At 35.8% G+C, this 60,948-nt stretch overlaps 4 protein-coding genes and 1 pseudogene across 5 annotated transcripts; 4 read left to right on the forward strand and 1 right to left on the reverse strand.

Moving 5' to 3' along the window:
• Positions 1–18,702: 18,702 nt before the first annotated feature.
• LOC147555858 (uncharacterized) lies at positions 18,703–23,982 on the forward strand. Of its 2 annotated transcripts, none has more exons than XM_086663932.1 (10): positions 18,703–19,921; positions 20,063–20,220; positions 20,315–20,441; positions 20,611–20,691; positions 20,790–20,882; positions 21,173–21,334; positions 21,577–21,674; positions 21,839–21,951; positions 22,860–23,148; positions 23,345–23,982. In XM_086663932.1, the coding sequence occupies exons 4-10, from the start codon at positions 20,632–20,634 to the stop codon at positions 23,550–23,552; spliced, it is 1,023 nt and encodes a 340-aa protein (XP_086520058.1). In that variant the 5' UTR covers positions 18,703–19,921; positions 20,063–20,220; positions 20,315–20,441; positions 20,611–20,631; the 3' UTR covers positions 23,553–23,982. The 2 variants fall into 2 exon arrangements, with proteins under 2 accessions (XP_086520058.1, XP_086520057.1); XM_086663931.1 differs by having other exon boundaries at positions 18,708–19,921; positions 20,315–20,424; positions 20,629–20,691.
• A 2,284-nt stretch (positions 23,983–26,266) lies between these two features.
• On the forward strand, positions 26,267–29,733 carry LOC147555859 (GDSL esterase/lipase At5g55050-like). Its single transcript, XM_086663556.1, has 5 exons — positions 26,267–26,591; positions 27,302–27,444; positions 28,415–28,651; positions 28,768–29,017; positions 29,133–29,733. The coding sequence occupies exons 1-4, from the start codon at positions 26,348–26,350 to the stop codon at positions 28,807–28,809; spliced, it is 666 nt and encodes a 221-aa protein (XP_086519682.1). The 5' UTR covers positions 26,267–26,347; the 3' UTR covers positions 28,810–29,017; positions 29,133–29,733.
• A 3,803-nt stretch (positions 29,734–33,536) lies between these two features.
• On the forward strand, positions 33,537–36,674 carry LOC147555860 (GDSL esterase/lipase At5g55050-like). Its single transcript, XM_086662578.1, has 5 exons — positions 33,537–34,148; positions 34,758–34,900; positions 35,003–35,239; positions 35,575–35,824; positions 36,229–36,674. Exons 1-5 carry the CDS (start codon positions 33,902–33,904, stop codon positions 36,444–36,446), a joined length of 1,095 nt encoding a protein of 364 aa, XP_086518704.1. The 5' UTR covers positions 33,537–33,901; the 3' UTR covers positions 36,447–36,674.
• Positions 36,675–45,553: 8,879 nt separating this feature from the next.
• On the forward strand, positions 45,554–55,068 carry LOC147555861 (L-ascorbate oxidase homolog). The gene is made up of 8 exons (XM_086663557.1): positions 45,554–46,107; positions 46,207–46,316; positions 52,946–53,216; positions 53,348–53,450; positions 53,547–53,892; positions 53,977–54,342; positions 54,441–54,519; positions 54,616–55,068. Exons 1-8 carry the CDS (start codon positions 45,967–45,969, stop codon positions 54,826–54,828), a joined length of 1,629 nt encoding a protein of 542 aa, XP_086519683.1. The 5' UTR covers positions 45,554–45,966; the 3' UTR covers positions 54,829–55,068.
• Positions 50,125–50,880, reverse strand: LOC147555862 (protein DETOXIFICATION 33 pseudogene; annotated as a pseudogene).
• Positions 55,069–60,948: the final 5,880 nt, after the last annotated feature.

The raw sequence follows: 60,948 nt of genomic DNA on the forward strand, positions 1-60,948 counted from the left end.
AAATTAACGAAAAAAATTGTCAAGATAGGCTTCGGATTAACAACACAAAATAGATCTTGATAGAATCTAAAACAAACGATAAACTTGAAGGTATGACACTTCAACTAAACAATTAAACTCATACACATAGGTTAAGCATTTAAATAAATTTTTCTCATATAGTTTTACAGATACAAACTAATGCACCTCCTTTTAGAATTATGTTCTACCACTTGAACGGAAAAAAATGCTAAGAGGCAACATATAGTCATGACAAAAAGAAAGCTAAGTTATTATAACATCGTAAAATACCTTAAAAGATGAATTGTAGTCAAAATGAAACAAAACCAAAACTGAAAGTTCCTTAGTACCATTATGATAGATTTAAAGGCCTATTTACAGTGAGTTCAACCAAAGTGGATTTGGGTATAATGTTCATAACTACAAAAGATTTCAGCCGTAGGTTTCAGTACGTTGCTACAAATTGAGAAAACCTAATTTACAATAAGAGAGAACTCCCCATATACAATATTAGAGAAATCCCTATTATAAAACAGAAACCCACTATTTCCAAAATCAGATAACCCGAAATGAATGCAAAGCAAGTGGGTTTAATGTGGTACATAGCTACATATCGATATAGTAAGAGATCGACTGTAGATCTTACGGAGATCAAATCGACTTCGGGAAAAGAAGAGGGAACCTGCACGAGAGAGATGACTTCAAGAGAGGCTCCTGTATATAAATAAATCGAATTGATTTTTCACACCAAGCCACTTTAAACCAAAATTCATAGTCACATACAAAAATTAAAACTCTTAAGAATTTGACCCTAACCACTTCACCTGATAAAAGGAAAGCTAAATTATCTTAACTTCGATAAAATACCTGAAAACGCGAATTTTAGTCAAAATGAACAGTACCAAAAGGTCATTAGTACCTTTCCGGTAGATTTTAAACAAACATGCCATGAATCTAGAAAGTCCTATTTACAATAGCTACAAATCGGTGCAAAAGAGTTCAACCGTATGTTTAGTGTGGTACATAACTACAAATCGTAAAACCCCTATTTACAATATCAGAGAAAGCCCTATTATTAAACAAAAAAACTTATTTACAAAATCAGATAACCCAAAATGAATGCAAAGAAAGTGGGTTTAGTGTGGTACATAGCTACAAATAGATGTATCAAGAGAATGATACAAATTGATGTAGTAAAAGAGATGGAGAAGAAGCTAAATCGAAATTCATAGTGAAATCAGATACGTCGAAGGGCTTATAACTACCAAAATCTTAAATCGAAATTCACAGTGAAATCGCATACAAAAATATAAATCTTAAAGATAACTTTGTGAAGATATTTCTTCAATAAACACTGAACTCCAGTGAGTACTTTCGTAGGAGGTTATTTCTTCAATACATTCATTCAGTAACCGCTCGAACAAACCCTAAGTTGAGCTGATGAGTAAGAGAACCTAATCACAAACACAAACATCAGTAATCTATCATAAATGCAAGATTTAGTAAGATTTAGTAAGCTTAATCTAATTATCAAGATGAACGGCAACAACAAATATTAAGCAAGATCTACAGTCAATCAATACCTATAAATTATTCAGGATACCACTCTAATCACAAATCAATTTAAAATGGATTCAATCCAGTTTGTGCAACAAAAAACCTAACCTTCAGTAAAAGACAAACATAAGGAAAATGTCAACGACTCTTGGTTGGAGTGGTAAGAGGTATAGTCTTCTACCTTAGAGGTCAATGGTTCGAGGCACGCTGAACAACTCCAAAAAAAAAACAAAAAAAAACATAAGGAAAATGCACAGCAGATTCTAAACTTAGATCACATCGAATTAGTCACACAATAAAATTATCAAGATGTAAGTGTCAATATATAATGGAGGCTTCAAACAATAAGAATGTAAGTTTTATCTCAGCTAAATGTAAGTTACAATCAATCACACAATAAACATATCTCATAGGTCTAAAAAGGAATTAGGCAAAGATAGTACAAAAAGGCCAAAAACAAGGTTTTTGGGCCTAGACCGGTTCGGGTAGTTCTAGGACTCGGATTGGGCTGAATTTTGGAGGGTTAGTTGCTGATATAATAAACATTATATCTGCCAATTTTCGTGGTGTTTGGACGCTCCCTTCTTAGGGAATTGAGAAATCAATAGTTGCTATTTTCGACTATTTCCCTAAATCTTATTCTAAAGGGTGTTTTAGGAAACCTAAAAGGAGGTGGATTCTTATTAGAGTTCTATATAAACACTCTTAGGGCAGAGAATAAGGTGTGAAATTTCTCTCTAAGCTTTCTTACTCTACCACATCAAGTAGAGAGGAGAAAGTGAGCTAATTCCCATTACTATCTATCTAGTCAAAGAAGAAAGGCGTTCTTCTTCCAACCACCATTGGAGTTCTATCTAAACAACAAAGGTGGGAGATCAAGTTGATTGCTCGTGTCCCAAGTAGAGGAGCTACGTTTGAAGCTCTTGGTCTTCTCAAAAGCGATTGGAAAGGTTCGAGGGAAAAACTAGCGAATAAGGTAATCGATTATCTAGTTTTGCTTAGTATTATTATAGGCTTATGCATGTGATCCTGGGAATACTAATGTAAACATTAGATGTCTTATTTCCGCCATTGACAATAATATAAGGGTGTAAATCCCTACAATATATATCATACTTTCTTATTTGTTGATACGCAAACTAATTCGTAATTTTGTCATTTAGTGTACCGTTGCTATAACGCCTACATCTAATCCTGTTTGTGATTCGGTTCCTGAACCAAATTGTGATATTACAACTACGCAAGAGAGTAAACTTGGTGGTATTGTTACACAAGAGAATATGATCTTGACACCGCCTATCCATACGGTAATTTATAATCTCTTACATTTGTTTTAGTCAGTTATAATATATTGCACATTGGATTGAAATATTTTTCGTTCTTGCAGTCGCATATGGACGTTTTAATGGGTGTATGTCGTCCTCAAATGTACGACCCTCTTGGAAGCTACAATGGAGACGACGAATATTATAGTACCTAAAAGAATGAAGAGTAAACATATCCACCTTATTTGTTGTAATTTGTAATTGATTATATTTTTTTGATGTTTGTTTGGTGAATATCTATTTTGATTCTACTCTAATTAGTGATTGTTATATGTAGATTGGGGCAAAAAGGAGAATTGAGGTGTACAAATTTTTTTTATAATTTGAATGGCAAAACGGATTGGTGAATTTATCTTGAAGGAAGATGAATATGTGCAGATGTGCTTTAAATCTTGGGTGTTTATGTTTGCTGAATTTATTTTTGAGATGATTTAAAGGGTTGGTTGAGATTATTAGTTCAGATGAAACATTAAATTAGGAAACTGATTATTATAAACATCTTTGGTGAATGAATGAATTTATGGCTAAAGTCTTAGATGTTTATGTTGGTGAATTTATATTGATGTGGACAGCAGCTGTTTCTAATTAGTATTCTGAATTCAGTGCGTCTAGACGGCCCGCATTTGTGGACCGTCTGTCCACGTGGACAAGACGGCCAACAGACTTTCCACATGGTCATCTTCTTCAAAGCGATAAGTGAGAGAGGAAGGGTCTAGAGAGAGAAAGATATTTTTAGATGGAAATAGTCTAAAATTTCTTATCCTAACTCTCTTTCTGAATCTTCTTCTCACTGGAGGTCTGTCTTTTATGCCCTTTGGATGTCTTTTTATATGGCTGAACAAATCCTAATTCAAGACATCTTCAATTTGGATGGCTTTTGGATGGATAAAAATTAGGGCAAATTTGTTGTCCTCTTGAAGAACATGACTCCAAACCTAAGTTTTCTTTCCAGTCTCTAAAATCAAACCACAGCCATCACTTGAAGTGGATTTGTAGGATCCAACAAACCATCTTAGGCACTGCTTGTTACAAATTGACGTTTTTTTCTCAATTTCTAAATCAATAATCTCCTACAAGTGGGTTTGTAAGATCCAACAAAAAAAAGAGATCTTCCTTTTACCCTTCCCTATTTGAAACAAGAGATTTCTGGTGGAAGAAATAAAGATAAGTTATGTAAAAGCAGGTCTTTGAAATTCTCTAACATCTGATTTGTTAAGTATATGAGTGTTCACTACTTGATATCTTCATGTGTTTGGGATCCTTAGGTTGAGTGAAGGATGAAGATGGTGAATTGTCTTCATCCAAAACCCCTAGTGTGAGACTAGTTAGAGAGAGAAAGGAGAAGCTAACAGAGAAAGACAGAGTGATAACTTTTAGTTTCTCTCTCCGGACCCTTTCTCTCTCCGGTCACCTATTGTTTTGAGAAAAATGACTTGGAAAGTCTATTGGCGTCTTGTCCACGTGGACAGGACGGTCCAACAGACGGTTCACCAAAGACGGGTCATTTAGACTTTTCCTTCTGAATTTATATTGATCTTTTGGAATTAGCCATGTCATCCGAAACTGCAGAAACCGTCAAGAAAGCCAGGGAGTTGATGGATTCAAGTGTTGATCTAATAGCAGGTGTTGATTCAGGTTTCAATTCCTATTTGTTTATCTATTTTATGACTTGTAACTGCAGTGACTGAAGCAGAAATAGAAAGAATGAAACAAGCTCTGAATCAGTGAATCTTCTTTCAGAAGTCGAAAACAGCTTAGGGTGTCGAGCGAACGCCAAACATGGTTCACAACAACCTTACTGCAACTCGGTTCAGTCACCTCTCAAGATTCTACTAATTCTAGCAGAAGTAGGAAGCAGAGCTTTAAGTCAACAGAGGAAAATGAATCAAGTACTTCAAGGGAATGTTATAGCTGTGAGTAGTGTAGTTAAACAAATAAGCCAAGAGAGGTTGGATAAATTATACACAACTTGCACAAACTACACCGGAAAATTGATCAATAAACAACATAATTAAGAGAGAATTCGGAAATTAAAAAAAGAAACCGAGAATCAAAAGAATGATCTCATAAACGTAGATGAAATCGTGTTGACCGATGGAAAATACATAGATGAAGTCATATTACATGAGATCAACAACAAACATATAACAAGGCAATAAGCTGATGCAGGGAGATTTTCATGAGATATTCCAAGTATCTTGGATATCTTAAAATCTAGTTATTTTAGTAGTATAATATTTTTGTTCGTAGAGAATTATTATTATTAGCAGTTTTATATTTTTTAGGAAACCTTTTAGGTTTTAGATTCTAGTATTTTATTTATTTAGAAGTTGTTATTAGAATTTGATTAGGTTTAGGAAAGTAGTATTTTATTTATTAGAAATTGTTATTTGAGTTTGATTAGATTAAGGAAACCCTAAGTCTATATAAGTTGATCAATAAAAATTCAGTATTTTAGTATTACTTCTTATAATTTCAGTTTTATAGTCTTTAGACGGAGTTCTAAGGCTTTTTCTGGGTTTTAAAATTTTTTGACAGAGTTCTAATTTTTTTCGAAATTTTCCGCTGCGTCAGTAGACATCAAGAGCGAGGATTTGCCTGGTTCGATATCATCTACGCGAAGACCACTTTAGAACACATCGATGGATTTGCCAAAGATGCATCTAAAGTTGGTTTAAAAAAGAAAAGAAAAAAAAGAAGGGAGATTTTAAAAGGCCTCCCCGTTTTTGTTAAAAGGCCTCCCCATAGGTTCGTTGACTTAGTAAAAAGCCTTTGACTTAGCTTGGTTAAAGGGCCCCCCTCTTTGAATGGGTGAAAAAAACCCCTTTTAAAGGTGTATTTCACCCACATTGGACCATGCCACATCATCATCTTCTCCGGCAGGGTCGCCGGCCGGCCAAACTTCCGGCCGGCGACCTTCAAAATTTTTTTTTTTTATTCTCTCTCTTCTCACTCTCTCTCTCTAAAAAAATATATATATATTTTTTTTTTTAAACCCTCTCTCTCTCTACAGATCTAGAGAGAGGGAGCAGATCCATTGAAGGTCTGCGAACAGACCTTCAATGGATCTGTTCGCAGACCTCCAAAGGGTCTGCGAACAGACCTCCAAAGGGTCTGCGAACAGACCTCCAAAGGGGTCTGTTCGCAGATCGCAGACCTCAAAGGATCTGCTCTCTCTCTAGATCTGTAGAGAGAGAGAGAGAGAGTTAAAAAAAAAAAAAAAAAAATTTGTTTGTAGAGAGAGAGAGAGAAGAGAGAGAATAAAAAAAAAAAAATTTGAGGGTCGCCGGCCGGAAGTTTGGCCGGCCGGCGACCTTGCCGGAGAAGATGATGATGTGGCGTGATCAACATCACCGGTCTTGGGTTAAGTTTGACCTAACGGCGTTAACTTTGCCGTTAGGTCAAATATTGATGAAGGAGGTGCTCTTTTGTAGAGGGGGCCCTATAACCAAATGGGTTATAATGAGGGGCGCTTTTAGCGGGGAGGCCTTTTAACAAAAACGGGGGGGGCTTTTAAAATTTCCCAAAAAAGAAAAGAAGAATCAGATTATTATTAGTATTCTCTATTTTGTTACCAATCACTAAATATGGAGAATTACTATCATGGTAACAGTTTTTCAGTTCAAGTGTACCCACGTAGAGAGTATAATGAGTATAAGATCAACGAAGAAATACCAATTTTCGATGGGTATTCAACTATTGAAGAGTTTTTCGATTGGCTAGATAAGGTCGAACGACATGTCACTAATAAGTGTGCTACTATTCTCAATGAGCAGATAGTTAAAATCATTGTTTGTAGACTTAGAGGGAGTGCTGCAGATTGGTGGGATCAATTACAACTTCTAAGGAAGAGACAAGGAAGGGCTCCAATTCAGAGTTGGCCGTCTACGAAAGAGAACTTGAAGGAATGGTTCTTACCTCCTCATTATTAACAACACTTGTTAAGGATATACCAAAACTGTAGACAAGGGTTGCGTTCAGTGAGTGAGTACTATGAGTAGGGCTGGGAAAACGGTCCGAGACCCCGGGGTCCGGCCCGTTCGGCCCGGACCGTTAGAGTCCGCTGACCGTAGCCAACCCGAGCCGGGCTAACCCGGCCCGATGAATCGGGCTTATTGGGCCGGGCTCGGACATAACCTCAAATCCGAGTCCCGGCCCATTATACCCGTCCGATATACCCGCCCGAGATCCGATGCCAGAAACCCGCCCGATATACCTGCCCGAGTTGTGATGCCCGAAACCCGCCCGATCAAACATATAGAGATTATGTTTTAAATTGATCCAAGGGGTAAAATCGTTCGGCCATCAAAGAGCCTTGCTCCCATATCTTTGACCCAATAGTGAGGGACTTAAGTATGGAACTTACATAAATTTTGGCCTCTTGAAGAGGCTTGTCTTGTAGAGTGTTTAAGAGGTTATATATAACCATTCCCTTTTCTCCTTCATTTTCACCCCCAACAATGTGGGACTATATAGGTTTAACTTGCTTGCAATCCAAGAAGTGTGGTTTGATTCATATAATCACAACCCCATATGAATTCTTCTCTAGATGTTCAATGTGGGACTAAGTCTCCAAAGAGAACAACAAAAATCTCTTAACTTTATTAGTCCCACATCACCTATTTACAGTTAGAACATGTATTTGAGACTTATTAAATAGAAAATAAGATTCACTCAAAACATTAAGTCTATTTTATTTATTAGTCTTACATCACCTATTCAGACTTAAGTGGAAGTGAAGTGGATCTCTTATTTTAAATGAAAGAAGAAAATTATTATGAATAAATGCAATGAAGAAGTAATTGGGTCTAATGTCATAAGATAGAATAAAGATAAATTTGTACAACTTTTAAAAAGAAAAAACCCATTATACATTTTATTATATGATTATCGAAAGTATTTCAAGTTATGAGTTAATGATTTTAGCCTTTAAAAGCCTTTGGAGAAAAGCAAATGAAAGAGTTATTTATAACCTCTATTCTTGCATCTCTATCTATAAGACCATCAATGTGGTACTAAAGATTGAAAGCTTTAGGATTGAAAATCAAAGAGGGAGAACTTGTAACCTCACCCTTTGCTTCTTTTATCTCTAACTCAAAGGTGTGGGACTAACATTATGAAGTTTGCTTAAAGTTTGTTGTGTGATGTTGGCCTTCTTGCAGGACCGGCCCTAGCTTCTTGGAGGCCCAAAGCGGCTTAAAAAAATCGGGGCCTCTTTGAAAGCAAAAAAATCTAGTTTTTTTTTTGTACATTATAAATTATGTTGTAAAGAGCAACAAAAATTTAACTAAGGTATTTCTGCGAAAAATGAACTAGCATTCATTTAAATTTTGGAGGTAAAAAGTTCTCTTTTTCGATTTAGACTTGTTTCTTGATTTCTTGCTCCGAGTTACTTCCCCATTTACGAAAAAGAAACTTAATAGATTATACTACTTTATGATACTTTCTTGACATATATTCATTTTAATGTTTAGATGTCATTACATTTAACATAATCGAAAAAATCGAAGTAAAAAGAATAAAAATTTCAAAGGTGCGCTAGTATAATCCATGTCAAGCAGGCGAGCAAATTGTATAATATTACAAAACAAAATAGAAAACAACGAAACTCAAAAATGATTGGAGCCCATCATTGTAATAATATAATGTATTCTTATAATGTAACATAGTTATATATGATGTGATGACTCTTACTAGAAACATTTTTTTTCTTTTTTTTTTTTGTTGAAACACTAGAAACATTTTTTTTCAACAGAAAAAAACACAAGTAGCCTGATCCTTCAATATGACAAATGTGAGCTTTATTAGAAGTGTTGTTCGAAAAATTGAAAACAGAGAAATGTGGGGGGAATTGAACACGGGGCCAGGTGGACGTCCAACTAGCACCAAACCATTGTGCCACAATTTCTTTAACCATCACTAGCAAACCTGTTCTTATATGTATGCATTTGGTGCTAGCATATGGGGCCTTCGAAGCTTGGGGCCCAAAGCGACCGCTTTGGTCGCTTTGGCCCAAGGCCGCCCCTGCCTTCTTGTGACCTTCACTAACTATGGGGCATGGTCAATAGTAGTTGACTGTATCAAATGGTCTCTATGACCATGTTTTTTTCTCATAACTTTGATGTGTTTTATTTTTCAACACAAAAATATTTGGATAGACATTTCGAATGGTTTTGACACTTCTTATGATATATAGTCTTCCTCTATGTTCCCCAAGAACTCCCCCAACCTCTCTTGGAACAATGAAATAGAGAGGTGTGGGAATAAATAGATGAAAAGATGAGAGAATATGAGAGGTGTGGGACTAAATAGATGAATAGAGGCAAAAAAAGTGATTTTCAATTCTTGTTTTGTGATGGATTATGGTTTAGTCCCACACCTTTGGGACAAGAGAAAAACTACTTGGAGAAGAGTTATTTATATCCATCTTCCCACATATCTTAAGTATCTCTTTCACTTTCCTCACACAAAGGGGTTGGGTATTGAGTAACTATTTTTCTTATATAAAATTATATAAAATTTTATATAAAATAAATATATATAAGATAATTTTTTTTTTTAATATAATAAAATAACCCGAGCCCGTCCGACCCGAGTCCGTTGGAACCCGCTCGGGTGGCCGGGCTCGGACGGGCTACGGGCACTTAAATTCCATTATTCGCTCGGCCCGATCCGCCCGACTCCCTACCTCAGGCTTGGCTTATCCAAGCCCGATCCGCCCGAGCCCGGCACTTTGTAGCTCGAGCCCGTCCGCGCCCGCCCGATTCCCACCCCTAACTATGAGGAGTTTTCAAAACTGGCTCAAAGAAACATTTTGGAGAACATTATAGAATATGAAGATGTTGTAGCAAATCGATTTTTAAGCGGATTAAATAGTTTGCGAGAAAAAGTGGGGATAGTTACAGTATGGACTATTCAGGAGGCGTACAACTTGGCCCTAAAAATTGAAGCTGAGGAACGGGAATATAGGAAGTTTGGATTTCAGAGGGAAGAACAACCTCACTTAACTATTAAAAAGGTAAAAACGACTCCCTTAGAGAATGTTGAACCACCACGAATTATCACCATAGACGATTCAAACAATATTGTTCATGAAGCAAATTCCGACGTTATTGTGTTCAAGGATAAGTCTCTTAAAATCAATTTACACAATAAAATAATTATTTCTGAAGCAATTATTCAGAAAATTGAGTTAAAGGAAGTGGTTCAACCAATTGAGTCAAAAGAAGTTGTTCAGGAAATTGAGACAACGGACGTTGTTCAGGAAATTGAGACAAATGACGTTGTTCAAGAAGCTGAATCAAAGGAAGGTGAAAAACTTCGGAAGTCAGACATTAGTCCAGTTGAAGTTCCTTCATACGGAGATCCGTTCTCAGAATTTTGCGAATCTCAAATTGTTTCACATGGATTGACAAATAATTTTATTCGAAAGTCTTCATCGAAGTTCATAATTTTCCATCACTATACTCATGATCTGTACAAGTTTATTTTTGGGGTGAAAAGAGAGTTTGAGTCAAATTACAAATATACGCAAAAATTATTTTATGGCCTAGTAAAATCGTCGGTCAAATCTAAAAGTTTGGTAATTCCTATACATAGTTCACGAGAAGGATATATCAAGGGAGTGTCAATCAAGATAACATTCAAGTCAATTAGTAAACTCGAGGCGAGTTTCTTTGAAGTGGAGGAGACTGATGCAGGGAGATTTTCATGAGATATTCCAAGTATCTTGGATATCTTAAAATCTAGTTATTTTAGTAGTATAATATTTTTGTTCGTAGAGAATTATTATTTTTAGCAGTTTTATATTTTTTAGGAAACCTTCTTGGTTTTAGATTCTAGTATTTTATTTATTTAGAAGTTGTTATTAGAATTTGATTAGGTTTAGGAAAGTAGTATTTTATTTATTAGAAATTGTTATTTGAGTTTGATTAGATTAAGGAAACCCTAAGTCTATATAAAGGGGGTCTAGGAGTTGTTTTATTGATTCAAGTTGATCAATAAAAATTCAGTATTTTAGTATTACTTCTTATAATTTCGGTTCTATAGTCTTTAGACGGAGTCCTAAAGCTTTTTCTAGATTTTAAAAGTTTTAGACGGAGTTCTAATTCTTTTCGGAATTTTCCGCTGCGTCATAAGCGATCCAACAAAGCTTCGTTTTGCCATCTTGTGCTCATCAAGATGCTTGGATTTTTGGCGTCTTTTACAGAGACAATCGTGAAGATTCGCGTAGAAATAGTATTCTTCCTTTGGCTTGTCCGCGATAACTCTTCAGTGTCTTGGTTGCCCCATCCTTCTCTCATGTATTAGTCAAACACTAGCTGCAAACTTATCCCAAGCAAGTGTGTCGTTTTGGTGCAAATCCAGAGGCGCCATTTGTGATGAGTGATTCTGGAATTGCTGAAGATCACCTGAATCTAATAACATCTTCCTTTTAACCTGCAATTAAGATAACATTAAGATCAAAGTTTAGGAAAATTAAAACTTTCCATTAATAACACAATATTCTGCATCCTTATTATTCATCTAAACTTCAAATTGAATAACAAGAACATCAAAGAAACTAAGAACATATCTCTCTATCTCCACAAGAACTCTTGACTAGAACCTTGCCAAGAAAGAACAAGACATAAAAGTACTAAAATGCCAACAAGTTCTCAAGAAGAACCACCAATTCTTAAAACAAAAGAAGAATCCCTTTTTACTCCACCGCCTTGTATTGATGAAGATGAAGAAGATGTTGAAACTGTTTTAATGGCAACAAATAGTCCTACTAAAACCATTGGTAAAACAACACCAGAACTCCATCTTGTTTCATAACTACGAGTCTCCGACTTTCGAGTAACCTATAATGGTGAAAGAACTAATGCTAAAACCATTGCTATTGATCTGTTGAAAGAATTTTCGACAAAATAAGCTTGGGTACTTGACTCCATGATCATAATCCATGAAAACTAAATCAGGAGGAGACTGATTTAGAATTCAAATTGATGTTTAACAGAAGGTGGTTTCCTTGAAGTTATAATGAAGAAGAAGTGTAGTGAAAAACAAAGACAAAGAGAAGTTAAAAGCCTTAATATTGCAACTATTCAATTGATATAATCAAAATTAAAAACAACAAGAATGAGAGGAATTAGTATAAACTATGAAGATCATGTGAAAAATACATTGATAGCTTAGGCAAAGAGAAGTTAAAAGCCCTAATAGATAACAACAACTACTATTAATTCAAATTTAAATGAATATTATTCTACTCCTAACAGATAAAAGTCTTAATAGATAAAAACCCTAAACCCTAATATTCCATGAATCATCTTCAAGGAAAATGAAACCCTAAGTTCATTCCTCAAGGTTTTGGGAGATTTCGACTCTATTGGAGCTTGAAAGTTGAGGATGAGATTAAAGTATCTTCACCACAAACCTAGATGAGACGTCGTCTTCAATCGAACAAAAAGAAGAAGTAAAATCGATCACTCGGTTCTCAGGTTTGTTCTATAGAGAGAGAGAGTCGATTTTTTCCCCACATCTTGGTTTTCTTCCCATAGAAACCAATATTTGATCTAGACCGTCAATTTATTTCTATGGTTTTCATCAAATTTTTTTTTTTATTTCTATCGTCCATATTAAATAAAAGGGAGGGACTGAGATAGAAACTAATGCACCTCGTGGACCAAAACTTGAGTTTTCCAAAATTCTTTAAGAGGGGTTGGGCAAAAGGCCCAAAATCAGCCCAACAATATGTATCAGGCCCACTGCAGATAAAGAATGAGGGGCAGGTCCAAAAAAGTCAGGCTAGGGGTGGAATTTCCGAAACACCCTTCTTCTTTTTGAAATTTACGAAACGACCATCGAAAAATTCCCGGGAAACTCGAAAATTTCTGACAAGTAATCTGACACGCCTCCCATCAGACTGTGTACTTTCCATAAATTCACAAAATTGCCATCGAAAAATTCCCGGGAAATTCGAATTTTTTTGGAAAATAGTCTGACGCACCTGACATTAAACCTTGTACTTTCCATGAATTTACAGAATTGCCATTACAAAATTTACCAACTTGCCATTTTCGTTCTTTTTTCCAGATTTATTTCTTATTTCTTTTTTATTTTCTCCCACACATATTTCTCTCTCCAATCTCAACAAATTTCGTTCTTTTTTTCCAGATTTATTTCTGATCTCTTTCCAATCTCAACAAATTTCTTCATTTTTGGTAGTATTTCATTGATTTGTATAAAGAAATTTTCTTGTGTACCGGGAACTATTTAGTGTACTGGTCATTTTTTAGATATGTACTACACATTTTTGTACTGGGAATTTTCTTGTGTACCGGGAATTGTTCTGTGTACAAGCCATTTGGTTATGTACTAGAAATTTTTGTAGTGGGAATTTTCTTGTGTACCGGGAATTGTTCTGTGTACTCGTCATTTGGTTATGCACTAGACATTTTTGTACTGGGGAATTTTCTTGTGCACCGGGAATTGTTCTATGTACTGGTCATTTGGTTTAGTACTGGACACTTTTGAACTGGGAATTTTCTCCTGTACCGGAAATGGTTCTGTGCACTGGACATTTGGTTATGTACTTTGATGTTTTTAGAGATGAAGAAGATAAAATGTGAAACAAATAAGAGTGATGAAGAAGAAAAATAAGAACATAAAACTTTTAGAGAGAGACACAGAAAACTTTGATGTTTATAGAGATTGAAAGAGATGAAGAAGATAAAATGTGAAACAAAATAAGAATGATGAACACCCAAAAATGAGAACATAAAACTTTTAGAGAGAGTAAGAACAGAAAATTGATGTTTTTAGAGATTGAAAGAGATGAAGAAAATAAAATGTGAAACAAAAAAGAATGATGGACATCCAAAAATAAGAAAATAAAACTTTTAGAGAGAGAAAGAAAAGAAAATTTATGTTTTTAGAGATTGAAAGAGATGAAGAAAATAAAATGTGAAAAACAAAATAAGAATGATGAAAAGAAGATTTTTGGATGTATAAATAAGAAGAAAGAAGGAGTTGAAACAAAATATAATGGGAGGGATCCAAAAAAATTGGCTGAAATTTCGTCAAAAAATGGCGCCATTTTTGAATTTTCAGAAAATCTGAATGTTTCTCTGACATGACTTCATGTACGGAGAATTAATTGATTCGCTGTCGTCCGTCAGATTGTCAGAAAACACAGAAATTTCCCGTGGAGGGGTAAAAGAGGGATAAATAAAATAAAAACCAGGAAACTGTGAGCTGTCCTGACAATTTGGACTGGGTTCTAATTTTTTTTTTGGGCTGGGGGTAATGCTTATTTACCCTCCATTTTTTGGGCCTCTCCCTCAAAAATCCAATTCTTTAACTCAGTCTACGGTATGGTTTCAGTTTCACCTCTAATAGTCTAATAACATTTGGGAGTCATTATAAAACAAACGTCAACAACGAGAACCTTTTTTCGGATTCAATTAAAAGAGCTTTTTTCGGATTCAATTAAAAGAGCTTGGCTCATCTTACTCAGTAGCCATTGCCAAAGGGAGAAGACAAATAATGGGCGCTTCTTCTTCTTTCTTGTTACTTTCACTCTCTCTCTACCTCTCTTTTTCTCTGTACGCTCCAATGGAAGAAACTACATTCAGAGGTACTTCATTTATACATTTATCTCCAACCCTTTTCACAGTTTTCAGTTTCTTTTCGCTTTTTAGTCAATATATTATTAGTTTAGGTTACTGAAATCAATCTTTAGTTGGGATAAATGTTGGCTTTTTCAATTTTTATGAATCATTTACTTGGTTTCATTTGTTTGATTGTTTCTGGTTAATTGATAAACTAAAGTAGGAAAAATATAAGTAGAAGTTGTAAAGTAGGAAAAATATAAGTAAATGTCGGCTATAACAGAGTAAGAGATTGGCCGGATGGTTGAGTAGATTGGCCGGATGGTTGAGTAGATTGTCTTTCTGGACAGGGTACCCAACTTTTTTCAACAAAAAAAAAAAAGGGTACCCAACTTTGTTTTATTTTTTAGGGTTATTTTTCAAATGGCCACCAACTTTGTGACCAGTTTCCTGCCTAGCCCCTTAAATTAGCAAAAATACCCATATGGCCCCCTTTTTCAGATTCCGTTATAACACCGTTAACCAGTCAACCTTTCTCTCTCCTCCATCTCATAACCTCTATCTGCCACCTCATCTTCTAGCCAACTCATCGTCTTCTCCGGCGAAGGTCGCTGGCCGAACATTTTTCCGGCCGGCGACCTTCAAACCTAAAAAAAAAAAATTCTCTCACTTCTCTCTCTCTAAATTTTTTTTTAAAAATTTCCTCTTTCTTCTTTCTCTCTTATATCCCTCTCTCTCTCTCTCTCTCTCTAAACATATAAAAAAAATGTAGGTCTGTTCTGTTCCTTAACAGAACATAAATCTGTTCTGTTCCTTAACAGAACATAAATCTGTTCTGTTCTTTGTGCTGTTAAAGAACATAACAGATTTCTGTTCTGTTCAACTATCAAAACAGACCTTGAAGGTCTGTCCTACCTCCGGCAGCGAAGTCGCCGGAGGTCTAGAGAGAAAGAAGAAGAGAGGGGGAGAGAAAGAGGAAGATGAAGAAGAAAGGAAATAAAAAAATGTTTTTTTTAGAGAGAGGAAGAGAAAAAATTTAAAAAAAACAAATTTAGAGAGAGAGAGGAGAGAGAATTTTTTTATGTTTTTGAAGGTCGCCGGCCGGAAAATTTTTCGGTCGGCGACCTTCACCGGAGAAGATGATGAGGTGGCGTAACAGATGATATGGCAGAGAGAGAAAAAGAGATGGAGGAGAGAGAGTAACGAAAAGTTAAAGATAACTGAAAAAGGGGACCATACGGGTATTTTTGCTAATCTAGGGGGCTAGACAGGAAGCTGGTCACAAAGTTAGGGGCCATTTGGGAAATAACCCTATTTTTTAAAATATAATCAGTTCGAATATCAACCTATATAAAATCAATTCATCTACCCTAAACCCCTACAAACTTCAATTTATCTACCCTAAACTCTATAAATTTCAATTCATCTACCCTAAACTCCTCCAAACTTCAATTCATCTACCCTAAACCCCTACAAACTTCAATTCGTCTCCGATAAACCCCCTACAAACTTCAATTCATCTGCCCTAAACCCCTACAAACTTCAACTCTAAACCATAAATCCTACAAACTTCAACTCATCTACCCTAAAGCCTAAACTCTATAAACGTCAAATCATCTACCATAAATCATATAAAATTCAATTAATCTACCCTAAACCCTTATAAACTTCAATTCATCTACCCAACCATCCAACTACACAATTTTCTACCTCTATATATATCTCTCATTTCTTCATCTCAAACCACACAAAAATCACTTCTCCGATCCTCTACTACTACTTCTTCTTCTTATTCATCTAATCAAGTATTCAAGTTCAACTAGTAACTATGGAAAGGTATTTTAAAAGAAAATTTTCTTCGGGTTCATCAAGTTCAACACCGGAAGTTCCGGACTCGACTCCAACGTTATTTTTCATTCCAACACCGGGACCGACTCCATCAGCGGAACCGACTCCGACATTGGTTAGTCCTGTCGAATTTAATTTATCATCTTTATCAATTGATCCGGGGCTCAGACTACCAATTTCAAGTTACGAATCCAAATATAGAGATGAAATTCGTAGACACTATTTACAACGTGGTCCATTTTAACCAAATGACCATAATCTAGAATCCAATATGTACGGGACCATGAGTGGTCATCATTGGTCTGGAACGTTTGTACTTTTTGTGAAAAACGTAATATTGAAGTTCTTGGTATTAATGGTTCGTACCTAGTCCAAGGGAGAAGCAGAAGGAAAGCACAACAAATTACAAACATGTATCACTATCAAGTGGAGATTTTCAATACCGTAATTGATATGCAACTTCAAGAATTAAATGCTCGTTTCACTGAGAAGAATACCGAGTTGCTTCGTTGTATGACATGTTTGAGTCCATCTAGAGATTTTGCCATTTTCGACAAAAGTAAATTGATGCGTCTTGTTGAATTTTATCCGTCAGATTTCAGTAGTCTTAACATTATGCTACTAAGTTCTCAGCTTGATAATTACATTTACGCTATGAGGCAAAATGATGATTTCTCAAATTTAGATGAAATTGGAGATCTTGCTAGAACATTGGTGGAAACTAAGAGGGATAAAGCATATCATTTAGTTTATTTGCTTATCACTTTAGCACTTACTTTGCCGGTTGCAACTGTCTCTGTTGAAAGAGTTTTTTCAGCTATGAAGCTAGTTAAAACACGCTTAAGAACCAGGATGAGTGATGTGTGGCTAAATGATAGTTTAGTAGTCTTTATTGAAAAATAAGTTTTTGGTGAAATTGACAATGAGTCGATTATGTGAACATTTCAAAATATGAACTCTCGTAGAGGTTAATTACGTTTGTAATGTTGATGTATCAATATAATTAATGAATATAAGTATTTTATTAATTATTGTGTTTGCAAAAAAAAAATTATTTAGATATATAATTCCGCACCCCCCTAAGTGAAAATCCTAGATCCGTCCCTGTTTGTGTAGAATAGCAAATAATTACTTTTAAATGAAGAAACAGGAATTGTGATGAAACTAAAATTAGGGTTGAAGAAGAGTTTGTAATATATTATTGTTGAGATAGAGATGTTAACAAGAGATTAGTTTGTACCAGAGCATACAGAAATGCTTTTCAACTTAACCTCTCTCTCTATTTATTCCTCTACCACCCCTTAATCCTCTAGGTTATCATGAGAACATGTCATCAAACAGCTCTGATTCTATACCCCGTCACTCTCCCAGGTGAATTCCAGCCGGGTGAGGTGGTCGGGATTCACCCAAGAGTGTGACCGGGCATACATTTTCCGACATAAAAAGGGATAGTGGTGTTCCATGTATTAGTTGTTCTATGTCACTTAGTTGTTCTATGTCACTTGGTTGTTTCTATACGACCTGTTAAACCCTAAAAGCACCCAGACAAATTGTTGTAGCCCAGCCAAAGCAGATGGCCCGTGTACAATTCGGGTGCTTACAGCACTTTGGATGGGGGCCTTTAGCCCCTCCCAATATAAAACATTCAGAATTATTTACTGTTTTTATTGAAATAATACATTTATATAATTATATTAATAATATATATATATAAATATTAAAAATTAAAATAAAATAATACTCCATAAAATTATCAATTTTTATGATACTTAATCATAATGACAAAGAGATTGCTAAAACTACAACTACCATAACTAAGGAGAAAAAAAGAATTCTACCTAGTACCTTTTTTTTGTTGAAAATATACTACTTAGATTAAACAACAAAGTTATTACAATACTTATTAACTAACATAAAAGGTACATTCCTCCATAACATAGAAGTTTTTTCCTTTCTCGCCCATTTCGCTAATTTGTCTGCACTGGAGTTGCATTCTCTCTTAGTGTACTTGAATTCTACCTAGTACCTACTAAAGGAATGTTAGAGCAGAATGTCCATTTATCCATTTGTCCACTTAAAAATGTGTTTGTCCCTTAATCACGTTGTTTGTACACCCAATATCATTTGTCCACATAAAAATTTTGATTGTCCATTTATTGGTCACCTTCTTGGTATTGGAGATGACCGAACAAATCAACACTTGACACGTGTCCACGATCCTCCACGTATGCACTGGGTTAGGTCAAAGTACAGAACTCAGGATTTAGCACTTCATCATGCATCGGGTTACACTTGAGACCCTGGACGTTTTTTGATCTAGACCGTTGAAACGGAGCAACGGTCCAGATAAACAAATATGTTATTTTTTGTTTTTCAAAGCGAAGAGAAACCATTTTTCATTCGTAAGTAACAAATATGCTCCTCCACAAGAAGAAAATTTAGTTACAGAAGCCATGATTGTGAAATTCTGAAAATAACCAATGGTGGTCGACATTCCAATCTCGAAAAGAACCGCTATTGACAGGCAAACAATGTCTGAACTGACTGTGCTAGTGGTGGTGGAATTGAAGACAAATCCTCCATCTCCACCACTTGAGTCTGTGTTCTGGTTCCAAGCTATCATTCTGTGAAGCCTACAAATTTGTTGATCCGGCCAGCTAGAAGAGCTTCCGCCAGTATGGAAAGCTGTGGAGTAAAGAGCTTCTTTGGATGAATTATTATGTTGGTTAAGTATCATTGGATCTTTAACTGACTGGAGTGAAACATGAAGATCTTGGGCGTGACTTGCCTTTTACCTAAACCAATAAAATCATCTAGCTCTCTTTGATGATTTTCTTCATCTCTGCTTTGTTCTAAAAATTTGAAAGTTTGATTAGTAGTAGCAGTTGGATGCCATTGGGAGGAAGCTGGGCAAGTTCATCAATGATGGATTTAGCATTCTTCTCACATCTTCAGTGGAATAGCTTCAGAAACGATTAAGCATTCAAAACCCCCTCAAATCAGTTCAAAATCGGCTCCTTTGATGGATCGATTAGAAGCACTAGATTTTTTGGTTTTTTTGCTTGGAGAGAGAAAGACTGATTAATCTGGTCGTGTTCTTGGTGAAGGAGTGGGTAAGAGAAGAGTTTTGATCTGGACCGTTGAACTATTTTAACGGTCTAGATCAAAAGAAGACCAAGGGCTCTAGTGTAACCTATTGTATCATGAAGGACTAAACCCTGAGCTACCTACTTTGACCCACCCATCCGAGCGTATATGTGAACATTGTGGACACGTGTCTAATGTTGATTTGTTAAGTCCTAGGTTTGAACGTTTCGAGTTTTATAGCATTTCTCGTTGCTGTTTATCTCTTATTATTTGTTAACCTGCAGTAATTGATCACGAGAACCCTGTTCTGAATTTCATCCCATCTGCTTCTGCGGGATACTCCAATGTAGCTGGCGCTAAACAAAATGTACCATGTGATCGTATCCAAGTTCGTGGTTCGTCGAGGTTCAAAATTAAGAGTTACGCCAACTCATTCCGTGTAACTCTTACACCATCTGTCGTGATACCTGAAAGACTCCATAGCAAAATTAAAGTTTGTCTTCATCGGTATGAGACCTTTCTTTTTCTTTACTGTATTGCACATTTCTTTTTGGTTTTATAAACATTTTGTTCGAGAGATTACAACATCATCAGTTTATTTAGTGAAGGACACCAAACTTTTTCTGATTTCGAAGATGTATATTGTAGGAATGCCACTGTTTCGTTATGTCAATGCGGGAAAGACAATTGGAAAACTATCCAAAATGGGCAATGGAGTGCTGTTATGTCACCTTATGTGGATCAATACGTGGATTTGATGTTTACTGATGGGGTATATAGTTCTGTCACCGTTTCTGTTGAAGAAGGTCAACTTTTACCTCAAGGCTTTATTTCTTATTTTTTGTTTTATAAGTATGTATAATGTAGCCATCTAAAATATGGGTTTTGTTATTGCCGCAGAATATCACCAATGGCGCCTTGTGTGTCTTGCTTTTGGATTCGTTTTACTGCTGTTGGCACCAACTTTGAGTACATGTGTGCCATTTTACTATAGCAGTTCAATGGCAAAGGTAATTTTGTTCTTGAAGTAACTTAGGTTCTAAATTCTTACTACGCTCACAGTCACATAACCCATATGTAAGAAAAGATAATTGTATTGATTTGACTTAATATCCCTAGCTATTACATAAGATCTTTGTAAAGAGTTCTACAATAGAGAAGTTTTAACAATTACACAATGTGGGACTATATATTAGATCTTTTATCACATACAGGGTATGAAATTATTACCAACTGGCAGGAAGAGTGCACTCTACTTCACAATTTATGGGTCTGTGGTAAGTTGCCTTTTAATCTTCTAGCGGTAGAATGCTTTTCCATCGTCCTATTGAAACTCAGACACTTAAAGGCCATGTTGTTTCACTGCCTTTTTCAGATTGGAGTTGGATCTTTCATTTTACATTATTTGTCAATGATGGCCAATTCAGTTCGTTTGAATCTTGGACTGAGTGAAGACATGTACAACCCAGTAAGTCCAGTCGCACCTTGTACTTTTTTGTTTCAATTGTAAGCTTCATCATACTGTAGCAAATCTTTTTAGGAGCTTAAGCCCAGACCATGAGTGGTGTATGCGCGGTGTATTTCTTTCTCATATTCAGAGACTTACCTTCGGGTATTGAAGCTAAAAGCTCATTTCAAATATGATTGGCTAACACCCTGATTCAACTTTCTCCTTTCAAATACCTTTTTGTCTGTGTTAATTAATAATTATGAGTTATGACTATGTTTTTGTTTTCTAAACCTCACCCTTAATTGTAGGTATCTGTATTTGTATTACTCGGGGTTATCCTCCTAGGAGCAGCATTGGGATACTGGATCATGCGCAGATATATTATTTCAGATGATGGACGGGTTGATGTTGGTGTAGCTCAATTTGTGATGTGGGCGATGCGCATAATTGCAGTGACATTCATTTTCCAGGTATATTCTTCTGCTTCTTATTGGAAGTCCTTGTTTTCTCTATTCTGTAAGCAAAAACCTTGCAATTTAACTAAATCGCAGTTGTTAATTTGATGAAAAAACTTTATCATTGTCTTATCAATGACATGATAGCCTAAAAATATGATCTGGTTTTGATCCGTCTTTACTTTCCTGGTCCTTCTAAATCTTTGTAGTACCTTGAAGCCTAAAGGTTTGGACTCTGACATTCTGTTATTTGACAGAGCACCTTTGATACCCCATTAGCGGTAACAGCAGTGGCTTGTTGTTGGGGAATATGTTTCTCTATAACTTCTCCCAGATGGCTAGGCTCGAAAACAGGGTAAGTTCCTTAAAGCTTTTAAAGTTAACTAAATATATCAGATCTATAGGTTACTAGACTACACTCTAAATGACCGGTTTGATTGCTTAAAATTAAAACTCTACATTGACGATGGTTAGTTTGTCGTAAGATTTGACGCCCAATACTGGTATCACTTGATGCAGGAATCAATTGAAACTCATGAATGGAAGCCCACCGCATAAAAAAGCTAATAAGGCAACAGCAGATCAGAATTGCACGGAACTTCTTCACAGGTCACCACCTCAGCTTCTGTATGGTAAGACACTGGAATATCTCAAAGAAGTCATTCGCTTGGTCTAACTGTCCGACAAAGGGTATGAAACTTCACAACATTTTCTCTGACGCAACGGAAAACTCCGAAAAAGAATTAGATTTTCGTCTAAAACTTATAGAACCCATAAAACGTCTTTTAGATCTTCATCTTAAGACTTGTAGAACCAAAACAAAAACTCTAAACAAACCGCCCAAAGGAACCGCATATCGAACCCCCTGTTTCTCTCTCAGGCGGGTTGATATGCGGTTCCTTTGGGCGGTTCGTTTAGACTCACTGGAACCAAAACTAACAAGACCAAACTAAAATACTCCATTTTGTTGATCAAACTTGATTCCATAAAACAACACAGAAGCCCCTTTATATAGTAGTAAGTGCTTCCTAATCCTAAACAAACTCTAATAAACAACTACTAATAAATAAAATATTAGTTTCCTAAACCTAATCAAATTCTAATTACAACTTCTAAACAAATAAAATACTATAATCTAAAACTTATAAAGTTTCCTAAAAATACAAAACTCCTAAAACAAATAATTCTCAAAAAAAAAGTAGGAAACTAGTAAGATAACTTGATTTAATGATATCTAAGATTTTCTGCAAATCTTTTGAAAATCTCTCTGCATCATTCTCGAATCTTATTCCTCTGCCCCACTGATATAACATTCCTTTGACATCATCCTCCTAAAACAAATCTGGGTCTGCTTGCTCATGGATCTATCCCTGGTGAGCATGTTCCTTATTATATATACCATTTAGACCCAGAAAAAGTGAAAAAAGTAAAATAAGTACACTGCTTATGATTCCCGATTAGCTGAAGTTGAGATTTCTCATCGGTATGATAATGACTTCATGAAAAACGTTCCGTTTCATCTTCCTTCTTTTTGCTGCAGGTTTGGCCCCCTTTTACAGAAGAGAAGAACATTACTATTCAACCTTCCACAAGACACCGAACCGAAAGAGATTCTCAAAGCAAGAATGGGAGGACTTCACAAGCGAATCAACAAGAGAAGCGATGGTTGGATTAACATCGTCACCTGAGTTTGCCGATTGGGTAGTCCATAATCACGATAGGATGAAAATTGATGACTATATATCACATGATGATAGCATTGGAAGTGAAGATAATTCCTTAGATGAGATTGTTGTTGATAGCAGTAGCAAGCTTGGTTTTCTCAACTGGTAGATTCAAATCTCCTTCTCCCTTTTAATGAATTTTTTTTTACACGAAATTGGACCGAAGACCAAAATTATATTTTTTATAGTTAAAAAGACAAGTCTTTTTTTTTTTGTTGAAAACCAAATTTTTATATTTTTTTTTGTTAAAACCCAAATATTTGTATTTTGTCTAGTTAAAAAGCTAATATTTTTTACAAAGGTGTTGCAAGGTGTTGCAAGACATTGGAAAGATGTTGCAAGTTGTTGCAAGGTGTTGCAAGGTGTTGGAAGACGTTACAGGGCATTGCAAAGCTATTGTAAACTGTTACAAGAGGCTACAAAACTGGTGCAAAGTGGTTGTAAAGTTTTACCAAGGTGTTGCAAAGGTGTTGCAAGGCACTGCAAAGCTGTCGGGAGTTGAAGACTAAAAAAAAAATTGACTTAACCAAAGTACAAACTTTCAAAGGAGTTTTGACCAAATTTCCCCTATATAAAACTAGACCTTCAACCAAATCTAGATTAGTTTATATGAAAATCTAATAACTCTACTACATTTTGGGTTGAACTTATTAGATTTTCATATAAACTAGCTAGATTTGGTTGAAGTTCTCTTTATATAGTACCAATTTTGTCCGAACTAGGTGGATGTACATTGTTACATTTTGTAATCAAGTATCTCTTTACGAATTATTTTATGTTCAAACATGTATACTTTTGTGTAAAATTTCTAAAGTTCAATAGGCTAGAGATAAATAATTGATTACAAAATAAAGGAAGAAGAAGAAGAAATAATTGTAATACTTTGTTATGATTATTATACAAGTTTACATCATATATATAATGGATTTTAGATGACAATTATAACAACTTACAAAATAAGGAAATACTACATTATAGTAACAATATTTAAATTGATTCCTATGATACCTAAACTTGATATCCAAGCCTAAACCTAGCTAGTAGCCGTCAACCATGCCAAGTTGTGGGGGATGGTGCACAAAATGTCCAGATGTTGACTAACGTCAAGAAGTCAAAAACAGACCAACAGTCCAACGGGTCAACCCGACTTAAAGGCAGCAGGACTGCTGAACTCGCAAGGCTCCGCCACCTACGCCCTATCCTGGGAGGTCGACCAGGATTACCTAAGAGGTATTAACCCTGTTTTTGTCAAAACACGAGCATATTCGCCCAAATATCTTTAAAGGAATGAGGGAGGGGGGGGGGGGTCCACGTAAGCCAGGTCGATGCCTCACACCCTAAATTAGGGAGGTAGAAGCGTGTCGCAAGCTTAATGACTCACTCTCGGAATCTCCCTAAAAGATCTTAGACGGTTAAAGATCCTAAGTGTTTAAGCAAGTTTGGACTTCAAGAGTCTCCAAAGACATATCCTTGAAGATATATCACCTCGGCAGGATATCTAAAAAGTATCCTTGAAGGCTTGAACTTAGGAACTTCTGTTTATCATAGATACGAGATAAACTACAAGGGAAACCCTAACCACGAACAGTGGGAAACTTCCCCTATGATGGATCGCAACCGCCTCATCTACACCGTCTATCACAGTCGGTCCCCCAAGACATTATCTCTCTACCAGAAAGATCGCCACGTACACTAAGTTCCCATACTCGCCCCACAAAAGGTTCAATCAATATTCAATCTTTTTCTGCAAATAGTAACCTGACTGCATGAAGAGTCAAAACGGTTTTCAGATCCTTTGCAGGTTTTTGTAGGGTTATGGTGCCTCCCAGTGTTGGTAGCGGAATCGCAGACATCTAGTATGTTTAACACTAGTATCCGCATGATCTCATGCATAAGCTAATAATAAACTAAATTTTCCCTTAAACCTCTCCAATCGAATGTGAAGACCAAGAGAATGTCGCTCCTATACTCAAGACACCTGAATAATCAACTTGATCTCCCACCTTGATGCTTGCTTAGTTGTTTGTAAAGTGAGAACCGTCTTGGGTAATAAAAGAAGAAAGTTGCCCTTTTATGCGTGAAGAGTTCTTTTATCCTTCTCATGTCCTTTGTTTCTTCTTTTTTGAAGTAAGAAATGTCATGAAGTGGAAGCAATAATGAATTCTGAGATCATTTTCTTGTATCAGTCTTTGATTAAACCGAAGATAACAGGGAGCCATAAGCGGAAGAAACAATGAATTCTGAAAATATGTTACTGCCAAAAGAAAATGAGTTGCAGGTCCAAAGTAGAGATGAGGGACAAAGTTCACATTTTTTGGTAAACGACGGACTCATTAGAGAAATCTCTCCCTCTCTTCCCATGTCACTATTTGAAGTTTAAAAGACCTTCGTTCTAGTGATTTCAAAATGAAAAATACTAAACGACCCGAGAAAATGGGTGGACCACAGACCGAAAGCCGACATGGCCGGCTTCCATCGGATGGGGCTGTGTGGAAAAAGAAACGGCCCGTCCAATGGGAGCCGGCCACACCCACTTTCGACTAGTCATCGGCCCATTTTTCGAGTGCTTAGCACGGTTGAAATGTTGAAGGTGCAGTGGTGCACCCCAGCAGTCATCACTTAGTGCTTTTGGAGGGATTTTGGACGTGCGCCCAATTTGTTTCTAATAGTAGACTGGAAAACTTTTTGGGTTGGCCCTTTGAAAACCTATTTGGGTTGGAATTTTGGACCTTGCCTTATTCATCCTGCATTAAAAGGTCAAATAAGATAGGAAGGTGCTAAATTGACCCAAGCCTTTTTGGAACCTGAAATAACTAGTACTATGAAACAAAAGTCATTATGTGAAATATTCTTAAACAAGGACCCTTCGACAAAAAAAAAAAAAATTCAAAAATATGACAAGTCAAAATTTAGATCTAGACAAATTATATTCAGATTGAAAGAAACACATCAAACGCCACTTCAGTTATCATTAAAGTCGAAATTTTTCGTATACAACAATTATAGAATTGATCGTAATGGCGTAACACTTGGGCATGTGAATATGCAAGGAAATTAATGTCTAAGTAGGCCATCATCTTTTTATTCAAACAAGAATAAAAATCAAAAGTGAAAAGCGTGGAAAACATTTTAAATGGTCCACGCGGTATTGACATAGACACTTCCTCTGTTTCTTTAATATTCCAAATTGTTTCTGAATAGATAGACAGATGCACAAAGTTAGATAAATAGATATACATATATAAGAGAGAGAGAAGAGGGAGAAACATAGAGAGAAAGAGAGTTTTAATTAATATATGAAACAATGGCTTTCAACTACACCTTGGTTCCATGTTTCTTCTTCTTCTTCTTTATGACATTTACTTACTCAGAAGGTCATGTGGTTCCTGCAATATTTGCATTCGGGGATTCACTTCTCGACGTAGGAAATAACAATTACCTCAAATTCTCCCTTGCAAAAGCAAGTTTCCGCCACAATGGCGTGGATTTTTTGGGTAAACAGGCGACTGGGAGGTTTAGTAATGGTAGAAATGCTGCGGATTTTTTCGGTAAGTATAAAATTAACCCTTTTTTTCGAATAAATTGCTTGATATAATTGTTATGATCATCTCAATGGTTTGAGCTTTGGATCCAACTGGTAGAGTATTTCAAATTCCAAACGTGCTGAACATTTGGTAGAAATACTTGTCAAAGTTGGTGGCTTTAATTTGGTCTAGTCTGAAATTTGAAGTTTGGGTGAGAGAAGTCCTGTCCACTTTGGCACTTTTCATCTAACCTTTTTTTTTTTTTTTTTTGTTATTCTCCCTTTAGTTGTTTTTTAATTTATAGATCTAATCTGAAATTTGGAATGACCGATTTGCATGTTTTTATCTTAAGATCTTGAATTACGTCTTTTATATCAAATACATTATTTCTTTGAGAATACATCAATCTAAAGAAAAAAACAAACAACACCGCATGAATATCTCATTTTATGTTGTTTATGGAATTCATGAAAATGACCAACAACCAAATTCTCCATGAGGATGGTTACATACGTAATGTGTATATATATATATATTATATTTAATCTACAAACTCTTAACTCAATGATAATTAGTTGAACGCTTATAAACTTATATATATGATGTTAGTTCATATCTCTACATCGAATCAATTATTCATTAAAAAATTTGTCAAATGAATATTTGTTTATCTTGTCTACTATTTTTGAGTTTTAGCTGAATTGAAATTTGACTTTTCACATCTGGAATTGCAGCTAAGCAATTAAGTTTGCCAACTCCGCCACCCTTTTTGTCCATAAAATCAACAACTAACAAAACAAATGTGTTGGTTGAGGGTGGTGGTGTCAGTTTTGCATCCGGAGGAGCTGGAATGTTTAATGACACGAACACATTCTTTGTAAGTTATATGACTCCACTTTCCTTTGGTTTCATTCACTTTTGTGAATTTTAAAATAAGAGAAATTTGTTCAAAACTGTTTATAAATATTCTAGTTTTGTGAAAAAGGATCCCTTAGTTTTTCTAGTCTTTCGTTATTTTGCAATTGATTGCAAGAGGATTGATGCTGGTTTGTAAAAAGGAATGGTTGAAATTGCTCATAAAAGGGTTGGAAAATATTGAGAAAGGATTTCAAAAGATACTGGACTTTTAACAAAAAAACAAAAATACAAATATCTGGGTTGTTAACCAAACAAAATATAAATGTTGTGTTTATAGCTTTTCTTTTTACCTCCAACCCAATTTCTGTTTAAATATCGCCCAAAACAGAACGCAAAACTCTAAAAGCATCCCTCTCATTTTTGTTAGAGGGCTAGAGGAACGTCCTTGCCCATTTCTATAAGCACCACCAAAATTGTTTAGGTGAAACCTTGTGTTTGCCAAGCAAAGTGATATAGGGTTTGGCCGTAGCTAAAACTTTGGTGCATTCAGTTAGGCCAATATCAATTCACACTAATGCACAAGAGAACTCTAGCTCCATCATTCTGGTTTCTGGTGAAGCATCATCGAGCTTAAGCGAGCAAGGTTGAGCTTGTGTTTGATACGCGAAAAAATGTATTCCATGGAATTATATTTATTTCCACGGATTTCATGGATGTGATTCTGTGAAGGAGGCAAATAAGTATATGTCATTGAGTTGTCTACTTTAGTCATGGTTTTGAGTTAACGAATCCACATTTTCACGTAAATAAAATTGAAACAAAACAACGAGAGCGAGTCTAAGAAATCCACCTACTTTCACGAAAATGAAGGCTATAAAAAACAACTATGATTCCCATAAAGTTACCTAATAAAATTCAAGTATCTACTCATCATACGTGCTACTATTTCGAAAAAAAATAATTCACTAACTAGTATTATACTGGAACAGCGACAATCAATTCCACTCCACGAACAAGTTGAGCACTACTCACTAATACACAAAGAAGTAGTTCAACAACTAGGAATAGTTGAAGCAGAAACATTCATAGCAAAATCTGTCTTCTTAATCTCAATTGGTAGCAACGACATCCTCGGTTTCTTTCGACCAGGTTCTAAGCTTTCTCAAAGAGTCAATGCAGAGGACTACATAAATTCTTTAATCCTTCTACTAAGATCCCACCTAAAGGTACATTCTTGGATCAAAATCAAATTGAATATGCTTAATTTTGAGCTTCGGCGGACCATATGAAATCTGAACAAAAAAAAGAAAGCCTCACAACTAAATATTATAAGTCATTACAGACGATATATGGCCTTGGTGCACGAAAATTTGCTATTATTTGAGTCGGATTGATAGGGTGTTCACCGTCACGGAGGAGCCTACACAAAACCGGTGAGTGCAACGAAGAAGCAAATTACTGGTCCGCTAAATACAACGAAGGCGTAAAATCAGTGCTTCAAGAACTCAAAGTAGAACATACTGACATAACTTACTCTCTACTTTTGACTTGCAACATCATGGTTGATTTCATTCAAAACCCACATCTTCATGGTACACAAAATCTTTCTTTTCTCATTTTTGATTAGTCAAAGATTAGTAGACACAATTGTTGTTTCATTTTAGGCCTAATTATTATTTTTTCCTCTTTTATCTTAACCCAAAACAGGGTTTAGTGAGGTTAAATCTGCTTGCTGTGGGCTGGGCAATTTGAATGGACAAGTTCCTTGCTTGCCAATAGCAAGACAATGCGAGAATCGAAAAAGTCATTTGTTTTGGGATCCTTACCATCCGACAGAAGCGGCTGCTCAAAAAGTTATTAACACATATTTTAACGGTCCAGAAGAATATTCCCACCCCATAACCGCTAAAAAATTAATCGAAAGCTAAACAATATGATTTGTTCATGATCATCTCAGCAACCGAAAAGAACAAAACCGAGAAAAAGAATAATGGGAAACTAGAATTGAAGTCAAGGAAGACTACGCCGTTTGAATGGCTAATACACGACAAATTTAGAGCATTTTTTCTTGGTGTTGGTGAGTAGGCATATTTTCACTAAAATGTTACTCAATTTGATGTTCCAAGATCTGGTCCACGCGGCTTTCTTCGAATTTGTGTTTTTTCTCCAATACGTCCCCTTCAATGTGTGTGTCAAGAACAAACGTACAAGTCAAATTTAATTCATACTTGAAAGTTAAAATAATGTCTTGTAAACTTAGCAATAAAGAAAGAACTTAGGATAATTGATTCATATATTCTTACAATAATTCTCTTTGATTAAACAGATCATTATTATGCTGGGCGTGAAGTTGGCATAAATCCATACCCAACCGTTGGATTCACGCCATTTTATCTCTCTTGATGGAAAGTGGGGTGAATCTTAACCGTCGGATGGAGATTCACGCCATCTTCACGCCAAAGACGTTGGTCTTCCTATCACGATTGTGAGTGTTTTTGTGGAGGAACAAGAGTCCTAGTTAAATGAGGACTCCTCCACAAAACAATATGTCTGGGTGGTCCCAGTTGTTTTGTTCTTATACTCAGATATTCTTGTACCGCAAAAAATGTCAATGCATCTTAGATATAATGAACATTGAAATTTAGGCAAGTTTTAATGTCGGTAAGTTCTATAACCATTGGGCCGAATTTCGCCACAAAGTTTGACTCAACGTCCACCGAAATCAACTCTAACATTTCGAGTTGAAATCAGTGGACTCGGATTAAAATTTGTTTCAAAACTCGTCTCCCGTTCTACTGACTTTAACACCAATGTTCTGTAGTTAAAATTGAAGTTGAATTAGATGAATTTGAGCCGAAATTTGTGGTAAAATTCGTCCGTAATCCACCAATTTGATTGTATTCAATAGTTCTCGTCTCCTTTAGAATCAATAGATTTGAGCCCATTTTGCAATCAAATTGGTTCGAGCCTATCCGCTTTAAACTGAAAAAAAATGTGGAAGTAACTATTTCTAGAAGAGACGCTTTTAACTATTTACCGAAATCTGGGTGCCCAATAGCTGAGAGACACCAATAACATTATTGGAGGGGCCTTTAAAGTCGCCCATGTTTATGAATTTCACATAGGTGACGAACCTTCAAAATTACCATGAAGGAGGTGGTGAGATGTTAAGCAAAAGGCATAAAAGTCTTGCATATACATCCGGTTATTTTCCAAAACGCCCCCTACTTTTTTATCAGCTTCCCCCGTATATCTACTTTATCAAAAATATCCAGATGACTTCTTTTTTCATTATCGTTAAATGTCCGTTAACTCTCCCTCCTCTATCTCATCATCTCTCTCTGCCACGTCATCTGTCTAGCCACCTCGTCATCTTCTCCGATAATATCGTCGTCCGGTCAAAATTTCTGGCGATCTTCATACTTGAAAAAAATTTCTCTCTTTCCGCAAACCCTAGATCTGTTGAAGCTTCAATCCCGTGAAGTTTCAACGGTTGAAGCTTCAGTTGAAGCTTCAACAAATTTGGTTCGGGTTTCCCCAAACCATAGTAGAGAGAGGGGATTTTTTTTAAAAGAATGAAGGTCGTCGGCCGGTCGCCAGAATTTTTGACCGGTCGGCGACCCTATCAGAGAAGATGATGAGGTGGTGAGAGAGATGAGGTGGCGAAGAGAGGTGATGAGATGGAGGAGAGATAGAGTTAACAGACACTTAACGGTGATGGAAAAAGGGGTCATCTAAGTATTTTTGATAAAGTAGGGAACTACGTGGGAAGCTGGTCACAAAGTAGGGGGTCTTTCGAAAAATAACCCATACACATCCTATCAAGCTCTTTGGTGACTATCCAATCAAGGCAGTTTTACATGCAATGCCCAAGCTTATTAACGACAATGTATGTTTCAGCGAAGACTTGGTCAAAATAAATTGACGAAGTATGGTCAGAGGTAACGTCAAAATAAGGGGGCCCTCTCTGTCATTGGCGAGATTAGAAAAGAGAGAGAAGCGAAGAGGAGAAGCAAAAGGAAGAATATTTTTAGTAAGGTCGATGGCAAGAGATTCGACCTAACGACGTCAATTGTGCCGTTAAGTCAAACTCAAATGGGAATCGCCTTCGCATTATCTTTAACCACAATGTGTTATAAAAGAGAATGCTTTCAGCCGTGTTGCTTTACCAAGAGAGGACATTGTACTTCCATCCAACAACATTATATGATACTCAACTTATAAACCCTATCTCTTATAAACCCTTGTGTTCCCATGCTCGAAAATTAAGAGGGTTTTCTAAATATTTTTTAATAAATAAACAGATAAATAAAAATTAAATTATACAAAAAAACAAAAAAAATATTGCCGACTGAAATAAAATTGGAGATGGGTCAAGAGTCAAGACTCAAGAGACAGACAAGTGCAGACAGATCTTTTGTCATGTTATATAACTTAGTTAGACATCCAACTCTTAATATCCTTTTTATACATATGCATTTACATTACAACCTTCTTATAAATCATAACTCTTTTCTTCTTTTATGTCTCTCAACAATAATTTCTGAAATCTCATAAAAAAAAAAAAAAACAATAATTTCTGAAGATATCCAAATAAAAAAATTTGAAAGTCAAAACTAATTTGTTCTTACTCTTTTCCTCCACATTTTGATATAATTTGTTTTTTAGATCTCCCTCCATACCTCCCCAAATAAGAGGATACGCCACAAAATTTTAATTCTGAATTATCATCCATCTTTCTTTCTCACGCTAGAATTTCGTAAGAGGCTTTTTAAAAAATAATGGCATTGTCCGTCGGTCGAGATAGACTACCATATGAAAACCCTAGTTTTATATTTGCAGTTACGATCACGTCAATGCTACTCAAACTTAAAAAATAAACAAATTTTTCCTGAATTTGATTCATCTTATATCCACCAATAAGTCAATAACAGTAATGAAGAATTCTTGGCCAGGACAACTATGAAGTTAATTATTTATAATCTCGAACAACTATAATAATTGACTAGATTCAAAATTCTGTTATAGTGAAACATTTTCAAACTAATATTTTAAGGGGAGAAACAACTGTCTTTACAACAAAATTAATTAGATGCTAATCCTTACATTTTTTTTAATCTATTTTTCTCAAATCTGAACAAATTAAATAATGAGAAACAACCCGCTGTCTCTTGCTTCACATCCAGGAGTATTGATCTATAGTTACTGCAACTGCAGTAGTTGGTTTTTCATTCTACAACTTAAAAGTGATATCATGACAACCGCTAACCCCGATATTCATATAGGTCTAAGGACATTGCTTTGGACTAACTCAATTGGCATGATAGGTCTGTCCTCCACCTTTTGGTGCAGCGGTTGGACACCCCTCTTAAGCGCTTGAGGTCGTGGGATTGAGTCTCGATGGAAGCAGTTTGCCATCAAGATTTATCTCATGTAATTTAGCTAATATATGAAGTAAATAATATAATAAATATGTCAGGCTTTAGGCCTCTTTCATGTTGTCAGGCTTTAAGCCTTTTTCATTATGGTTTAAATTAGGCGGTTATCGTGCTCATCACATCTTCATGATGTATCAATGCCTTGTAACGACTAACGTAGATCGTAGTCGATTTCTCAAAAAAGAAATTTGTCATGATAGGTCTAAGTATATTACTTTGCACTATCACTTTGTTAACGAAAAGTGGTTGTTAGGTCTCTCACCGTTCGTTTCGTTCCCTCATGCGTAGTTAACTGGCATTCTTATTAAATAATGTCATGCTCGCTTATATATGTGCTTCTAGGATATATGTTTTCGATTGAACCTTCAACCTCACTAGACATCCAATTTAAAAAAGATAATAACGATAAGTCTCTCAATTGAACATAGATACAGTAATGAGCCCAATACTAATTTTCACTTAAATAAGAGAATGTTAGGGGGGCACCGAAAGTCAAAACTGACTCCAGAAAAGATTAGAAAGTAGCACTTGATTTCATTCTCACTCCCAACTTTATCTACAATTTCGATATAGTGTCTAGTAGAGTGTTCCATCAGAGAAGGTTATTTATCAAAATCTCTATAAATCTTAAATATCACTATAAATTTTAGAATTTGAGTGCCCCAGTATAGATAAGACTGTAAATTTCTTAAATTTGAGATTCTCCTCCCGTGTGAGACACGTATACAAATCAAATTAAGACTCTAAAATTTGTTATGTTAGTAACTGAGAAAAAATAGGAAGGAAGGAGAAGACTTGGTTAAATCACCAGTCTTATCAAGAGTCCACACGGCAATTTCTCTCTCTATCTGTCTCTCTCTCTCTATCTCTCTCTCTCTCTAGTTGAATTTTTATGTTCACACACTAATTTTTAGTTTCTTCCTTTCTCTATAAAATCATCAACCCCCCATCACTCACTTCTATCTCATCAAGTCTAGATAGAGAGAGAGAGAGATAGAGGATTTTTTAGAGAGAAAGATAAAGAGTGTACTCTTAATAATGGCTAATTACAAGTTTTGTTTTTGTTTCTTGATTGTTTTGATAATGAGAATTAGTTATTCAGAAGGTCAGAAAGTAAGGGTACCAGCTATTTTTGCATTTGGAGATTCACAAATTGATGTTGGAAATAATAATCACTTAGAACTTTCAATTCTCAAAGCTGATTTTCCTTGGAATGGAATTGATTATCCTGATCATAAACCAACTGGAAGATACAGCAATGGTAGAAATGCTGCTGATTTCCTTGGTATGTTTAACCCAAACTAATCACTAATTAATCATTTTCAAATTCGTCTTTTTGCTCTTAGCCCGAGCAGCCTGAGGCCCACGAATTAGGCCCAGTCTGATTGTCTTTGTACCGCCACAATCCGTGGGACGGGAAGAGAGGAGACCCGAGAGTAAAATGAAAGGGCACCAGAAGGAAATTTAATAGTAATGTAGAAGGGCACCGGAAGGAAATTTACTAGTTATGTAGTATGAGGCCTACGGATTAGACACAGTCTGAATGTCTTCGGACTGCCTCAATCCGTTGGGGCGTGAAGAGAGATGGAGGCCCAAAGTAAGATGAAAGGACGCCTGTAGACGCATCCAAACAAAATTTACTAGTAATGTAGTCTGAGACCCACGGATTAGACCCAGTCTGAATGTCTTCGGACCTGCCTCAATCCGTGGGGCGTGAAGAGAGAGGGAGACCCAAAAGTAAAATGAAGGGCCGCCTGTGGACGCACCGGAACGAAATTTTCTAGTAATTTAGTTGTTTAATATGAGTTTTTATTTGTTTTTGTAAATTTATAATTATATTTTTTATTTACATCTTAAATTTGGTAATGATTTTGTTTGTTTGTTTGTTGAGCAGCGGAAAAGTTGGGTTTACCAACATCACCACCTTACTTATCAGTCAGGTTTGATCCTAACATCACCAAGGTAGTACTTGAGAAAGGTGGTATCAGTTTTGCATCAGGAGGTGCAGGAGTTCTAAATGAAACTCACAAAATTTTTGTAAGATTATATTTTCCTTTTACAGTTTTACAGATTCCTTATTATACCGACGTGTTTTTTTTTGCTACAAGACTAATATTACTAAATTGTTATTTTAAACAGCGTCAATCCATTTCACTTAGCCAACAAATCGAATACTATACAGAAGTACACGAAGATCTCGTGGCACAGTTAGGATCATCTGAAGTAGAAAAATTCTTAGCGAAGTCGGTATTTCTCGTGGCGATTGGTAGCAATGACCTTCTAGGTTTTTTTCAGCCGAACTCAAAGTTGCGAAAAACAAATTCTCCCCAACAATACATAAGTACTTTGATGGTCGCATTGAAAAACCAATTAAAGGTATATCCTTTTTTTTCCCTCTCTTCGGATTGAATAAATACAAGAGCATAGCATCCGTCGGATTTTACTTTCTTAATCTAACTATGTCAACTGCAACAACACGCGGTTCGGGGACGTGGTTACAAGTATTATTTTTCTAAATCTACCAAACTGGAATATTTTATATACGTAGTAATAATTATGCAAGTCATATGACTAAATTTATATGAACTACGTCAACTTCTAGACACACGGTTCCCATAATGTAATTAAACTGCAGAAGGAGAAAACGAATTCAAAATTTATTTATACTTTCTTCTCGATTTTTAATCCTTTATTTTCTTTTTAATTCACAGCAAATTTACATGCTAGGCGCTCGGAAATTTGCTGTAGTTGGAGTTGGGTTAATAGGATGTTGCCCATCGATGAGGAGCAAAAACGAAACCAATGGATGCATGGAGGAAGCAAACTTCTGGTCGGTTAAGTACAACGAAGACGTCCAGTCACTTATGCAAGACCTCAAAGCAGAGCTACCCGACATCAATTACTCCTTCTTTTCCACTTACAATATCGTAGTCGACTTTGTCCAACGACCCGCTCTTTATGGTATAATTTTCTCTAACTTATACACATATATACGCCTATAATAAAACTAGATCAACTTCAGTCTGATATAGCATCATTCCTATGTATATAGATAGAGAGAATTTTAGGGTTGACATTATTAATCATCCACCAATCGTGTGAACGACTCTATAAGTAGTTGCTTTGTTTATATGTTAGTAGATAAGTCCAAAACTAATCATGATTAACATATAAAACTAATAAATACAAGAAAAATTTATATATAATTAAGATGATTTGTCAACTGTCACGACTTAAAATGACAGTTCAAACAACTTAGATATACCAGAATCATAGTTGGTCACTCATTATATTTCGTCTAATGAAGCGATAAATACATAAATTAAAGAATAATCATTTTGCTTTATGTGTATGTGAATTGACAGGGTTTAGTGAAGTTGAAACAGCTTGCTGTGGAAGAGGCAAATTTCGTGGTCAATTTCCATGTCTTTTTGCAAATTTATGTAAAAATAGAACAAATCATTTATTTTGGGATCTCTACCATCCCACAGAGGCCGCTGCTCGAATAGTAATGGATAAGTTTTATGCGGGTTCGCAATTGTACGTGCACCCAATGAGCATCAGTCAACTCGTGTCCTTGTGACCTATTTCAGTCAAGTAAGTCTATGACACGAACGATTGTTCACTCAAAATTGCTCAGTTTTATTTCATTTAGTACTATTTTCGTACAAGCGAAAATATTGATATTCTGAGCTGATATAGATTTCTGAAAATATTGTTTCAATGTATACGAGAGAAAAATCATTAATAAATAAAGAAACATTGAATGTGAACATATTAATTATCTGTTTGAAATATGATTGATTGTCAATTATTGAGTTGGTGTTTCTTTAAAATTTGATTGATCTAACAATTTTTGAAATTAAATCTAAATATGTACACCAATACTCACAACTCTTATAAGAGAAGTCAACAAATTTCCTGATAACTAGCCTTCATAACAGTACCAGAATATTTGTATGGACAGAAAAACATTTTTTTAGTGGTTCACAATTATGTGTAGACCACAACTTAAACCATTTCCTGTATCAAGTGATATGTCATATTTTATTCATCAATAATCATAGTCAAAACCCGGAGTTATCGGCGAAGATAGCTTCCTTAATATATACAAGATGATTGATTGTCCACCACTCTTTAGTGCAGTGGTTGGACACTCCTACTTATGCCCATGAGGGCTTGAGATCGAGTATCAGTGAAGATAATTATCATCAAAATTTTGTTGTTTTCGGGGTATCTTAACACAATAAAATTAAGAGTTGTTTCCCAAATAGCCTCCAACTTTGTGACCGGTTTTCTGCCCAGCCTCTTACTTTGTCAAAAATACCCAGGTGGCTCCTTTTTTGAGTTATCGTTGTAACACCGTTAACCAGTCATCATTTCTCTCCGCCACTTCATATTCCGGTCGGCGACCTTCAAACATAAAAAAAAGAAAAAGCTTTTTTATTTTCTCTCTCCTCTCTCTCTAAAAAAACAAATCTAAATTTTTTTTTTTTATGTTTGAAGGTCGCCGGCCGGAAAATTGGCCAGCCGACGACCTTCGCCGGTGAAGACGATGAGGTGGCAGGAATATGAGGTGGCAGAGAGAGATGATGAGATGGAGGAGAGAGAATTAATGACTATAAAAAGGGGGCCATCTGTGTATTTTTTACTGGCTAGGCAGGAAACCGGTCACAAAGTTGGGGGCTATTTGCGAAATAACCCTAAAATTGAATAGAAATCACATTTCAAAAAAAATTAAATAGAAATTCGTAACTCAAAATGCAAATTTAGATATGAATGAGAGAAATAGCCGAGGCAAGTTGTCTCTTTCCTCAGACAGTGAACACCCTGGTATTAGTACCGAAACCAGTATGGTGTTTGTCTCTCAGGATACAACGACTTTAACTTTCAGTTTGACGATAAAGGTACTTCGAATTTCTGAAAGCGGACGAACTTAAACAAGCATTATAAACTTCTTGATGAATTAACTTATGAATTAGATGAAATGCTTTATCTAAAGTACTGTAAAATAATCTCTTACTAATGAGAATCTACTGGAAAAAACATAATCCCATTTGGAGTTGTTTTGGGTCATATAAATGGGAATTGAATGGGTACATGCTTTAGGGACATATCTGTTGGATTTGGGACACTGTTGGTGACGATTTGCACTCTGGAAGTGACGGTTTAGCAAAATCTGTTGGATCGAGAGTGCAAAGTGCGGGTTGAACGTCATCCGTAGGATGATCCCGAATTGAGCCCACTTAGCGCCTAAATCAAGTCATAACTCTGTCAAACTCCGATCGAGAATATTTCATTCATCCGAAATCGAATTTGAGCGATTGTTGATTCTAAATTGAAGAGCTCAAAGAGACGAACACAACGGTGTGTCCATATCTTGAGTTTGACTATCCGAAACGATCCTAAATCGACTCCGATTCCAACAGATTTATCCCATGTAATTTAGGCAAAAAACAAAGTAGAGGTATGAATATATGAGCTATGAGGCTCACTAGGATGCCCCTAAGGGGGTCTTTGTGTAGCCTTTAAGGCCCAAGATATATGAGAAGCATAGAAAAATACCATATTCGTTACAAAATTACTTTTAAGTTATAGTTCGCAAGTACATATACGTCGTAAGTAGAATTCTTTTCATAGTAATTTTAGGCTAGCACATCCTTGCTTTAAATCCTCTGTTGCACCCCTCATTATCTCTATTCCAAACATGAGTACAATTATTAGATAACGCAAACCACGCGATACAACGAGTACTGGTGTTATGGGAGGCTCTTGGAGGGTAGCAAAATGACATGTCCTCCAACCCCCTTGTTGCTTCATGAATGTATTAGTCCCCAAATTCTCCAAGTGGATCCATCGATCAGAGACATACAGATATACAAGCATGAATGATGGTTTCTGCATCCCCTTCTACTATGCAAATACTTTTATTAGTAAGAGATATTACCAAGTTGAGACCTAGCACGATGACCTTGGCTTTTAGTCTTCCACTTCCATAGTCGGATATGCTTTGAAAGTTTCAAGTCTGGCAGCCAACAATATGTCTTCATGGTTTCCCAAGGTGGCATCTGAAGCCCTTTCTCCATGGAGTAAGCGCCGTCAACGTTGAGCTTGAGGTGGATCTCGATGAAGCTTGAAATTGCACGTCTTTTTTTCCACTTTGATCTCCTCTTCCAACTCCCGAGTTTTGAAATACTCTGAAATGCTTTGTTCTCCGCAGAAAATGCCAACTTTGCCAACATGTGAAATGATCTAGATTTGTTTGTTGAATGAAAATGTTACTTGATCCGTCAAAAAATGTCCCACAAACAAAAATTGAAATTGAGTTTTGACGTTATGCAAATGCTATGTTTAACTTTTGTTCGAGCGATGTTTGCCGGACCAAGTAGCCTTGTTGTTTGTCTAGATATCCTGGATTTTAAACTACCAAATTGATAAAGTTCCAATTTTATTAAAATTAAGTGAAAAATAGATATAACATGAAAAGGATCTAGATTCGCACAACAAAAAAATTCACACGATTTAGGCCCATTAGAATGGCCTTTTAAGGGTTGATATGGCATTTGAGGCCTCAAGAGTGCAAAAAGCCGACATTGTTTTGTGTGTGTGTGAGCCGTTGTGGTGAAAAAACATGCATATTTTGGCTTGGAATTGCGGGGATGTGGGAGACAAGATGTGGGAGACAAGCACAACGTAATGTGTTGATGTCCTAAAATCAGGTTGAATAATGCTTATTCAATTTATGAATGTTAGATTAGACCTTCATTTCCTCCTTTGTTTTGTTGAGAATGTAATAATTTTCATGCAAACTTGAGAAAATTGGTGCTTCTACTTTTTCTTGCCACAATATAGAAGAAATGAGTAATGAGGAAAATTCTGGGGGCACCTCCGATTAGAATGGAACGCTGCTTCGCTCTGCTGGATGCGTCGGATCCCGTATAACAAGCGAGCTCCTTACCTTCAAATTCAAACATGTGGGCGCAAAATGCTATCCTGCTCTATTGTTGCGTAGCAATAGAAGCCTGCTCATGCTGCTTCGGCGGCGCTTTTTCGCCTTCTCTTCGCTTTGGAGCAGGCGAAGCGTGTCGTTCGTAATGGAAAGAAAGATACCACTACTTAGCCTCTTTATTGGCTGTAGGGCTAGGTATTTTTATTTGATTGTAATCCAGGCGATGTAATTTGTTAATTTGGACAGGATCCAGTGTAGTGGCACCCACTTCATCTGGTTACCTCCAGTGTCTCATCTCAAAGGTCTCGATGTGCCGATAAACAAATAGAGGACCGCCTATCAAATATAAAATAAAAATACGTGGGGTTTTACCATTCAAATGGGCCATTGGTTCTTTCTTCGGAGGTGATGAATATGTTAGTACTCAACTATTTGTTGCTAACTTAGATTGTTTAGTATTTGATGTTGGGCAAAACTAAGTTTTACAAGAAACTCTAAAAAATAAAATAAAATAAAAGAGTCTTTAAATGTACGGTATATTTTTTTATCATTTAAAAAAATGAGTTTTTGTTAAATTGTGTTGATTCGTCCACCACTTCTTTGTTTAATGGTTGGACACCTACTCCTCGTTACGAAGATCTAGGTTCGATTCGGTAGAAGTGCAAATCCAGTATTCGTTGAATTTGAGTATAAACAAAATAAAGATAGATTGCCAACGACCCTTGGCTCAAGTGGTAAGAGGTAAGTCTTCCAACTTAGAGGTCAAAGGTTCGAGGCACACGCTTACCAATTCAAAAAAAAAAAAAAAAATAAAGATAGATTAGATGGAGATCCTACCGATAGAATGTATTTTTATATTATCATTTCATAATGTACCAATGCCTTGTAATGATCATTCTTTTAGTCAACTTTTAAAGAAAAAACAAATTGTGTTGAATCTAGCATTTCGATGTTCAACTTCAAATAATATTTATTTTTTTTGAGATTGGACTTCAAAAGTTATTACATTTGACTGTAATTGATAACATCATGAATTTGAGTTAATACTATAACCGCCAATTAAGACATCTTGGTCCTTCAAGGTCGCATAAAGACCCTTAAGGTACAATTCAGAAAAAAAAAAAAGACCCTTAAGGTCATCCTAGGGGGCCTAAAAGTCCATCTATTTTTACTTCTACTTTATTTATTGTCTAAATTACATGAGATAAATCTCGATGATAAACTACTTCCACTGAGACTCGATCCCACGACCTCATAAGCTTAAGAGTGAATGTCCAACCACTGCATCAAAGAGGGGTGGACACTTCCATCTCTGAATCTACTCTCTCTATCTCTCTCAAATCCACCTAATCTGTAATAGAGCTATCAAGACCAAATCAACTGTATTGTTGAAGCTAAATACAAATTGGAAAACCTAAACCCAAATCTTGAAGCTATCAGGAACACTCGATTATATTGTTGAAGCTAAGCCCATACTGGAAAACCAAAACACCGACCTTGAAGCTATCATGAACAATCAATTGTATTGTTGAAGCTATCATGACCAAATATGCTCTCTCTTTCTTTCAAAATCCAGATCTTGAAAAACTATCACCAAATTGGTTTTATGAGATGATCAGAGAAGGTTCATCACCAAATTAGTTGTTTTGTTGAAGCTTAAACCAAGTTTCTTTTAAACCATGCCAGGCATGATAAAATTGAGATTTTGTATTGGGGTTAGATGAAGCTACAGAACCCAAATAAATTGTTCTAGATCAAATTAATTGTTCTAGATCAAAATTCTAATTTGTGTTGTTTTTTAAGGCGCTTCCTAACTTTCTTACAACCCAATCAAACAATTAAAACTTAATTCAGACGTGAAGAACTTCGTTTTCTTCCTCATCAGAAATAAAAAAGTTTTCACATCAATTATTTTCATATGTATAAATGAACCCTAAGTAGAACTTATCATGTCCCCCACAAAAATGAGAGAAATCAGTTTGGTGATGTTTTTTTTTTTTTTTTGATGAGAATGTTGTTGTTAGTTTGAGTAACAAAATAAATGGTCGTTTTAGGAGCCCTTTATATCTGGGGGGTCGGTGCGAGATTTTAACCGGAGCCCTTTATATCGCAATAAGACAGTACACAATTCATACAGTTCAAATAATGATTCAAAATAAATTTGATGAATCTAAAAAAAAAAAATCACAATTTCATCATATGAATTATAATAGTATTCTTACAACAAACTGAACATATGGTTACAGAGTCTACATCAACAATAAACATTGATTACTTTTGCTTAAAGATAAATAGAAAAATAGAAAAAAAATTTACTAATTCACAAAGAAAAAATTGGAATCTATTAAATTGAAGGAAGCGTTAAAGAGGGCGGAGAGAAAGAAAAATTGATAACTTAAAAGTTATTGGCGGGGGCCTACAAAATAATACCATTGGGCCTTAAAACTTAATAACCCAAGTTAAGTCTCTCTTCCCTCATGGAACAAAAAAGAAACCAAAAGTTGCATAGGGGACTTGAACTCACCTCCACCTTAAAAGACAAGTATAGTCTAATAGACCAACTAACCTAACTTGCTTGTAAGTTTAGTAGCAGCCTTCTTTTTATATAAGTACATTATTTGTTTAAAGTTTTTACAGAGGGGGGGCTGGTGCGACCGCACCGCCCGCACCCCTCACTTTTTCACGCCCCTGTTTAAGAGGTTATGTGACTTATAGGATTGAATTCCCAGTTTTTCTTCAAACCTTCAATTTAGAGACCAAGGAGGAGGATGATGTATTTTATATAGGAAGCAGTTATCTTCACACATGGAGTAATTTCTTTCCCTAGTGTTCTACCTTCCTCCTATTTAGTTTTCCAAGGTTTTGGAACTAGATGAGTTCCAAAGCTCACAACAACCAAGATCTAATCTGCACCAAGAAAAAACAAATAGTCACTTGCCTAGACTATTACAAAACGAACAACCATCATACACTTCCCAATATATATCCATGGAAATAAGTACTATATTAAACCAAGCAGCATTTTGGACATGTCTCATTTTTCATCAATCTTCATTTCATCACCCATGGTGGGGTGGGGTGGGGTGGGGTGGGGTGGGGTTACTTTAAATGCAATACACATATTACATAGTGCAGGTAGAAAATTGGTTTGAAATTCGTCGGTGTAATAAATATATTTATATAAACAGTTGAACATGTTAACTACATTATTTTAAGGTTATTTATGCCGATTGACTAGGGTCCGGTAGTACATGTACTCATCTGATTGATTATTCAATATAACCATAGTGACGAGCATGTGGTTTTTGCGTTTATGTCTTATCCTCTGATTAAACATATATTTTTTATAGTTTGTTTTTCATACTTGACACTAGAAAATTAATATTATGAAGAAGTGAAGGTGAATTTGTTGTGTAGAATCTTTTCTCGACCTTAAGTAAGTTAGTGATTTGTTACTTCTAATGAGTTAGTCAAGTAATTCAAATTTGTGAACCTCGCTATCTGTTAGAAGTGACTCGAATATGGATTGGTATCGAACCCGGTTTACGACCCCGCCAACCTGCTTACAAGGTCTCGGCGTCGAATTTTGGACCCATTAGCGGAGCTGATTACTGAGACAGAGCTGGTATGCGAAGCAGGGCTGTGAGGCAGAGCTGGACTCCGAGACAGAGCTGGGATGCGAAAGCTAGCCTTATGTCGGTGATTAGTGTTATCCGTGTATAATGCCGGTTGTAGAGAGAGTCAGTTGTAGAGAGTTGGTGAGGCGGTGGGATTAGGGTTTAGTGGCTATATAAACTAAACCCTAAGGAGATATCAGTAGCACAATCTCACGAATCTCTTGTGTAAACTTGTTTTCTTATCATAGTGGAAATCATCGCGCCGTTGTCGCCGTGGAGTAAGTCTCACCAACTGAATCAGGTAAATCTCTGTGTTTTGTTCTTGATTGTTCTTTACTAATCTTATTGCTTATCTTGGATTACTCGTATTGATTACATTAAACACCGATCGGCATAACACTATCTATGTAGAGGAAATGCTTGCGCATCGGGTAGCCGAGATATTTTGGTGTTTCTTTAGAGGGGCATTCACTTTGTAGGGTTGTGTTTTTCACTTGGTAAGTGAAATTGTCTCTCTTTTCATCCATTGTAATCTGTATGCACAATCACCACCATACTCCATGTGATATAATCCCGTGATCCGACAGACAGACAGATTCAAACATTTAATAAGGAGAGTTAATCAAGATTGTCCTCAAGAACAAATGCATCCACTCTTAACAAAAAAAAAAAAAAAAAAAAATGCATCCATCCTTTCTAGTTGTATTCACAGCACGTGAACTTTGGCATTTTCTACCCATCCAAATATACTGTATTCCTCGTAATGGTATAGGCAGAGAGAGAGAGAGAGAGACCCATGAGGCCATGACATGACAAAATCTATACATCTACACATCTAAGCCTCAAACAATTAGATGTTGAATTACATTGTTTTTCGATCTAAAAGCCCATAAAAGACTACACCTACAATCTTCTCCAACAACAACCGGTATAACGGTACGGAGCATGTTATGTACGACTTTAGAGCTCTAAAGTTATGTAAGTTTGGAATTTTCGACGGAGAAGTGATCTATCTCTCCACTTTGTAAAGTGATGTTTGTCTTTTTTATAAATTAAGTTAATCGATTTGAGTTAGATTTTAAAATGTTATTTTGTCTAATTCGTAGTGTTTCAATCATCTACATGCTAATTTGGGTAACTGGGTTGGTTTTTTAAACCATTTGATCAAACCTTTGGTGGAGATTCATGGACAAAAAAACTATATGGTCATTTTTAACGGCATTGAGTTTAGGTATTTCCAGACATTGAGTCCGTAGATTATGGACATTTTTCAAAACATTTAGTATTATATTACATTATTATTATTATTATTTTATTATACAAATCAACATATTTTTACTAACATTTTAAAAATTTCTTGTCATCGACAATAGATCGATATTATTATTATTATTATATGAAGTAACACATTTTTACTGATAACAATAAATCTGAGCGCCATTTTAACATATACTAAGTCACACGAAACATGTGTAAAAGTAAGTCCGAGCGCCTATAGAACTTCATAAAAGATAAGAATCCAACTAAAGGCACTTGGCAGAATTGCTATTCTTTCCAAGTGCATATTAGCACATAGTACGAATTGTGCGCCTACTAGGGAAGGTGAGCGTCCCCCTCTCCCCTTTTAATTGCCCTATTTTTTTTTCTTCTTCTTCTTCATATGACCATCATCACATCATCATGGAAACTAATTTGTCTTCAAACCCATCGTCATCGATCCACAACGTGGAGTTAGAGAGAGAAATAACTTTATTTTAGAATGAGAAAGACAATAAAACCATCATGGAAATAATTCTGATTTCAAATCAACCTTGATTACAGACAAAAATCATGTTGATTGATTTTAGTGGTTGAAGTTTTGGAGGTAGTTCAACAAAAAAAAAAAAAATCTAAAACACTCCCGGACTGTCTCAGACCCGAACCAGTCTGAGAGTTTCAAATGACCCTTGGATTGGTCAGAGTCCGAGCCCTTACTGTGGCTCTTAGACAGGTCGACCGTGTCCTTTGCACCCGGGTAATAATTGTGTGGGGTCAAACGGGGTTGACTAAGGTCATTCTCTGCTCTTGGGTGCGAATAGCAATTTGACAGGTGCCTTTAGCCTGACATACAAGATAATGGTGAGCTTTTTTTTTTTTTTTTTGTTGAGAGAAAAAATGGTGAGCTTTTGGAGTATTGTATTGTCGTATACCCATACTCTCACTGACACACTCTCTCTACAGCTCAGTGGCATCTTTACTTACAAAAGCCTGTAAAGTCTCTCATAAAGCTGATATCAAACATTGCACCATTTTCATCTCTCCTGAATCTCTCTTTCATAACAGGAAGAGGGTTTTAGAGAGAGAAACATTGGGTAGATCTACTACTTCATTCTCTCTGCAACTTTCATTAATGACCCCATAATTTACCTCACTAGATCTCTCCCTCTCTTTACTCATCCACCAATACTATACAACATAAGAGTTTAGAGAGAAAGAGAGATCAGAACTTTAAAATTGTTTATTCTTGAGGTAGAAAGAAGGTAATTAAGAAAGGGGAAATGGGAGAGAAAAGGGTGCTCTGTTCACTTCTTTTCTCCATTTTCTTTCTTCTTTCTTGTGTGAGTAGTGAAGATCCTTACAGGTTCTACACATGGAAGGTGACTTATGGAGATATTTACCCTCTTGGAGTTAAACAACAGGTAAATTACCAAAACAACACAATTACATAGAGAAAATCGTTCTCATTTTTACTTGTTTGAGTAGATCGGATATAATTTTTGTTAGATTGATTTTTACAGGGGATATTGATAAATGGGCAATTTCCTGGACCAAGGATTGAAGCAGTGACAAATGATAACTTAATTATAAGTGTTTTCAACTACTTGAATGAACCCTTCCTTATCTCATGGTAAATTTCTATTTGTTTTTAATAGTTTTCACAGTGGGTCTCAACACAAGATTTAGACCAAAATATACTTTTACAACACAAGTCTACTTGAACGGCCACCCTGATGAACCTCATTTGAAAAAAATATTTGTTACTCTTTCTACGTCGTCACTGAACATGTGAGATGACATAGAAACAAAGATTTCTCTCACATGCGGTTCAAGAGGTGGTCCATTGAGGCGGTTTTAGTAGAGTTTTTCATAATTTTCGTTTTAAACAAAAAATATGACTTGAGTTCCTTGGGAACTACTACTGCTTGGAAGGCTTATTGTGCTTCTTTATAGAACTCAAATTACATATAAAGAGGGGAATAAGAAAGGAAGAATTAGAAGGTTTGATTTGTCTAGTTTAGTAAAGGGTTTTCCTAACATGTGTCATAAGGGCATATCATAAGACATAAATTGTTTCTATTTTTAACAAAAAAATGTTGAATTTGAGAAAATTAGAGTAGAGAGTTGAACTTTTACTTGTTAAAAGTAAAAATAATTTATTACTTAACATCGAGTTCGTACAACAACAAAGGTTGAGTAATAAATTTTTCTACTTTTAACAAGTAAAGGTTCAACTCTCTTTACTAATTGGATTGATTTCAACATTTAACAATTCGAAAATAGAAAGAATTTATGTCTTATCATGTGTCCTAATGGCACATGTTATGAAAACTCAATTCTAAATTATTTAGTTGTGCTTTACATTAAGTACTACCTACAATCAATTTTGGGATCGTAGTTGATTTATATTTTCTTTGTCATGATATGAGTTCGACATTTACTTTTTTAAAGTAAAACAATTTATTACACGACGTTGAGTTTTTTTAATAATAAATGTTGGGTAATAAATCATTTTTACTTTTAACAAGTAAAATAATTATTTTTCGTTACTGAGTGGACTGATGACACATGTTAAGAAAAGGTGGGGCTTTGGGGCATAAAGAAAAATCTATGGGGTATAAAGACTTAGTCAATCAAGATTGACTTGGGAAACATATTTTTGTTTTGACCCAAAATTCTACTAAGTTGTCTCTTGCACCATAACCTTCATCTTCTCGTTACCTCGCCTTAACCAGACGACTTCCATTTGAAAGTAGCATCTCAATTGGTTGATACGTAGTTGGGTCTTGTTCTAGAGAGTAGAGAAAAGAAGATAGCCCTTCCATCTCCTTCTTCCATATATTTTACTGACAACAGTAATCCACCTTACGGAATCTCTCATCTGAAATGCTTCTTCATCTTTGCTTAAGCGCTTCTCCTTCAAGCCCTCCTCATCTTCTAACAATAATTCATAGCCCCACTTTTTTTTTTCCTCAAACAACAGATTCCTTAGCTCTTCTAAATCCAACATCACCCTCTCTTTTCCAGATTTCAATTATGACGATTTTGAGAATAATAATAAGAGCAAACTCATTTCTCCTCCTCCTTACGACCCATTCAACAAGAATCCTGTGATCGAAGAACCTAAAGACCCGAGAGACCCCCAAGAGATATTCGGTATCCCACTAGATGAGGACGGGCCGTTTCATTAACAAGGCCACCAAGATGTTGGACGAATTATCCAAGAACGGTCTTACCTAGGAGGCCATGGAATTGTTCTCTATCATCAGAAAAGAAAAATCTTAATTGAAAAAGATTAATTTTAGAGATAAGAAAAGAGGGAAAAAAAGAAAAAAAGAAAAAAAGAAAAAAAGAGAGAAGAAGAGGAAGAAGTAAGAAGAGGGAGGGAGAGAGACAGTGAGGCAAAAGATGAAGATGAAATTGTGGTGGTGGCAGTGGGTGAAAGTTGTGGTCGCCGGAAGTTGTGGTGGTCGAAATCTTGGTGGGCGGAAGTTGTGGTGGTACTATGGGTCGACGGGAGGTGAAGATGAAGGTTAGGAGGCAAGAGAAAACTTGATAAATTTTTGGGCTAAAAAATTAATCCACCCTCTAAGTCAATCTTGATTGACTAAATCTTTATAACCCAGATACTTTTCTTTATGCCCCAAAGCTGCGGCATAAGAAAACTCAATTCCAAATTCTTCAGTTGTGTTCTTCGAATTGATTATAGACTTTATTTACATTAAAGATAACCTATAATCAGTTCTAGGTTTATAACTAAATCGTTTTTTTAATCATAATGAAGAGTTAAACTTTGACTTGTTAAAAGTAGAAAGAATTTATGACTTTAACATCGAATTTTTCCAACAACAAATGTTAAGTAATAAATTCTTTCTACTTTTAACAAGTCAAGGTTCAACTCTCCTTATTGATTGGCCTTTCAGTATTGTACCATTTAAAATAAAAGGAATTTATTTCTTGTCATGTGTCTTAACGGCAAGAAAATCCAATTCTAAATTATTTAGTTGTGTTCCTCGAATTGGTTATATCCTTTTGTTACATTAAATAAAACATATAATCGATTTTAGGTTTGTAACTAATCATATATTATTTTTATAAGAATAAGGAGTTAAACTTTTACTTATTAAAAGTAGAAAGAATTTATTATGTAACATTATGTTTTTTGAAAAACACATGTTAAACAATAAATTCTTTCTACTTTTAACAAGTAAAGGTTCAACTTTCCTTACGGAACGATTAATTTCATTAGTTTAACTTTTAAATTAAAGGATTTTATGTTCTATCATATATCCCAATGTCGCGTCTTAGGAAATTCTAAACTGTTATTCTCTTCGAATTGATCATGAACTTCTTTGTTACATGAAAGACAACCTATAATCTTTTTTAGGTTAATAGGTAGATAGATTATCATTTCTTAATTGAGTAAAGCTATGAAAAATTATTTTGATAGATTTGACTTTGCAATGGTTTTGGAGTCCACACGGAAATGATCTAAGGGTCAATTTCTTATATATGAGGTAATCAGATTGTCATGTACATCATTCTCACCACAATTTATATTATTATAAAACTTTTACCCCTCAATATAAAGTTGAAGTTATGTTGAAGATTGTGTTTATCTTACAAATATTAATTTCATCCTTGTTTTAAAGGGGTTAGAAGTCTAAGAATGATATGATTTTTGGTAAAGATGATCCTTAAAGTATGCCCATCTTTATTAAATATTAGTATGTGGATCATCTTCATGTGGACTCCACATCCACTGCAAGGCAAAATCTCTAAACAAAAATGTTTGGTTATTAATTGGGTTATACTTTTTACGAGATAGGTAACTGCTACTTCGTGTGGTCAGAGAAGGTGGTACATGTAGCAGTATTCGACTATGCACAAATATTTCGAAATCCACAAGTAATCATTTCGTAGTCGAGTTATTTTATTTCTTTTATGGAAGGGAAGATTAAGTTTGCCACCAAAACCTAAAGATGTTTTCCTCTAAAGATGAAAACTAAGAAACAATTTCGGGAATTTACAACCTAGTGACATGAATGGGGAGAAAACTATACCCTTTCTTTTGGACACCTCGACACAAGTCATTCTATTTGTATTGATTCATAATTTTAGTTAAGAGATGCAGTTAAATATTTATATTAAGCCCAAATTTATGGGGTTCAATTTCTACTTAGAAACACTGAAAGTCGAAAGTGTATCCATATGTTGCTATGCTTACAATTATTAGTTCCAGCCTCGATGAATATAATTAACAAGAGTAATGCTGTTTGGAGCGAAGCTCCAAAAGCGAACGAGTAAGAAGACGCCATCTGTCCTAGAAACTAGAAATCACGTGAATATCAACAATTCTCAAAATATTACACTTAGGTCCTCGGTTTAAGCGTGTTTCGCTTTAGGTCTCTCTATTAAGATATGATGTGGGCCTCAGATCATATCCAAACAACACACATCACCCATGAAAAACCAGTCCATGAACCTTTACAACCCCCACAGAAGATATAAACCAATTTTGCTATAACCAACAACCACCATGAAAGATTGAGAGTAAAAGCAGCTCCAACTAAACTGAAATCAAGCTTTGATATACAATTTACAAAGCCAACTCAAACCCATATGAAGAATCAAAACACCAAAAGAAATCTAAGCCATAGCAATCACTTTACTCTGTGCTTGTAAAAATTTCTGAATTGGGAAATTTGAAGCAAAAGCATATAACTGTGGAATCATCCAAATCGAAAATTTTCCTGTTATTTTTGCCCAATTAACTTAAGAATTGGGGTAGCAAATATATTTAAAATTGTTAATGGTAAAGCTGTAACTAAGAGAATGACCCATGATCTTTGCATATAAATTCCCAACATTTGTGATTTCCCTGCTCCATATGCTTGTCCACATAATGCCTCTAATGCGCTTCCCATCCCCAACATTATACCAAAGGAAATTCCATTGACGACTAAATTTTGAATACCGACAGCAGCGAGTTCAAGAGTTCCGATATGACCCACCAAGGTTTGAGTTACAAAGGCTAAACTGAACTGAAAAATTGATGTTAAAATTGCTGGTCCTGCTATATACCAAATCATTATCAATTCTTCCCGAACATCTTTGACAAATGTTGATTTTGATTCATCTTCTTTCTCTGTTAGTAACAGAGGAACTGATGAAGTTCTAACAGGATCATTCATTGATGAACTAGATTAGAGGGATACAGAGAGAATAGAAGAAATGATAGATGGGATATTTATAATGTGAGTTTAAAATACTACTATATTTTATTGTTGTTTGACTAAGGGTTGAAACTAAGATGAAGATTGAAAGAAATCATTCATGGTTGATTTCTGTAAAGTTTTAAAGGATAGATAACAAGCCTGTTGGGTGATATGTGTTGTTTGGATATGTTCTGGACGGTTGGAGATGCCAACGGTCCAGATCATATCTTAATTGAGGGATCTAAAGCGAAACACGCATAAACCGATGACCTAAGTGTAATATCTTGAGAATTGTTGATATTCACGTGATTTCTACTTTCTAAGACAGATGACGTCTTCTTACTCGTTCGCTTTTCTCTCGCTTTTGACGCTTCGCTCCAAACAACATTACTCAATTAACAATTGATTGAAGTTTTGACCTTGTTAAGTTTGTGGCCATCCAACTCAAAACCAATTGGCAATGAGTGGAGAGGACCTATTCTTTATATTTTTGGTTGCTAGTTACCCATTCTCCCATGTGGGACTATTCTCACATGCCCCCTCACGTGTGGCGTTCTTTGAGCCTAACACGTGTGTTTTTTTTACGGGTGACGTGGAGCACGTGTGGGCCTAGCTCTGATACCATGTTAAGTTTGTGGCCATCCAAGAATATAAAGTATAGGTCCTCTCCACTCATTGCCAATTGGTTTTGAGTTGGATGGCCACAAACTTAACATGATATCAGAGCTAGGCCCACACGTGATAGGCTTAAAAGCCACACGTGCTCCACGTCAGCCGTAAAAAAAAAACACACGTGTTAGGCTCAAAGAATGCCACACGTGAGAGGGCGTGTGAGAATAGTCCCACATGGGAGAATGGGTAACTAGCAACCAAGAATATAAAGTATAGGTCCTCTCCACTCATTGCCAATTGGTTTTGAGTTGGATGGCCACAAACTTAACAGACCTGATTTACAGGTGTCTCAGCCTGTTGATGCCTACAAATCAGGCCAGGGTGCCAATCATCTGTTACCATGTATATTTATCAGCTAATACATATATTATATATCTGTTTTTATAGCATTCTTCTTTCAAATAGTCCTTGTGAGCTTGACCTTTTGCATAGTGTTAAATCCCAAACAAATGCAAGTTTCTCAGGTAGTTTTCTTTTGTGTCATTAGCTATGCAGGTCTTGTACTGTAAATTACATAAAAGTATTACTTAAGAACATCAAACAAGTTATAATACTGTACTCCAACTTCCAATATTTACTGATTTGCTTAGGCAATGTGTTTTAAGATTTAAGGTTGTTTTGTGTGGAAGTCAACGTACATTAAGGGGTATGAACCTGTGTTATAAACTCGACATTCAAAGGGTGGGAACCGACTTGGCAACTGCTCTAGTTGAGGGTTGTTGATGAGATTTAAGGTTGTTGAATTCTGGATCGATTTTATGACTAAAGATTGAGATGGGTTAGTCATGAAAAAGAAAATCTAGAGATGGGGTGGCATGCCATTAATCAACATAATGATGTGACCTGGGCCACATGAACATTAGTTTAAAATCAAAATGATCAAATTAACTTTTATTTTTATAAATTTAGACATGTTATCTACATATACTATCAGTACTAGTGTCAAACATGTCATTTGATAGTTCAGAAAATAAAATGAATGATAGTTTGGTCATTTTGGTTTTAAACTAATGTTCATATTATCTCGGATCACGTTTTGTGTTAAGGCTCCTATTTAAAAGATCAGTATCATAAAAAAAAATAAAAACTTGAAATTAGCTTAATATACACGTTTTATGTATTTTTCATCTTTACTTGTCTTCTTAAAATACACTCTGGGTTATCCTAATACCACAAGTGAGATGACTTCATGAAGTCAGTAATAAATAATATATACATGGGGTTTGAGTTATTGTGAACACTCCCAAGTGATGAAGACAGAAAGGAAGTTGTATTTGGGGATTCATTTATATCATAGACATCCATAGAGTAAACTCAACATCATCATTTGTTCTATATATAATTCTTATGGTTTAGCATTTTTGAGCAGGAATGGTATACAACATAGGAGAAATTCGTGGCAGGATGGGCTAGTGGGCACTAATTGTCCAATTCCACCGCGTAAAAACTTCACCTATGTTCTCCAAGTGAAGGATCAAATCGGTAGCTTCTTCTACTTCCCATCGATTGGTCTCCACAAGGCTGCAGGAGGTTTCGGTGGTATCGCCATTTGGAGCCGCCCAAGAATTCCCGTTCCATTCCCTAATCCCGCGGGTGATTTCACTATTTTGGCTGGCGATTGGTACAAAACAAGTCACACTGTAAGTCAATCAAATATTTGTTAACGAAAGCACACAAAAATCTTAATTTTTTAAAGACGGCCTTAGCCGCAAAGTGTAAAGGCCAACACTATTTAGCAAAGAAATGATATGGAACTCTTATCGGTGTACAGTATTTGAGGACTATCTTAGACAGAGGCCACAATCTTCCCTCCCCTGATGGGCTTCTCATCAATGGACGTGGATGGAATGGATATACGTTCACAGTCGATCAAGGTAATTTTCATATGATCTAAATTTTGAAGCTCATTAGTTGTTTTATATCTTTCATTTGTTCGTAGTATCTCATTATTTGGATCTCTCATTCGATAGGTAAAACATATCGGTTTAGGATATCCAACGTCGGGCTAACCACATCAATAAACTTCAGAATTCAAGGACACAAATTGAAGTTGATTGAGGTGGAAGGATCTCATACTCTCCAAAACAGCTATTCTTCACTTGACGTTCATCTAGGACAATCGTACTCTGTCTTGGTCACGGCCGATCAACCTCCAGTGGATTACTATGTTGTTGTTTCGTCAAGATTCACTAGCCCTGTTCTCACTACAACCGCGGTTCTGCACTATAGTAATTCTTATAGAAGTGTTTCTGGGCCTCCTCCTGGTGGGCCTACCACTCAGATCGATTGGTCCCTCAACCAGGCCCGGTCCATCAGGTACTTATCCTAAATTTCGTTGTCGAACCAATTACTTAAGATGTTGGTTTTCTTATAAATCGTTCGTTGTCTGTAAACAATCAGGAATAATCTAACAGCAAGTGGGCCTAGACCAAATCCTCAAGGTTCTTACCATTATGGGTTGATTACACCGGCCCGTACAATCAGGCTCGGCAATAGTGATCCTATAATCAATGGAAAACAAAGATATGCTGTCAATAGTGTATCCTATACACCGGCAAGTACGCCTTTGAAACTTGCAGATTACTTCAAGATCGGAGGGGTCTTCAATCTAAATAGCATTCCTGATCACCCCACTTATGGTGGTGGTTACCTCCAGACCTCTGTCATGAATGCTGATTTTCGATCTTTTGTTGAAATTGTGTTCGAGAATTGGGAAGATGAGGTCCAGTCATGGCACATTGATGGCTACTCGTTTTTCGTAGTTGGGTAAGACCTATTGACTTGACAAAGATTCAAGATCAAATATCTTCTTACAATTCATAGTGGCTTGTGAGGGTATTGACTATTGTTTTGTGGATGAGCAGGATGGATGGAGGTCAATGGTCACCGAATAGCAGACGAGGTTACAATTTGAGAGATACAGTTGCTCGAAGCACCACTCAGGTACGAACAAAAGAAAAATGTATTCGTTTATATCAACTTAATCTAAAAGCTCAAAATCTCATTACATTTTTTGTGGTGTTTGATTTTGGTGTGCAGGTCTATCCTAAGTCATGGACTGCAATTTACATTGCATTAGACAATGTCGGAATGTGGAATATAAGGTCGGAGAATTGGGCTCGACAATATTTAGGTCAGCAGTTCTATCTTCGTGTATACACTTATTCAAATTCATGGAGGGATGAATATCCGATCCCAAAGAATGCTCTTCTTTGTGGCCGAGCATCGGGACGTCATACTAGACCATTCTAAATGTTGCTAAACATAGATTTTGTCACGAAGGGGTGACAGTTTCTTTAAATGCAAGGAATTATTTCGAAGTAACAAACAATGGGCATATATATGCATTGTTTTCACTTCATTTTGTTTGCATTTGTTCTATTCTTGTCTTTTTTCCATGTAGGAATCGTTTCATTTTTGTTCGATGCTATTTTTGTAACTCATTATGAACAGATCTAGTTAATAAAGGTTACCCATTATGGATTATTAACACTTAAAGCCTCCTTTAGTATGATTAAACTTGTGCTGTTTCAATTTGAACTAACTGTTGGGCTGGGACTTGTTGCCTTTGGACTCTCATACTGGCCTTCTTTGGCTCCAACAAGTCAACAACTAGAGATGAAGCTTCTCCTCCTTGTAAAGTAAGAAACTAACACTTGGGAATTTCAATTTACATCCTGAAGACGCTAGAGAACACCCACGTCTCTTGCAGGTGTAATTTGGCAAACAAGATAGAACTGGTTGAGGGTAGAGAAAGGAGAGTATATAAATAAATACAAGGACAGAGGGCCGGCAACTTTTTTTTATTCCACCTCCTCTAGGAATCGAACTTGAGACCTTTAGGTTTTAAAGTTTATGTCAATACCATCAAACATTTGGACGGCCAAGTGTTGACCTCATTTTCTGTTCTTTTTACCATTATGTTTCTCTCTTTCTCGAAAAATAACTCTAATAGGAGAGACATTACAAATACATCAACTAATAAATAACACATCTCATCAGAAAAAGAAAAAACTAATAAATAACACAAACATGGGTAGACATCTAAAATATTTCAAAAGAATAACAAAATACCGAAGATATTTCAAATTCGTCAACCAATAACACAAACATGGGTTCAACAAAAAAAAATAACACAAACATGGATAGACATTATCATGTCCACCAATGTCTCCAACCACTACTCCCTGCATCCTGGCTCATTTATTGCCAATTTTTGTTTCACTACATTGTTAAGGTTGTGCATTGTTTGGTGCCTACCTGAATAAATCCTTTTTCCAAAGCAGAAAAAAAAAAGGAAAAGGAAACAAAGGCTGTTAAAGTATGGGATGGTAAAGCAGGGTCCACGAATATTTCTGAATTATTTGACCTTCCAGGGGAAATGAGGTGGAACCCCATACTTTTTTTTTTCTTTTGTCTATTAGATTGTCAACACATTTTTGACTCACTTATATTTCTTTTTGGCTAAGGGAAATGATAAAGTTACAAAAGATTTTGACAAAAAAAAATTCCCAACTGATGTGGCGGCTGTGATTTCAAACTAATGACGTAATCTTGGAAAGAAGATATTGGCACTACAATCTTCCAAAATACTTAGATACTATTTGTAATTAGGATTAGTATATTTCTATCTTTGTAATTATATTTCCCATTCATATCTTTCTAATTATGTTATTTTCTCTTCATGTAAAGTCTATAAATACATCTTCTATAATCAATAAAGAATACCTTTTGATCTCAATTATTATTCTTGTGCAACTATATAATTTTCACATGGTATCACGAGCATAAGGTTTTTTTTCGGGACTTGTTATTCGTCAACAAAGTGATCAAGGATTCTTAATTTCTTATTATTATCGATCATCCCACTTCAAAAGGTCAGTTTTTTCTTTTACTTTTTTTATATTTTTTCCCTTCGAATCAGACCTAATTAGGTGTGATTTTGTTTTCAATTATTTCTTCATCTCCAGACCTAAAAAAAAAAAAAAGTCTTTTACAGTCCTAACTAGTGAAATTAATGGAGGTGCAGTAGTTATCTCATGGTTTGATTAAGGCCATTTCTATACTTGGTTGTGATTTCTCAAATCCATTCACTCGAGTTCCCTGGATTTTTTCAAACATTGAATATTCCCACCAAATCTCAAAGCAGACCTGAACTGCCCGCCATTAAGTTAATCCGCCTTTTAAAGTTCATCATAGAGCTTCGTCCTTGCGGTTACAACCCTATTTTTTTCTCTTTCCGTCTACGACCACTGTTGATCTCCTTCATCACAGTGACTTATAATCTCCCATACGGAGACTCTACCTTGCCAAGACCATCCCTTGTTGCAACGACACCGAGAGATCTCCATTTTTTGTCCCAACGACCCTCTCTCTGGCTTTTTCACCGTCCGAAACTACCATCGACCGATCTGGTCGGTTTTTCTTTGGCTTCCACACCCTTCCCGACAACTGTTAGTCCCTCTTCCGGTTTGATTCACAACCGACTTCACCTAGCTTGCGATAGAATTCAAATCGCACTTTCTCTCTCTAGTTTATTTAGAAATCACCTAAGTTTTCCCTTCGGCCTATTTCTCGGCCTGCTTTCTCACAGACTTTCTGGCCTGCGACCACCCCTTATTTTCACAAAGGGGTTTGTGACACTTCACATTTGATCTGTCACCATTTTTTTGCAACAGTTTGATTGTTGCCGCAAATACACATTCTTTTGACTGTGTTCATTCCTTGCCACGGTTTCAATTTTTTTACAACACCGTTGTGTTTCTTACTCTAACATTCATTATATAGATGAATCTCATGTCGACTATAATTACGACCTCAATTTGGTTGTTATCTTTTGTGTCAATTCTGGACACATTCTTTTCGACAATGCATCATTTGTCGACCATCACGGTGACACCTTCTATTTGGTTGTCACTTATCATACAATTTTTTGGCATCCCGACAATAGTTTTCTTGCCAACTTTAAACACAACAACATTATTTTTGTTGTCGTTTCTTCAATCCATCACTGACATTTTTTTAACAATGACTTTCTTGTCGACTATAATGACAACATTATTTGAGTTGTCTCTTCTTCCAAATCTTTTCAGTACTTTCTCATTACATATGTTTTCGACAATGCATTTCAGGTCAAACGTAACTAAATCTCTTTTGTTATTCCTACTTTTCTTCATTTTTGACTTTTCTGGTTTTCCCAACCACGATTATCTTTTCAGAAATGATCCTACGACCATTGTCGTACGTTGTGTTTTACTTACAAGATTTTTAAAACTTATTCTCTCGAGTCTTTCCACTAAATTTTTTCGACTCCTGTTTTCTGTTCCTTCTCCTTCATTGAGAACGATTCTCTTTCCTGCCACAGATACTGATGACCCTAGCTCTACAATTACGACACTTTTTTCGGGAACTATTCTCTCTATTCGTCCTACTTCATGGATTATCGATAGTGGTGCTTCGAACCACGTCTGTTTCTCTTTACAATGTTTTAGTTCGTACGAACTTGCTCCTCCATCACTTTACGTTCAAATTCCTGATGGGAGTACCTTTCTTGTTAAACATATCGGTAAAGTAGTTTTTTCCGACTCCTTACATATCGAAAATGTTTATCACATCCCTAACTTCAAATTTAATTTGATTTCTGTAAGACAATTATGTAAATCTTTAAACTGTCTTGCGACTTTCTCACCGTCCCTATGTGTCTTTACAGAGGTTTTGACAACTCGCCTGATTGGACAGGCTGATGAGGTTGGCGACCTCTATATTTTACGCCATAAATCTTCAGCACTTACTCTCCATAAGCCGCTTGACCTTTGGCACAAACGATTGGGACATCCTAGTTTGGATCGCCTCAAACACTTATCTAAGCGTTTCGATTTTATTCGCTTTGACTACTCGCATGACTGCACAATTTGTCCTATGGCCAAGCAATCTAAATTGCCTTTTCATAAAAGTACTTCCGTTAGTACTTTTCCTTTCCAATTAGTTCATGCCGACATTTGGGGACCTTTTCCTGTTCCTTCGCTCACAAATAAGCGATACTTCCTCACCTTAGTTGACGACTATTCTAGATATACTTGGACATTCCTTATGCAGTCCAAGTCTGAGACTAAGAAGTATTTAGAATATTTCTTTAATTTCACAATTAAACAATATCAAAAGACTATTAAGTCCATTTCTTCTGATTCGACAACCAGCTCTACTTGTCCTATTCAGACTTTTCGTTCCGACAATGGAACAAAATTTCTCACTAAGGACCTACAGTCTTGGTTTCAGTCGAATGGTATTATCTACCAACGCAGTTGCGTTCATACTCCACAACAAAATGGGGTCGTTGAACGCAAACATCGACACTTGCTGGATGTCGCTCGTGCCTTGCGATTTCAAGCTAATCTCCCCCTCAGTTTTTGGGGTGAATGTTTAAAAACGGCAACTTACTTAATTAACCAGATGCCGACTCCAATTTTATCATTTAAGTCACCGTATGAGGTTTTATATGATACTCCACCAGACTACTCGACCCTACGTGTTTTCGGGTGTCTGTGCTTTGCTCATAATGTCAAAGCTACTACTAAATTTGATATGCGAGCTAAATTTGATATGTCAAAGCTACTACTAATTACAAAGGATGAAAAAAAAGGAAAAGGAAACAAAGGCTGTTAAAGTATGGGATGGTAAAGCAGGGTCCACGAATATTTCTGAATTATTTGGCCTTCCAGGGAAAATGAGGTAGAACCCCATACTCTTTTTTTTCTTTTGTCTATTAGATTGTCAACACATTTTTTGACTCACTTATATTTCTTTTTGGCTAAGGGAAATGATAAAGTTACAAAAGATTTTGACAAAAAAAAATTCCCAACTGATGTGGCGGCTGTGATTTCAAACTTTGACCAAATCTAGGCCATTGAGAGATGAAAATCACAACCGCCACATCAGCTGGGAATTTTGTTTTGTCAAAATCTTTTGTGATTCTAGCATTTCTCTTTGGCTAATGGTGTTTTCCAAATACATTATTTTTCCAAGATACAAAGTTTTAGGTCAAAATTTGAACATTTTTTTTTCTCTTAAACCGTCCACGACTATTTCTATTGGTAAGAATTGTAAGCAAACTACCAGCCTACGACTTCTATTTTTTGTTCCTCTCTCTACCTCCGACCACCATCATCATTTCTCTCCTCTCTCTCTCTCTCTCCTCCTCCTCCTCCTCCTCCTCCTATCTGTAATTATTCTGGCTAATAGAGGGTCCTCTTCGCCCGATCATCAATCTGTTTTGGGAAGATTTCCTGCAAAGCCACAACAAACATTTTAGAGGGATTTCCCCAAACCAAAGGCCGTCGTTTTAGCGAAGGGGACACCCTCCTTCCCTAGAATAGATAGAGAGGGAGAGGATAAAGAGAGAGGAGGAGAGAAAAATAATGGTGGTGGTAGGAATTGGTAGTTAGAGATGAAGTTTCCCCAGAAAATTGGCAAAACACACAATTTTCCTTTAAAATTTTGTACTCCTAAAAATTTTCGTCACAAATTTTTTTTTCTAATGTAACTTCCTTTTATTTTTCCAACTTTTTTCTCTCTTACATTATCTTAATGGAGATCCTCAGTCGTACGAAGTGACAGGGGAGAAAAGAAAGAGAGTGGAAGAAAACAAATATGTTCGGAAAAAGTGAAGGGCGAACGGAAAAAAATAACTAATTTTATCATTTTTTTCACACAATTTTCAAAAGATGTGAAAAAACAAAATTCAGTTGAAATTGATCAAAGAACTTGTTTTATTCCTTGATGGATTACAAAAGAAATATAAGACTCTATTTATAGAGTTACAATACTACTAGTTTCGAATTTTACTAGTTTATAATATTTTACTAATTTCTTAATAGTTTATACTAATATATTTACTAGTTCCTAATTCTTACTAGTTTCTAATATTTGATATTTCCTAATATCTATTATATGGGATATATTAATATATAGAAAGATATTTCAACACTCCCCCTCAAGTTGGTGCATAGATATCGCACATGCCCAACTTGTCTACCATTTTCGAAAATATTCGACTTGAAACTGCTTTGGTAAGAATATCAGCCAATTGATCTTTAGATCGGACCTTTGGTAACTCTACAATGTTGTCTTCCAACTTTTCTTTAATAAAACATTGATCCACCTCAACATGTTTTGTGCGGTCGTGCTGGACTGGATTGTGAGCAATATCACATGCTGCTTTATTGTCACAATATAATTGAATTGGTCTTTCAGAAGGATATCCTAAATCATCCAACAGGAGTCTTAACCATAACGCTTCACATATGCCATCAACCATTCCTCTAAATTCAGACTCTGCACTTGAACGTGCAACAACGTTCTGTTTTTTACTTCTCC

This window comes from Eschscholzia californica, unplaced genomic scaffold (genome assembly GCF_041429995.1).
Source record: "Eschscholzia californica isolate CP2 unplaced genomic scaffold, dmEscCali1.0.p SCAF_2, whole genome shotgun sequence".
In the NCBI taxonomy this organism is placed as follows: domain Eukaryota; kingdom Viridiplantae; phylum Streptophyta; class Magnoliopsida; order Ranunculales; family Papaveraceae; genus Eschscholzia; species Eschscholzia californica.

What these genes read in the sequence shown, in the direction of transcription:
- LOC147555858 (XM_086663931.1), top strand. Translation starts at nt 20,139, where the DNA reads ATGTCACCTTATGTGGATCAATACGTGGATTTGATGTTTACTGATGGG. An exon ending in ATAGCAGTTCAATGGCAAAG is followed by an intron (nt 20,425 to 20,628) that starts GTAATTTTGTTC and finishes TATCACATACAG; the next exon opens with GGTATGAAATTATTACCAAC. An exon ending in ACCACCTCAGCTTCTGTATG is followed by an intron (nt 21,952 to 22,859) that starts GTAAGACACTGG and finishes TTTTTGCTGCAG; the next exon opens with GTTTGGCCCCCTTTTACAGA.
- LOC147555859 (XM_086663556.1), top strand. Translation starts at nt 26,348, where the DNA reads ATGGCTTTCAACTACACCTTGGTTCCATGTTTCTTCTTCTTCTTCTTT. An exon ending in ATGACACGAACACATTCTTT is followed by an intron (nt 27,445 to 28,414) that starts GTAAGTTATATG and finishes ATACTGGAACAG; the next exon opens with CGACAATCAATTCCACTCCA. An exon ending in TACTAAGATCCCACCTAAAG is followed by an intron (nt 28,652 to 28,767) that starts GTACATTCTTGG and finishes AAGTCATTACAG; the next exon opens with ACGATATATGGCCTTGGTGC.
- LOC147555860 (XM_086662578.1), top strand. Translation starts at nt 33,902, where the DNA reads ATGGCTAATTACAAGTTTTGTTTTTGTTTCTTGATTGTTTTGATAATG. An exon ending in AAATGCTGCTGATTTCCTTG is followed by an intron (nt 34,149 to 34,757) that starts GTATGTTTAACC and finishes TTTGTTGAGCAG; the next exon opens with CGGAAAAGTTGGGTTTACCA. An exon ending in CATTGAAAAACCAATTAAAG is followed by an intron (nt 35,240 to 35,574) that starts GTATATCCTTTT and finishes TTTAATTCACAG; the next exon opens with CAAATTTACATGCTAGGCGC.
- LOC147555861 (XM_086663557.1), top strand. Translation starts at nt 45,967, where the DNA reads ATGGGAGAGAAAAGGGTGCTCTGTTCACTTCTTTTCTCCATTTTCTTT. An exon ending in CTCTTGGAGTTAAACAACAG is followed by an intron (nt 46,108 to 46,206) that starts GTAAATTACCAA and finishes TGATTTTTACAG; the next exon opens with GGGATATTGATAAATGGGCA. An exon ending in TTGCTCGAAGCACCACTCAG is followed by an intron (nt 54,520 to 54,615) that starts GTACGAACAAAA and finishes TTTGGTGTGCAG; the next exon opens with GTCTATCCTAAGTCATGGAC.